The sequence below is a fragment of the Vigna angularis genome, chromosome 7 (assembly GCF_016808095.1).
Source record: "Vigna angularis cultivar LongXiaoDou No.4 chromosome 7, ASM1680809v1, whole genome shotgun sequence".
Taxonomy (NCBI): domain Eukaryota; kingdom Viridiplantae; phylum Streptophyta; class Magnoliopsida; order Fabales; family Fabaceae; genus Vigna; species Vigna angularis.
In genome coordinates this window covers 10941045-11011099 of record NC_068976.1, presented here as the reverse complement: position 1 = coordinate 11011099, position 70055 = coordinate 10941045, and the positions used below count along the sequence as shown (strand labels likewise).

Sequence of the window (70055 nt, the reverse complement as noted above, 5' to 3'; positions counted from 1 at the left end):
ATTCTAGATTGCCCAATAACGTGCAGAAACTCTTAAATATTTATTCGATTCTCAGTATATTTATATTAATATTTATGAAAAACCATATCAATATTAATCATTCTTGTATTCTTAACGGTGTGTTCACTTAAAGGTTAAACACTGTTTATAAAGGAAAGAAAATGATGATTTGCAAGGTAATGATTGTTCATTTGTGCTTATTTGCGAGCAAAGAAATGCGGTAATTTGTAAGATGAGACTCTTTTTTCCATCTCGCTAGCACGAGAAGATTTGTGTTGATTTCCTTACAAATACATATGTGCTCTCGTGTATTTGTTAACTACCACGAAGGAAGAAGCGTGTATACATTGTGCATTCACGAGTAAAGAAGAAGAAGCTTGATGTTGAGGACAGATTGATGGATGAAGATGAAGATTGTTGAAGAAGAGTTTGTTCAGGGCCGTGTATTCGATTCCACAAATGTGGTAACCAGTTCCAGTGGTGAGAAGAAAATGAACATGTAGTTGTATTCGGTTCCATCTCGCCTATCCGGTTCCACTCCTGGAAGAAATTGCACAGAAGGCGTATTCGGTTCCACACGTTCTTGTATTCGGTTCCAGTGAATACTTGAGCATGTTCTAAGCGTGTATTTGGTTCCTAGGTGCAGTATTCGGTTCCCATAACTGCATTCTTCCTCCCTCGCGTTGATTCCTTTTCAAAACCGTGTAAACGTTTGGTTGATGCTTTCGTGCATGGCTGATGCGTGTTGCAAGTTGTTGGCGTCGTTGTAGAAGATCATTTTAGCATTAATCAACATCACATTTCAAATATTGTAAACTAGGAATCAATCACTATTTTCCCAATTTAATTACAAGAAAACCTTCCCAAATGAATCACTGGAAGAAATTGCCACATAAGGAGACTCCACATCCTTCTTCAACCTCTTGCTCCCAAAACCACACTTTCTCCTCTTCTGCCCCAAATCCATCTCATTCACTTCACTTTCCTCATTAGTAGCAACTTCTTTCTCCAGCATGTCACAACGCTCGCTGCCTCTCTTCATTAAAATCGTTCGACAACGATCGCCGTGCCGGAGGAAGCCTTGCACGGGAGGTCGGCCTCAAAGGCAAGGCCGGTGGCACATCCTTCTTCTTCTCCTCCTCGTCCCTCCGCCGAAGTGAATCCAACATCTCCTCCAACGAGCTTCTCGCCAACGAACATGGCGAAGCTGACAACACCATAGTTTCCTCCACCTCACCAACGAAAATCACTGAAATTTATCAACTTTGAACCCAAATTTGGAACCCGACAGAAATTTCAACACCCTCACTTCGACTTTCGCCACTACATTACCGAAAGCCACAAAATTGAAGACAGACTTTTGAGATTCAAATCCCTGTTGGTTGGTGCAACAAGAGTTTCTAGGGAATGAAAATTTCCAATTGCATATTGTAGAAGGACTAGGAGGTGAGTTGCTATGTGTAGCTCTTCCCTCGTCAACACATGGACCTGGTTTTTTATTATGTTGACAGCAAATTATTATTACATTGTTGTTACTGTAAATAGAATATTAATATTATTACATTATTAGTATTTTAATTATTATAAGAATTAAAATATGATGTAAAAAATACAACGTCAACAAAGTAGAATTAAAATTTAACTTTAATATGCTGTCTTATAAAAATAATTATTTTAATTTTTTTTACAATTCCTCTCGTGATTAAAAATAATTATTTTAATTTATTAAATTACAACTTTTTTACATTTTAAAAATTATTTTTAATAATTATTTTTAATTTTTTACTCTTTATAAACATTTTTGCAATTAAATATAACATTAATAATTATCATTTTATATTACTTTAATAATTAGGGACATTTTGATAATCTTTAATTTCTACTAATTAAATAAATTTTTAAAATTTGTCACATTAATCAAATCTTACACTAATTCTTACCAACTTTACTTCCAAATTCACTTTCAATTACCTCCAAATTCACTCAAATAAAAAATAAAAAATTTATCCTCAAATCCATTCAATCACTCCCCTCCAAATCATCTCCTCCAAACACCCTCAAGGAAACAAAACCTAAAAGTTGTTATATACTATGAATTATATTTTTGTGGAGCGTAAAAAAGTTTCGGTCCAAAGAATTAAAAGTTGTATTGGTATATCTGTCACACCGAAATTGAAGTACCAGTACATCATAAATATTGATATTTGAATGATAATTCATCATAGCAATATCAGCCCGAAAAGCATAATATTTACAAAATAATCATGTAACTTTAGTTTCAACATCTTATGCTATAAAAAAAAAAAACTCCAAAATGCTACTTAAAATCTAATACTATGTAAATATATAGTTGATGTACTGAACTTGAATAAGATGGTTCATACAAAATTATCAAAGTAAACCCTAGTATAACTATATACATTCATCCAAAATATAACAAGAAAATCAAGTTTCACTAATACAAAAACAGCGTACAACGTCGAATATTTTTAGTCTTTCACGTCGAATTTGAGAACAACGTCATATTGAGAGACGTTAAATTGACGTCGAATTTAAAACATTCGACGTTAATTTAACGTCGAATTTTGTCAATATACAACGTTAATTTAACGTTGAATTTTGTCAATATACGACCTTAATCAATTTTTTTTTATTTTTTTTTAATTAATTATAATCCTTTTTTACAACTCTACGAGACCTGAAAAGCATAACTATGAATGGTAATATATAATCAACAACAAATAACAATAACAAACAAAAAACAAGTTCAATCAAACAACAAACAAATTCAAAAAATAAGTTCTTCAAAATAAAAATGAAAACGAAAATTAAACTTCAAAAGGTGGGTTCATCGGAATAAAGTGTTGTCACCAGTGAAAGAGAAAGCAGAATGCGCCTATGAAGTACAAGAACACGAAAATAATGGGTGAAAACAAAATGAAAATCATACCTAAAGTAGTTTATTAAGATTACGTGTAATGGTCGTCAAACTTCGTTCGAGAAAAGTTTGAGTAGAGAACTATTTTTGCACTAGTGTTCAAAACTATATTTATTTTTTTACAAGCTTAACTCGAGGAACTACATTAATAAATATGATCATATATTAATATAATCATAGTAGGGTTCCATAAATCACACGTAAATTTATACTATTAGAAGGTGGGTCCGATAATGGCCCGATAGCGGGTGGAATAGAAGAATAGAATGCCCACATAGAACTCGCTAGGATAGGCTCTAACCATGGCTTTGATACCATATTAGAAGGTGGGTTTTAATCCTAACTCAACTCCACAAAACCGGCTTGTAAGGTGAGATTTGCACCTCACTTATATATTATAAATTGGTCTTATCTCTAGTCGATGTGGAACTTCCAACATATACCATAAATAGATATTTGTTTGCTCCTTCTAGAATACCTGTATTAAGCATAATCTAACAAAAATTAACATCTTATACCTAAAACAAGTATAGTATTTGATGCATTAGTTATGTTACTTCTACTTTCATTCAAGCAAGGTATAAAAGAGACAAACAAGACACGCTGCCTTGCTCAAGATATTGTAGTGTTTCTTAAGTGAAGTATCGTATTTCTTGAATATGATGGTATTAACTTGTATATTAACAACATTTTCCTTTAAACAAATTTAAAGAGAAAATAAAATAAAATTAAAAATCTTGATAAAGATTTAATTATTTATATGAATCAAAAATTAAATTGATTCAATTTAATTTCACTTTACTATAGGATAAAAATCATATTTATCAACACAATAGTGTCATAATTATCTTTAAAACTTAGAGAAAGGGAATGGAAAGAAAATAAAGTTTAGAGAAATATTTTTTTAATAAAATAAAAAATATATAATTTATTTATAAATTTTTTATTTTCTACTACTAGTGATCGTTCTTGTGTGTATGCATTTTTAAATATTTTATGTAATTTTTCTGACTCGGTTAATTTATTCATAAACGGTAATGTGAGGTGCTAAAAATGTTTAAAAATAATGAATAATTAATAAAAAAATATATAAATTTTTAGAGTTATAAAATTATGAACACATAAAATAGAAAATGTAAGTTAAAAGATTTAAATTAATAAAAGTAACTAAAAGATGAAAAAATGTGTGTTAAGAAAGTATTATCAAATCAAATATAAATTAATTTTAGTAAAAAATAATCTTAATTTGAAATTACAACAAAGCGTAGAGTATTATCAAATAAAATTAAAATAATTTTTAATAAAAAGTTTAATTCAAATTCGAAAGTATAACAAACTCCAAAATATTACCAAATAAATAACTAACTTTTAGTAAAAAAATTAATCTACATTTAAAAAAATAAAAATCAGTTCAATAATTTGATAAAAAAAAGAGAATAAAATTGAAAGGTGACAGTTTTGTAGAATTGTTCTTAACAAATAAATTAAAAATTATATTATTAAAGATAAAATAGAAAAAGGTACAAATATACGTCAAAGTGGTGTATCCTCTTTATATATAAATATAAACTAGTGAAAACACATTTGTTAAGTGCGCATGTATATCCATTTTTTTCTTGTGATAATAAAAAGAATAAAATTATTATTATTACTATTATTATAATTATAAAATTAAATGTAAATAGTTTTATAATTTTTATTTACTTTGTAGGTAACTTTTTATTTTAAAAAAATTGTAAGTTAAAAAGCCAGTGAATGGAAAAACGGTTAAATTTAAAAGAAACAATCACTTTAATTATTTTAATATAAAAAAATATATATATCTAAAAAATTATTTAAAGGATAAAATTGAAAAACAATTGTGAGAAAAAAAAATCTTTTTACATATAAGTATAGAAATATTTAAAATTTATCTTTATTAAAATATTTATAATTATATTGACAGAATTTCATAAAAAGAAAAATTATGAGTAAACATATGTGAGATACATTCAACAATTTAAACTTATAATTATATATCTTTCCCGTCATTAGGTCATATAACAAATTATGTATAAGATAAAATTAGACACAAAAAATGTATCCTATTATGAAAATCGTTTCCCACCTATAATATTTTTCCATAAAAAAATGGCTAATATACAAACCCAATTAAAATAATGGAATATTTTAGGGATTGAATTGAATTGTGATGAACATGAGTGAATGTAGGTTGTTGAGGATGAAGAAAGAATTTGTCAACATATTAATTGTGTATGTTTTGGATTGTTCTTTACCATAAAAACAAAAACAAAAACAAAAAATAGAAGCCACCCGTTGAAAATTTAAAGTCCACTTTTTCGTCTCTTCCAACAATAAATTGAAAAGCACCACAAGCTCCATCCATGGACACCTGTGTTCTTGTGCCTTTGCAAATAAAGTAATAAAATAGTCTAAGGATGATGAATCACCTCTTGCTTAAAAAAAAGTTCAAGTATCAAATCTTGTTCACAAGATTAAGAAAAAAGTAATCACACTTTTTTTTTTCTATATTTTGTTTAGTCAAATTGCAATTTTGATCAATTTATGATTCTTAACTTGTTTTTTTTTTTTATATTTTTTATGCTATTTTAGTTCCTAGATTTATAAAATTTGTAATTTGAGTCCAACCCTTAATTTATATATTTTAATATGTTGTTGTGTTTTAGTCTAATTAAATTGTAAATTTAGCATATCTATTTAAGATATAATTTTAAATACTTTATAATTAATTAAAATGTAATGTGTATAGTCCAAATACTCCAACAATTTATGAAGAACTCAAACTTTTGGTTGATTATATGTCTCAAATCATCGAATCTATCGTAAGGTATTACTTAATTATCTTGTTTAATTAAAATTATATCAGCATGGTAATCATTAAAAAAAGTCCGGATTATTTATTAATTTTTTATATTTCTTTTTTCTGAACCTTTAAATGATATGGATATTTTAAAAAAATTCATATATTTAAAAATTAAAATCAATATCATTGATATATTTTTTATAAAAACAATATTAAAAAATTAACAAAGAATTGAAATTCTCACTAACACACACTAGTGCAGAAAAGACTTATAATGTCACATATTATACGTCCGACCCACACATATCCAAGGTAAAAAATGACCCGTGACACTTCTGTAAATAAGTTAATGTTGTAGACGTCCGACTAAGGTGGTCTTCGACGTCTATATTGACGAAAACGTCAACTCCTCCCAGTCTGACGCCAAAATGTGGTAGAAAATAATTTTTTACAGCTCTCACTAGTACAAAAACAGCGTACAACGTCGAATATTTTTGGCTTTTCACGTCGAATTCGAGAACGACGTTATGTTGGGAGACGTTAAATTGACGTCGAATTTAAAAAATTCGATGTTAATTTAACGTCGAATTTTGTCAATATACAACGTTAATCAAATTTTTTTTGTTTTTTTTAATTAATTATAATCCTTTTTTACAACTATACGAAACCTGAAAAACAGAACTATGAATGGTAATATAGAATCAACAACAAATAACAAACAACAAACAAGTTCAATCAAATAACAAACAAGTTCAATCAAACAACAACAACAAACAAGTTCAACCAAACAACAACAACAACAGCAAACAAGTTCAACAAAAAAACAACAAACAAGTTCAACAAAAAAACAACAAACAAGTTCAACAAATAAGTTCTTCAAAATGAAAACGAAAACTAACCTTCAAAAGGTGGGTTCATCGGAATAAAGTGTTGCCACTAGTGTGAGAGAAAGCAGAATACGCCTATGAAGGACAAGAACACGAAAATAATAAGTGAAAACAAAGCGAAAATCATACCTAAAGTAGTTAATTAACATGCATTTGTATCAAATGAAAAAAAGATTACATGTGATGGTCGTCAAACTTCGTTCGAGAAAAGTTTAGGTAGAAAAGAGGGTCTCGCGCGCTAAGATGAAGTGAATGAATTTTCAATCTCCCGCTCAAATTTTAATTGAATTCACTAACCTTTTGACGTCTAACACTAAGACATTCGACGTTTTATATCCTTTTACATCGAATTATAATTCTAAATGACGTTTAATAATTGCATTAACTTTCAAAATTATCACCGATCATTTTTAACGTTGGCTATTGAGTGGTTAGACGTTGAACGCGTGACGTTATATGTTGTTTTTTAACTAGTGTCTTAGATGTCCGACTGGACAGACCCCGACATCTCATGGTGGCAAAGAATACCAAAAGTCATTTTATTTCGCAGTGTAGACATTTGGGCCCCTATGTTGGACGTCTGATATCTCTATAAACGTTCAGGCCCCTATGTCGAACGTCTAATGACCTGACAGGTAGGTGAAAAAGTGCCATGTTCCATTGCTTTAAACGCTTGGCCCCCTATGTCGGACGTATGATGTCTCTATAGACGTCTAGGCCCCTATGTCGGACGCTTAATGACCTAACAAGTAGGTGAAAAGGTATCTTATTCCATTGCTTTAGACGTTCGGGCCCCTATGTCAGACGTCTGATGTCTTTATAGACGTCCGGGCCCCATATATCGGACGTGGATAGCCTTCGCCAAAATTAATTTTTTAAATACACATAGACGTTCGGGCCCCATGTTGAACAGAGGACCAATAGAAGTGTACTGGGATAATAGAGTATTTGGCATCCCCCCATGTCCCAATATATATCACATTCAATGATGCACTGAAGATCATTGGGGAGATAGGATGTTGAATATTTTCATCCTTCAACTATGGTGCATGTAAGATAGTTGATTTTGTCTTCCATATTAAACTTATTTACTTTCTTAGTTTCTAACAACTTAACTTTGTTGTTTTAGGTACATGGACACAGTCATTGTAGACCAAGGTCAATCTTCCATGTACGGATTTGTTGAACCTCAGACCATTCAACCTTCTTGTAACACAATTGAGAGCAAACAAAAGTATTTGGAAACATGGATGGCTGAGTCAAATAGAGACATATACTTTGTGCCATACATTGATGGGTATGAGTTGCTTTATGTAAAATTTTATTAAAGTTTTCTTAATTAGTTTACTAACTATTTATGAATCATGATAGGTCTCACTGACAACTGATGCTCATCATTCCCAAACAATGTAAAATTGTATGGTTTTGTTCGCTACACAGAAAGATGAAAAATGACTTGAGAAACATGCTTCAAGGGTAAGTGTTTCTCTTTTTATGTTTCAAATTCATTTTGACCTTCAATTTTTATGATAAATATAGTTATATAAATATTACCTTGTGTTTTCAATGTAAATAGAGTAATAGGTAAAAACTGAGGTCAACTAGTATCCGTCCTGTATCCAAAGGTTATAAGTCATTTATAGTTCTAATTTATTTTACTATTTATTGAATGATCTAAATGCTTGACAATTTAGTTTGTCATTTTAGTGTAACAAGCACTTAGATTCATGGGAATGTGGCTACTATGTCATGTCTTGGATTAAGACCATCATTCGAGCTGTCATTACAGATAACTGGAATGAGATAATGATGCTTAACTTATTTAGATTCTTAGTTTCTAACAACTTAACTTTGTTGTTTTAGGTACATAATGCATCTTTCTTCATTTTGCAGCGCTTCAAGAGTACATCTGCTATACTAGTGGACACAATTAAGAAGATAAGACAAGAGTTGACAACTTATCTTCTGTAAATATGGACTTAGATAGGAAGATTTATTATTGTTGTTCAACTTATTTACATTTAGTTTAACTTTAACTTTTGATAGTTTAGGTTTTAGATTGTTGTTTAGTACTTTGTTAACTTCAAATGAGTTTATATATTATATTATAATGTTTTGGGACAATTTTCTGCTTTTCAGGTGTGATTTTATTGCAAAAATAAATCAATTTTTTTTAAGAAATACCCACTCTGTTAATGCCACATCAGACGTCTATAGATGTATGTCAGTGTATACAGAGACGTCTAATGAATTACAGAGACGTCCAATGAATTACAGAGGCCAAACTTGTTCCAGGGTCTTAGACGTCCGACTTGTACATTTAGACGTCAGATCGGTACCAGGTCGGACGTCTACATAGACGTTTGACTATATGGGTCAAACGTCCTATCAACATCACCCATATAAACGTCGAGTATAGGTTGAACGTAAAAAGCCCGAAATAATGAATGTTTAAAGTGATTTCTACACTAGGGAAGTTTAACCCTAGTAAAATATGTATTGAAATGTTAGATTATATAAACACATTATTCACGTATGATTTATTATTCTCATCTCAATAAATTTACTATAAAAATTTAAAATCTTATGTAAAATTTTAAATTTATTGTCCATAAAAAAATATAACGAGAAGAAGAAAAGAGAGACCTAACTAAAGTGTATCGTTATATCCACAAAAATAAAGTTAAAATGGGAAAATTTTAAATAGAAATAATAATAATTTAATAAATAAAGAATAATATTAAATCATGTAATGAATTTGTTACAGGGTCAGAGTTGAAGTTGAACACATAAAGTCAACGTACTTGCCAACATCATTAAATCTACCCACAAAATAAGCGTTGCATGCGGAACTTAAATTGAAAATATATTTCAATCATTTAATTTAACTATTTTAAAGATTTAATATATTGAGGTTTATTTTATAATTAATATGGTATACATAATATAACTATTTTTTTAATAATAAATGTTTTTTAATGTATCAAAATATTTTGGTTTACGATAAGTTGTTAATATAGTTAATATATATATATATATATATATATATATATATATATATATATATATGTGTGTGTCCAAATTTATATTTTTTTTTAAATTAATAATAAAATATATCCAACTTTTTGTGATTTTTGTCAACATTTTTGAAAGAAAAGCAATTATATATATATATATATATATATATATATATATATATATATATATATATATATATATATATATATATATATATATATAATATGGACATGCACTAAATACTCTTACTGTCTTAAAAAAAAACATTCCATTATGATTATGTTATATTTTTTTTATTGGTAGATTGAAAGTGAAGATAAAAAATTTACTATTATTTTCTTTTTTTCTTTGGAGCACAGCTAGAGCTGTTAGAAAAGAAACCCTACCAGTGTTGCTCATTTATTTTAAGTTGTTAAGAAGTCAGGGACTTATCCTAACGTAGCAGGTGAAACCTTTAATGCATAACTGTAAAGCTCCAAAAAGAAATTCTAAGGAAGATAAAAAAAAAATTAACTTCATGCAATTAAATGCTTTAAAAATAAAAAGGATTAAATCAAATAATATGTAAATCTCTCTTAATAAATTATATTAAGTTCTACCACCACATTAACACTTTTTTAATTATTTAAAATACACTATAGCAACATTCCTTACAAATTACTCTAATCCCGTTAATTACTTGAAAAATAGTTCATTTTCCACCTATTCAATATTACTTTAAATATTAAAAAGAACTCGAAATGTTTTTTTATCAGTTATTAGTGTAATTTGTCCTAAATTTCTGAAAATATACTAAATTTTACCTTTCATTAAAAATTCTATATATATATATATATATATATATATATATATATATATATATATATATATATATATATATATATATATATATATATCCTTTAATGCGGGTAACCTAAATATATTTCGAAATATTATTTATTGGTGTTTACGGATATTTAATAATAAATATTAATCCTTTATTTCCTTGGTAGACAAGGGTGCATGCTCTTCATAAAGGTTAAAGGGATGGATCTCGTTAGATCATAATCACAAAGTGAAAAAAAAAAAACTATGATCAATTAGAAAATATTCATGATCAAATATGTTGAGCATGAAAAATAGGAAATCCAATAACTTGTTTAAAAATAATTTTAACTTTATTTCAACTTTAAAAATAGTTTACTTAAAATAAAATTTAGTCATATTTAAATAATCTAAACTAAATATGGCTTTAGTATCTTTAAAAAATACATTTAGAAAACATATATAATTAAACATATCAAAGGTAAAAACGGAAAAAGTTTAAAAACATTAAGTTGAACCTAATTTCAAAAGGTTAATTTAAAAAATAAAATTTATATTATATTATAACGTGCTGCATCTCTTTGGTAATATTGTGTGACTAATTATTAGCCAGACTTTCTCACCAAATCAACCGACAATCTATATAAGTCTGACATTATCAGAAACTGAGTCTTCAACGTTTGTCATTGTTGTATCTCCACCCTTATATTAATTTCATGCAGCATCTTAATTACCTCGTACTTAGGTTCTCTTCATTCTAAAGTACCCTTATTTCCCACCACACAGAGCCATGGTCCAAGCAAAGAAGAAGTTCAGAGGAGTGAGGCAACGCCAATGGGGCTCATGGGTCTCAGAAATTCGTCACCCTTTGCTGTAATCACCCATACTTCCTACTTTCAATTTTAACCTCTTGCAATATTATGTACTAAACCTTCTAAAAGTATACATTTAATATGAAACATTAAATTATTGGAAAGATGTTATAGTTGTAGCATGAATTCAGTTTCAGGCTGATGAAAGTTTATACATGCATTAACAGAGATGGTTTTGGATGAACAGGAAGAGAAGGGTGTGGCTAGGGACATTTGAGACAGCAGAGGCTGCAGCAAGGGCATATGACCAAGCAGCCATTTTGATGAATGGTCGAAATGCCAAGACCAATTTCCCCACACGAGCATTGAATGAGGCTGAAGGTTGCACCAATTCCACCGTCTGTGAGGACCCTTTTTCGTCTCCGAATGTTCTTTCTGAGGATCTGAGTAGAAAACTGAAGAGGTGTTGCAGAGACCCTTCTCCATCCCTCACATGTCTGAGACTGGATGCTGACAATTCCCACATTGGAGTGTGGCAAAAGGGTGCAGGAGCACACTCAGACTCCAATTGGATTGTGAGGGTGGAGCTTGGGAAGAAACGTGCAGAGACTGAGTCAGGTGTGTCAGAAGGATCTACACAAAATGATGGTGAAGAAGACGAAGAAGATAGAATTGTGATGCAGATGATTGATGAGCTGCTTAATTGGAACTATCCATGTGCTGGTTCAAGTATAATTAATTCACCTTAGGGTTTGAAAAAATGAAAATATAAATATACATAGCAGCATGTCCATTTTCTTCTATCTTTATCATATGCTTTTTCTTTGGATTGTGTAAGATGGTTATTGACAATCTCATCATAGTGCTAATATGATGTTAATGTATTGGGATACAATACAATATACATGTGGATAAATCATTCAGAGAATTTAATCGATCTCTGTCTATTTGATGGATACCTTTTAATATGTAAACAATTTGAAAAAAGAGGGTTAGTGAAATTTAATTTGAGAGGTATTACTAAATTTGGACGAGTTCAGATAATTAATATTACAAGAAAATGTTAAATTATTAATAGAATTTTATCCATTAAAAAAACTTATTTGCACATCAGAATTTATTTATTGATTTTAGTGACAAATTTTAAAATTTTAATTACTGATAAATATTTTTTATTGATAAATTATAATTTTTATAAAAATATTTATCGTTAATGAATTTGTCATTATAATTTATTAATATTTTATAATGTTTATTATTGATTAATAGATATTTTTATTGATAACTTTATTCCTTAATAAAATGGATGGTTATGTTATTGTTTTGGACTTTAATCATAAAATTTGTTATTAATTAATTTTTTATTGGTAATTTACTTTTTTAAAAAGTTGTTGGTAATTGTATTTTTTTAAAATTTATCGATAAGTTGTTAAATATGAGTGATATAAAAAAAAAGTCGAAGGCAATTAATGCGACACCAATGAGTGACAAAAGAGATGATAAGAAGAAAAAAAATAACAATAAAAAAAGTGAAAAAAAAATTAAATCACAATACTTATTAATATTTTAGTTATTAATAAAATTTATTAATAAATATTTTATTGATTAATATTTATTAATAAATTTTATTCACTAATTAAATTTATTGACAAATATTTTTTCAATAAATGTTTGGATGTCAATTGATTTTCTTTGTTTGTAAATTTATTTTTCTTGTACTACAATGTTTTCAAAAATTGAGTTGGTGTATCTGATAAAGAAGTGTCAAAGTTGTGAGAAACACCATGGTGATATCCACCTATTTAAAGTTTTCCAACACTTAAACCTGTAAAAGTTTAGAAAGTGATGGATATGATAATATATTGAATAATGAAAAAAAAAATCAATGAGTACTCCTTATGGTAAATATCTATATTTCCATAATTATGTAAAACACATTCCGTTACTTTAAATTTTTGGTAGATAATCACTTATCATATTATATCGAAATTGTTTGGTAAGATGAATATCTAAGAATATGATTATTTACGAATATTTTGGAGATCCACTCCATGGATATCGGACTCCGACTATCTCGTATAGTATCGGGTAATATTGTTGATAAAAAAGTAAAGAAATGCTGAATGAACAAAAATAAAAATATTGTGTTAATAGCATCATTACTTAAATATAAGACTAATAAATATTATGATGATAAATGGAAAATAAAAAATTATATGGAGATGGCATAGCAGGTTGTATTTAATAAGAGCAATAATGGAAGTTATAGAAGCATAGTGTGAAGGTGGAGATTTGTTTGTAGGAAAGTCATGTGGTGTATATTATTTAGCAAATGCAACAAGTCTTCAAAATCATAAATAAGAAAATGACATGAAAGGGAGTTAAGATTGAAGTAGTTGCGAATCAATAAATGTCTCCTAGAGAACAGGGCAAATATTACACTCTTTCTGCCTTATCTTTGTCCTATCATGTCACCTCCAACACCTTACATTAGTGTCTCTCACTTCTATGCAAGTCAACTCTTACACTTTCCAAAGGATTGAGGAAGGATAAACTTTTGGTTTAATTCATTCGGAGTTATTCGGTCAATTAAGTTTTCGTTTATTTATGTAAAATTAAATCAATAAAATATTTATCGTTAAATTTAGATGATGTTAAATGTTTTAAATTTAGTGTGGAGCTTCTGGAGGTGGCTTCGCTGCTCTGCCAAACCGATGACATTTTCCGAACCACCGGTGAAGTTCGCACCATCAACACTAGCCGAAACGATGAGATCTAGGACTCTAATTGACTCTGATTTGGAATCACCCCATGGAAGCACTGTCGACGGCGAACCTTGGAATGGTTTCGTGACGGTGGTTGAATCACACAAAAACTTCCCCATTGTGATAGATGAATGTGTGTGGATACATATTTCGTCTCTTTCACTTCACCTCTCATTCCTTTTCTTCTCCCATATTGTTGTAAAATCCAAATTATGACACAAGAGAAAACTTTAAAATTGTAGATGTGGTTGAATAAAAGCAAAGAGAAAGGAAAGATATTTATTTATTTGAAATGTAACAGGATTTGGAAGAACGTAAATGCTACGCAGATCTGAGGTCAAAGATAGCATATTTCGGTCCTTCAAAATTCAAATGCCCCATTGGGTATCTCTAATTTTTTGAGTTTTTTAGATTCTTAGCGAAAGAGCATGTCTGGGACACGCCAAGCCATGAGACCATAGACGATGACTGGGTTAAAGGGGAAGGGGTTGCTAGCTTATTTTATTTTAAACTTAAAATCAAATAAATCCATGTCATTACATGTTATTGTGTCACGTGTTTATGAAATGTCACTTCACCATGTCACCGGGCAACACATTTAACGTCGTTCACATGATTTAACGACAAAGATTTTATTGATTCAATTTTACATAAATAGAGATCCAATTGAACTATTTCAAAATACGAAAACCTAATTGACACAAATTTACATAAATAAAAACATTCGAATCAATTAAACCTAAACTTTTTAATTAGAGAAGTTCTCTCTCCACCTCTAATTTTTTAAATAATGTTAAATTTGTTCTCTTGAGAAGGAATTTTTACCTACTTTAATTGTATCATATTCTTTATTAAAAAAACTCTAGCATCACTTTCCACCTCTACCTCTCATTATTTCTCGTTGCGAGTTTTTTATCTTTTTTTTATTTTTTCACTCTCAGCTGTTGTTGGTGTGGCTTAGATCGTTGATACAGTAGTTTGTTGGTAGTTATTATTGTTTTTGACATTATGTTGTTTATACAATATTTTGTCTAACCTTTCTTTTAACAGTTTCCTTTCTGAATGGAATGAGTTGATTGAAACACATAATGAATTAATGGTATTGAGTGATGTTCACAGAGATCGAGAGGAGGGATGATGAACTGTATCAAATTTCAGATGGAAAATGTTAATTGACATAAGCCAATAAAATCTTAATTGGATACACATTTTTTTGTTTCGGATACATATTAGAGTTGAACATCATGTTTATACTTTTTATACTTTTTACTTCTTTCACAACTTAACAAAACGTGGCCTTTCTTTCAGCTTCATCAATTACAGTTTCATCATGTTTATCCATCTTATAATATTAATAACAACACAAATTTAAAATTAAATAATAAATAAAAAACCAACACACATATTAAAAATTAAATAATAAATAAAAAACAACAAATATTAAAAATTAAATAATAAATAAAAACAACAACACATATTAAAAATTAAATAATACATAAAAAACAACATCACATATTAAAAATTAAAAATTAAAAATTAAATAAAAAATAAAAAACAACAACACATATTAAAAAATTAAAATTTAAAATTAAAAACATAAAGACATATTAAAAATTAACAAAAAAATAAAAAACAATAAAACACATTAAAATTATATAATAAATAAAAGACATAAACATATTAAAAATTAAATAATAATTAAAAACAAAAAGACATTAAAAATGAACTAATAAATAAAAAATAATAAAACATATTAAACATTATATAATAAATAATAATAATTATTACATAAATTTAATTTAAAAAAATTAAAATTACAAGGAGAAACTAATTTCAAAATACGTTTCCTCCTTAACCGGTTTGCGAAAGTTGGTAAAAAGAAATGAACCAATGAGCATAGAGTGAAGTGAAACGACAGAAGTGTAGAGTAATATACACGTTCATTTAATATAGGTAGGTTTGTAAATATTAATGATTACCATATTTATTACTCACTGTATAAATTGTTTTATTTACTTTTAAATGAAAAGGCACATTTGTCATTTGAGAGGTGCATGAAGAACTTCGAGAGGTGTAGGAAGAAGCATTAAGTTTGTGTTTACATGAGCACAAATTATTATTTACTCAGTTTTGAAGGTGATGAATTGATATGAATATCGTGTTTATATGAGGAGAAATACGTAGACGAATTTGAAGGTAAAAGTGAGATGACTCTACTGTTCACTCACCCGCGAATATGGTGAGATTTGGAGGAATCGTTTTGAAAAAGTCACAAGTGTCCCTGTATGTGAAACTAATTCCTGCGCTTCTGAAGTTGCTTCACACAGTCAATGCACATAAAAGATTCATTCCTTGACGAGTGAGGAATATTTGTTGTTTTTTCGTTGTAGGTTGGTGGTAGGTGAAGAAGGTAATGTTGATGGAAGATGAAGAAGAAAGTGGTTGATGAAGAGAATGAGTGTTTGAAGTTGGAGAAGATGAAGATGAGCAAAGCGTATTTGGTTCTAAGGGGAATTTATTCGGTTCCAGCCCCATGAATAACAGCAAAGGCAAGTTGTATTCGGTTCTAAGGGGGATTTATTCGGTTCGAGCCCATGAAGAACAACAAAGCCAAGGTGTATTCGGTTCCTGTGCCTAGTATTCGATTCTACTTGTATGAAGAAGGAGAACTAAAGTTGTCCTTGATGATGGAGGATGTAGCGTCTTTGATGATGAAGACGAAGTTGTTCGTGATGAAGACGAAATCGGATCTAATGCATTCCAGTGATTGTACTGCATGCACGGGAGGAAGCCATGCAGTGCCAAAACATCGTGGTGCCCGTGCATGAAGTGGTGATTGAGGTCTTGGGAAGGGGAGAAGGATTCCAACGAATTGTTGGGTGTGAGAGGGCGACATGTGAGGGTTGAAGGAGTCATTGTTGTTGGCGCCGACAACCACGACGGGGTTGAGAAACACGAGATTTCCCATAGCGTGTGAGGGCGGGGGCTGTGACCGTGCATCGGAGTAATGGATGTAACCTAGTTCATGAGGACAAGAGTTTGGAGTTCGTCGGCGGCACCTAATTGGATTTTGGACTTACCATGATGAAAGTATTTTTGGTATAACAGGTTGTTACTTCACTGAAAAAAGAGCACTACTACCACATTAGTTACTCTATGCTTTCAAAGCTCACATCTAATCCCACACATAGTCTAAACATGCACCTCACTTACACATACTCAACTTCATCAAAATTAATACTACATTTAAAAATAATTCATTTTCCTGATTCTATAATTTTTTTACATTTTAAAAATTGACTTAAATAGTTATTTTTAATTTTCTACTCTTTATAAACATTTTTACAATTAAATATACTATTAACAATTACCGTTTTACATTACTTTAATAACTAGGATATTTTGGTAATCTTTAATTTCTACTAATTAAACAAATTTTTTTATTTTGTCACATCAATCAAATCTTAAATTAATTCTCACAAACTTTACTTTCAAATTCACTCTCAATTACCTTCAAATCTACTCAAACAAACAACAAAAATTTATCCTCAAATTTATTGAATCACTTTTTCCAATTAATCTTCTCTAAATACTCTAAGTGAACAAACCCTAAAAAAAGAGTAGGGATTACGGATGGAAATATTTGCACTAACATCTTTAATGTATATTAAATGATATTTTTAATGAGTATCTTTGTAATGCATAATTTTTTAATTATTTATTCATTGATGGTGAAGAAAAAAAAAGCAATGAAAATGATAAATAAATTCGTTTTTATTAATATTATTTGAATTATTTTTTTAAGGATAAATTTCTGCACTGATTAGTAGGAATAACATTTAATTTTTTTAATTGAGTATGGAAATAAGAATAATTATGTACATATTTATCCTTTTCTCGTTTTCATATTCGTCTTATGACACGGATTAAAATGTTAAAATACTTATATATATATATATATATATATATATATATATATATATATATATATATATATATATATATATATATATATCGAGTGTGAGACTAAATATTAATGAGTGATTAGACAGAGATCATATAACTGATGATAAGATATGCCTTACAAAAATAACAAATATCACTAAGGTATATTCTAACTCATGATTATCATACTATGTTAAAAAGTAAATTTTAAATCTAACTCAACCTTATAAAAACGGCTTATAAAACAAGACTTTCCAACAACAATTAAAAATAACATTAATAAAGAGTGTTATCCAATCAAGTATATGAGGTCATCAACATTAGTCCATGTGTTTTTGGTCTAGTTATCTTCGACCATGCTAGATGTTTTAGTTAATCTTACCATGTTCCTTAAATATTATGTATTTGTTTTATATTTATATTGTAATTGTCCATGAATGTATATCAATAAAATTAATTTTGATTATTTTTCGTGTACTTTACAATTTTATTTATTTCTTATTGTAAAAAAATCCATTAAATTAAAAAATTATGAATGTAGATAAATAATTATAAATAAAGGAAGTTTCAATCCTTCACAGAATAAGTTACTAATAGAAAATGTTAAAACCCTCCAGAAAAAATCTCCAAAATATAAATTTAATACCAGAGAAAACTTCCACAAATCAATTGCGGTGACTTTAAGTGTGTAAGTTTGAAAAATTTCCACAAATTGATTTGCATAGAGTAAAAATCTTCTCAATATTAAAAAAAAAAAAGAGCCACTAAATAACAATTTTTTTTAGTGTTAGGCCCACAAAGTACAAAAACCTATACAAGTACTATTCGTGAAGTATAACATCTTATTCAATTATTATAACATTTATTATGTGTGGCCTATTGTTGTCAAGGTAGTTTTGCATATTCTCTTATCAAAGACTAGGGAGATCAAGCTCTCGTGTATTGAGAACACGTGTATTTCAAATAATTTATTTTTTAAACTAACCTAATAAAAAAATAAGAGAAGTTAGCAAACTTACTCTTTTTTTAAACAAAGTCACAAAGCTGTAAAATAAGTTTTAGGTATATTTCCTCAGAAAAAAAAATGTGTTACTAAACATTTAACAGTTTGTATGGAGATACTTTTAACTTGTCATATTTAAAGTAATCCATCTAATTTGAAAAATTAATACACGATACAATTTCCATAAAACATGATACGTTGGTCAACATAGTAAAAGTCAATTTTCTTTTCATTGGAATCAACAAAGAATGCATGAGTAACATCTGTAACATAAAGAAAATACAACCATGTGATGTAAATGACCAAACAAACAAAATATACCATGCATTGGCTACCTACAATGCAAGCACAAAAAATGCATGCAATAAGGAGCAAATATACATACACTATTTGAATTCTCATGGCTTTGTATAAAATCTCCCACTTCAGAGACAGAAGTTTCATCTCAGATAAAATGTCTATAATAGCAGAAGCACCTAAATTTCTTCAAGTTTACTCAAATGGTTCTGTGAAACGCTTCGACCCTGAAACTGCCTTAGCCTCCTTAGAATCAACCAATGGGTACAAATCAAAGGATGTGATCATAGACTCATCAAAAGGTATCACAGGAAGAATCTTCCTTCCAAGCTTTCCAACTTCCTCAAAGAAGCTTCCTCTCTTGGTTTATTTCCATGGTGGTGGCTTCTGCATTGGATCCACCACATGGCTTGGCTACCACACTTTTCTTGGTGACTTCTGTGTCACATCTCAGTCCATTATCCTTTCTGTTGACTATCGTTTGGCTCCAGAACACCGTCTCCCTATTGCCTATGAAGATTGCTACGCCTCACTTCAATGGCTGAGTGAACAAGTTGGTTCTGAATCTTTGCTTCAACAAGCTGACACAACTAGGGCTTTTCTCTCAGGAGATAGTGCAGGAGGTAACATTGCACATCATGTTGCAGTGAAGGCAATTCAAACCCCTGCATGCCCTTTGAGAATCACTGGGTTGATGCCAATACATCCCTATTTTGGAAGTGAGAAAAGGACCGTGAAAGAGATGGTTGATGAAAGCAAAGAGGATGTAACCATGAATGATATGTTTTGGAGGCTGAGTATACCAGAAGGCTCAAACCGTGACTACTATGGTTGTAACTTTGAAAAACATGACCTAGGTAACACTGTTTGGCTTAAATTTCCACCAACTGAGGTTTATGTTGCTGGTGAAGATTTTCTGAATGAAAGAGGAGTGATGTATGTGGAGTTTCTGAAGAACAAAGGAGTGAAAAAAGTGACACTTGTGGAGGCAAAGGAAGAGTCTCATGTATTTCATGTATATCATCCTCAATCTTCCGCAGCTCGTTTACTGCAAACTCAAATGACTAGATTCATAGAAAAATATTAGCTTGAACTCCGAGTCTTACATAAAGATGTTTTTTTAATGTCAATAATAAATTCATCAAAGAATAAAATATATTTTGTCATTAATTGTTTTGTTTGTAGTTTTATAACTGTTGAATTTTTCACCCATGTAATCTTGGTATATGTATAAATTATATAATTTTTTTTTTTTGCATTCATGCTGGTTCTGTATGTAGGTTAATAGTTAACCCAACTCATTTATTATGATAATATAAATGATTTGATAATATTGTTTGTAACTTGTTTATGTATTTGTTCTTGTACTGATAAATAATAGGTTAACATTTTTTTTTCTTCATTTGTTTCAGTCAATGAACATTAGAAAGTTTTTCCTTGACTTCTCCCAATAAAAGACAACTTAAAGTCTCAAACCAAAGATTAGTTTTTCTTCATGAATAATCAATTTATAAAATTACGTTCTTAACAAAATGACTACATAGGGTTACTATAGAAAACAAAATTATAAATTTTGAAACGTAAAGAAGGAAAATGAAAATTCATAAACTTATAAATATCTTAATAAAAAATATATAATTGTAAGATATGTTGAACATTTTGAGTTCATAATTTAGAAAAAAAAAGTGATTTAATTAATGTATGAAATTTTTTATTAGTTACACTTTTTTATGAACGAATATAAAAACTCTTGAACAAACAACAACATGAAAAGGTTGCAAATGGATAAAGAAGTTTTGATGAAAGGTTCAAGTAGAAGTAAGTCTTAAAGATGTTCAATAAGCTTGAAGACATGTATTTGTGCAAAAATTGTTATAATAGAATAGGAAGATGTGTTACGACAAAATAGAATCTTAGATAACTTGAAGAATCAAGTTGAAGGCATATGCAGACAATACCAAAATTACCTTGGAGAAGTAAGTTTTTCAAGTAAAATTTACTCAACAATCAATTGTACAATTGATTGTGTGAGGGCCTGGAAAACTATAAGGTTATTGGGTCCTAGTTAGAGGTAGTCAGACCCAGACTAAGGGAAACTTACCTTAGCCAGGGTCATTCCCCAAAAGCCAGAGTAATCAACTTCTGCTTTCCCTTTCTCTCTTTAAAACCTTTGCCCTAAACTCTTCTCTCCTCTCTAAATTTCCAGCTCTTTGAACTGTTCAATCTTGGGTTGGAAGGTGCTCAGACGTTCACCACGCCAAAGGCTTCCTTTTGAATTGATCGTATTTTCGTTCGGATCGGGCACCGTTTAAGTTCTTCCTGTGAAGGCACGGTTAGGGCACTCCAGTAGGCTATACTGCTCAACTTCAAGGTAAGGGGAGCTAGTTATTTTGTTTGAAATTAATTTATGAGATATATGCATGTTAAGTCCTGAATTGGTGTGTTGATTTAAACTGTTATGTACTGTTGAGTTATATTTTGTGGTGAGCATGTGATAACTTTTTGGCAAGTATACCAAATCGTTCCAAGTAATATAGAGTAAGTTCAAAGTATCGTTCTCCCAAGGGACTTGTGCAACACATGACAATTCTTCCTTTTATAACTCAATTAGACATCAAAGTGTTTACAAAAAAACACAAGAAACACTTTTTGGTATTTTTATCAAACAGTTGGTGTGCAAGGAATTATATTTAAAAGAAACTTTGTTGGAATTGGGTTTCATGAATCATATGAATATAAAACTCTGTTCAATATTTCATTACTTCATTCAAACATTCACATCAAGGCATACTAGTCCTAATCCCTTAACAACTAGTTCTAAATTAATATATTAAAATGCTAATCCCTTAGTCAATTTAACATACAATGCATTATGGCCGATGTTAAGAATGACCAAGTTATTGAGTCTATCCCTAGATCCCAAATCACTTAGGTGCTCTATCTATGTTCATGTTCAAAATTACTTTTCAGTAATCAGAGACATTCAAATAACATTATATTTCCATACAATTATAGTAAATACAAGAAAGAGCATATGAACGAACAACAATATATTGAACAGGAAAATTACATCAGAGTAAGTTCATTACATCCAATTCCAACGAAAGAAAAACTACTCCTAATCATCTAAACGTACACATTTGAAGCAATCCCTTGCAACAATGGTGTCTTGATGCCTCGAGGTAGTCTCCAGAAGTTCCTGAGATGTTTTCGTTTCTTTCTTTTGTCTGGAACTTCTGTTCGAAGGGAATGTTTCTGTCGCTCTGTCACGTCTTTTAAAGGCACTTAAATTCATTAATTCGCTTAGCGCACATGTACTGGTGCGCTATGCGAATTTTCTTAACTGCTGTATTTTAACTGATGTTATTCGCTCAGCGCACAGGTACTGGTGCGCTATGCGAATTTTCTTTTTCTAGCAGTGCGAATTTTGGCTTTCGCTTTGCGAAAATTGGCTGACAGAGTCTAAATAATATATCATTTCCTGTACAATATTTTACATAACAATCTACTACCTATTACAACTTTTCAACGAGGAACAACATGAAAAATTACAAGATTGAGTTCATTTATAAGTATAAAAACAACTCTTTTTCACACTTATCAGCATGTTGATTTGTATCTACTGGATGTGTGGAAGTTGTGCTAAACATTGTTTGACTTGGATGAGCATTATGTTGGTTGTACTGGGTTTCTGGATTTGAGTAAGAACTCTGGAAAATAATTAAAATGGATGGTGAGTGGATACATGTATTGCTTTAAGTTACTGTGAGGGAAGTGGAGTACTAAAATTGGGTGAATGTGGTCTAGAGTACAATAAGGCAGATGGGACGACTGAGAAAAATAACTTGGGACTTGTTGAGAGCACTGTGTTGGTAGGATAGAAGAATCTTAAAAACCTGAGTTGGCACATTCCTGATCATAGAGCATCCCTGGCCTGGTCCAGTCAGTTGTGACTAGTCATATGTGCTGGCGACGAAGGTGAGACTGATGCGTTCAGACATCTGATTTTTCTTCGGTGACCAATTGGGCAGTTGGGATAGTTTAGCTGAGTCAATATAACTGGTGAGGGGTCAGAGAACTGAGTAAGTCTTGAGATAATGGTTGAGATGAGAATTTGTCCATAAGTTGCAGGGATTGGTGTTTTAAATGGTAAAACTGAATTTAATCACTTTAGATTAGTACTGGGAAGGATTTGGATCATCTAGATAAGAAGAATTACACTTAATAATCGAATTGGAGGTCTTAGAAGTTAACCAAGAGTCCTAGAAATGGTAAGGGTTAGTGTAAGTGAGTGATTATGCAAAATTCACGTACTACAGATTATGCAGTGTCGCTATGCGAGTTGTCTCGCGTAACAAGACCCTGAAAAGGGGTCCTCACTATCTTGAAAATTCGTTGTGCGAGTTGGTGCGCTGTGCGGATTTCCAGAGGGTGATGTTCACTGTTTTTGGACTCGCCATGGCGAATCCTGTCGCTATGCGACTGGTGGTGGTCTAGGATCACTGCCCATTTAATTCGAAGAGCGAGTGGGGTGCATAGCGAGAGGTTTGAAGCCTGATGTATGCTGCGAATTAATTCGCCATGCGAAATATGGTGCACTATGCGAATTTTAGTTGTCCTTTTGTCAAGAAAATTCGCGCAGCGCATCAAGAGGGGTGCACTATGCGAATTTTAGCTGAAAAACACTCACCTCATTAGGAAAATTCGCTCAGCGCACCAAGGGTGGTGCGCTATGCGAATTTTTGCTGTCTAGCCTTGCATCTTGGTGCATTGTGAGACCTGGTTCGGTGAGTTTCATATTTTTCCACATCTGTTTGAGCTGTTTGATGTTGTTTGACTGCCAGGATGTATGTATGTCCATGTATTTGAATTGTGTTGCTTGAAATAATGTGACTGCAAATTGAAATGATGTAATTGAGTATGAAGTAGACATCTCAGTGTGAGATGATTGAAAGTGATGTGTGGGGTGTTATTGTTGTTCTGTATAATTGTATGGAGCTTTGAACTGGTATGTCTATCCCTATACTCAAAGCATTGCTCATGCTCAAATAGAGAAGAACAATGTAAGTGGTGAGAGTAGAGGGAAGTCCTCGTCTATAGTCTTAGAGTTTAGACATAGACAAATTGGGGGATTTACCTTGCTAGTGTTGGGGAGTGCCAGCTGAACTATGCAAGTGCAAAGACGACCAATAGTTCGACAGTTATACAAATCTGGATGAGTCGTGTGGGTGAGTGAGTCGTGGTTTAATGTGTATGCTTTAATTGTTCTTTTATATGTAACTGAGCATGATGACATGAATTGATTGAACAGTATGATTATTGCCTGTTTATCTAGCTCACCCTTGCTTCTGTGATTATGTTGTTTGGGTATGTTTCTTTGGCGATGATCATCCCTTTGAATGGGAGCAGATGTGGTTGAGGAAATACCTCTGGAGCAAGAGTTGGAGGAGAATGATGCTGCTACACGATCTACTTAGGATTTAGATATTTAAACCTTTTGGATATTAAATACTCTAAATTGTCTAAGTTTAAACTCTGTATTATGTTTTAGATGACTGTAATTTCGTATTTGATTGCCAGTCATACTCTAACTGTTCTCTTTATTGGGAATGTTGACTCCTAAATTATATGATGTGGTTGCTATATTTTGGGATGTCACAATTGTCTTATAAGTTCTAGGCAAGTTCCAATCGATTGTAATGAATTTGACAGGTTTGATTTTTTCTACTATTTTCCTCATAACTTTTTAAATAAATGAGGTTATTCTTGTTTGTATTGGATTGTAGACTTAAAGACATTTACTTTGAATACTAAAACATATTTTTGTTGGAGTTATAAGCTATATGCAACTCAATTTAAAAAATAAAAAATGTTTTTCACATAACCCATTGATCCAATCCACTTTATGAAAAACAATCAATTAACCATACTTTATGGGAAACATATAATCAATTGACACCAAGTTCTAATCAATTATTTGTAAAATGGAGGACTCTATGAAATTTGAAGTTGTCTTCCAAAAATCCACCTCACAATTGATTATATGCATAATAATTGATTCCAAATGCTTTATGGACAGCTATAATTGATTGTACAATCAATTATCTTAACTTTGACATTTGCTCAATGGCCATAACATTTTTTATAGAACTCCAAACCAATTCATTATATTTTTCGCTTGAAACTAGACTAAAAAATATTTAATTCGAGTACTATAATATATTTTTAAGAACTATACAAAATAAAATAATTTATTTCAAAAATATAGAAAGCATTACTATTTCCATGTTTTTAAAAAAATAAAACCTATAACCGATTTTCCAATCAATTGGGTAAAGTTATAATTTATTATTTCACCTTTAATATTAACTAGCCATTTTCAAATGTTGTAAGTGGCAAACTTTTTCTATAATAGTTATAACTTGTTATTTTTTATAAAAGGGCTATTAGAGGCTATTGTATAGACAACATAACAATGTAGAAGAGAATATAGAAGATTTGCAAACTCTCTTAAAACATTATAAACACACTTTTGAACACATTATTGAGGTTTGAAATCTATTTTCTAAAAATATGTTTTTGTGAAAACTCTCTAAGTCAGATTTTTGTTATAAGGTGTGTTGTCATTGTGACTCAAAGCTTGCCTTCATTCCTTAAAGGTTAGTTAAAGGAAGTGTCCTTTCATCTCTTGTAAGTTATTCGAAGGAGGTGTGTGTTTTCATTCCTTGTGTGTGTCAAGGGAAGTAGTTGTATTTGTTTGGTTGTTCTGCTTTCATCTTTATGGTATTTGTAGAGAAGTGTTGGTTTATTCCTTGTGGTATTTCAAGGAAGGTGTGTCATCCCTTCTGGTAATTCAAGAGAAGTGTTTTCATCTCTTGTGTATTCAAGAGAGGTGACTTATCCTTCTCTGTGGTATTTCAGAGAAGGTGTGTTTGTTTATCTTAACTTTGACTGTTGGAAGTTCCACATCGACTAAAGATAAGGTCAAATTATAATATATATATATATATATATATATATATATATATATATATATATATATATATATATATATATATATATATATAAATGGGATGCAAACCTCACCTTACAAGCCGATTTTGTGGGGTAGAGTTAGGCTTAAAGTCCACTTTTTAATCCACATCGACTAGAGATAAGGCCAAATTATAATATTTAAGTAGGGCGCAAACCTCACCTTACAAGCCGATTTTGTGGAGTTGAGTTAGACTTAAAGTCCACTTCTTAATATGATATTAGAGCAATGGTTGGAGCCTTTCCTAGCGATATCTATGTGGACATTATGTTCCACCTGTTGTCGGGCCACTATCGGACCACCCATTAATTATACTCTTACGCTCGTGATGTTTATACCTCGGCGTGAAGGGGTGTGTTGAAAGTCTCACATCGACTAGAGATAAGGCCAAATTATAATATATAAGAAGGGTGCAAACCTCTCCTTACAAGCCAATTTTGTGGGGTTGAGTTAGGCTTAAAGTCCACTTCTTAATATGGTATCATAGCCATGATTAGAGCTTATTCTAGCGAGATCTATGTGGGCATTCTTTTTCACCTGTTGTCGGGCCACTAATGGACCACCCATTAATTATACTCTCACGCTCGAGATATCTATACCTCGATGTGAAGGGGGGTGTTGGAAGTCCCACATCGACTAGAGATAAGGCCAAATTATAATATATAAGTGGGGTGCAAACCTCGCCTTACAAGCCAATTTTGTGGGGTTGAGTTAGACTTAAAGTCCACTTCTTAATATGGTATCAAAGTCATGGTTAGAGCCTATCCTAATGAGATCTATGTGGGCATTCTGTTATATCCGTTGTCGGGCCACTATCGGACCACCCATTAATTCTACTTTCACGCTCGAGATGTTTATACCTCGGCGTGAAGAGGGTGTGTTGGAAGTCCCACATCGACTAGAGATAAGGCCAAATTATAATATATAATTATAAGCCGGTTTTGTGGGGTTGAGTTAGACTTAAAGTTCACTTCTTAATAGTGACTTTGCATGTTGCATTTGTGATTAGTGGTTGTAATTTAAAATCCAAGATAATGATAAGTGATCATCTTAGTTGAGGTAATTGCAGTTGGATGTAGAAGTTGTTTTGTTTTGAACTAGTATAAAAATGATTGTGCAAATTTCTCTATCCTTAATCTCCCTTACATTGCAAGTTATAAATTGCATGAATTTTCACCAATAACTATGATATTTGTAATAGATTCTTGATTGATGTTTGTAAATTAGTTTTTAAACTGGTTAAATGTTTTAAAACATTAAGTTTTCAACTACAAACCAATTCATCCTTTATTTTGTCTACTAGGACCTTCAATACTAACAAAAATCATTCATCTTAATATTCATTAAAAGGACAAGCACATTCTGTTAGAATATGAATCAAATCAAGTTAATAACAATGAGTCATAAACCCTTCAATTAATTGAGCAATCCCCAATATTCCATAGAACAAGCGGAAGTGTACCTGGATTGGCCATTAGGAACAACGTAGATCAAATATATTTGATCTTTGAATTATATATCACTTTAAGTTTCCTCTTGATTTTCTTTTTTGATGGGATGAAGAGAAAGAAGCATAAATAATATGTACATGCTCACAGATGGGACCATAACCATTTTATGTAACCTATATTGGTTACTTTTTCTAGAAAATCAATATTCTTAATTTGACCCCTAATCATACTAGAAATGTTGGATATGATATCTACACACTTAATATTTAATGACATATATACTCTTAGCCATATATATAATTAATTAGATCACTTGAGGTTGTGTTCACTTTGGTTGATACATTGTTGGAGACGATGAAATTACGAGAGTTGTGCATGTTCACTTTAGTGGATTTATAAAGAAATAGGATTGAGGGAAGGAAATAATACATTCACATCTAATAATTGTAATAATTACTAATAGTAATAATAATAATAATACTAACCAAATAGAAATAATAATAATGATACTAATAATAATAATAATAATATATTTATTTCAACTATAAGGGTAAAATAGTAATCTTATATGTAAATTATTAAATTATTTATTTTATTCTATCACATGTATAAAATCTTTAACAAACTTTACCTTCAAATCTCTTCACTTTCACCTTCAAATCCTTTTTAAAAAACAACACACACTTTATTCTCAAATCCATTCATTCACTCTATCTCAAATCCATCCACTCACAAGTAAACACAACCTAATACTTTGACTAGTTGATAAGTGATTCTAACCATGTACTTTGATCATGTTTCTGTGGTATGTACATGTAGATTAGAGTTCTCTAAACTGAAGGAGTAGTTTTGGTCTACAACGATTAGAATTTCCAACAAAAGGAAAACTATTTTTTTGTTTATAAAACTTATACGAATTGTAAATCTAAACTGGTGTGCTTTAATTGAGATGATTGTTTGAGTTATGAAAATAACATGTATATAACTTGCTGAATAATTTCATGATAGGATATCATGATTGTTTTAATTGGATGTGAATGCGAGTTATTTGAAATTAGAAAGATTTGGTTGTGAATGATCGTTGAATGCTAAGTATTTTGATCACTTGAGTGGTTATGTTTGAGATAGCAGCTACTATAAATTTTGGTGAAGAAAAGAGGGAGGTGTGCAAGTTGTTTTTTAGTCTAAAGTGGGGTTTAAACAAGTGAAATTCTAGAGGAATGTGTTTCGGGAGTTTGAGTTTTGGTGTTTATTTGGGGTCAATTAGGACTTGTGTATAACCACTTAGTTCATAGAAATATGGTTTGAAATGCAGGAAATATGTTTAGTGGTGATTTGGAGTACTTAGTTGATTGAATGAACTAAATTATTAATAAGTGATCAAGTTGGTATTCCATTTTGAGTTGAAAACCTTTTTTTACAATAAATTATATGCTTAGGATACTATTTTGATCATTTGGGGAGGTATGTAGTTCATTTGGTTTGATTTGTGTAATGTTATAAAATCTTGTATGGTACTCAGAGGTAGTCTAGTGACGCTCAAGCGGCAAAAAACCGCAAGGTTTGGCGCTTAGCTACACATAGGTGGCACTTAGGCGCCAAATTTGCGAGAAGAACGTCATTTAATGACAGGGATGTGTCGCTCAACGCCATGTGCTTTGGCTGATTCTTTCCTTCTGTTTTTTTACATTCCTTTTGCTTTTAGGGTCTTTAAATTCTTTGTTTTGGCATATAGGTTCCATGTAACTATTCTTGGTACACTATTTAAATGATGTTTGTTGAGATGTGATGTGTGGAGGTTTACATTGTTATATTGGCATTGTATTAAAGGTAAAATGGATATTTCATGTATGAATTATTATTTAAGTTGGATATGAAGTTACTTGTGTGTGTGGGATATGTATATGATGTTATAAGAATTTCAAGGAGAAATTCTTAAGATGATTACATGTAAGTGTGTGTATTATGTTAGTAATTAGGGGTTATTCTAAAGCTCTCAATAACTTTCAGTCTCAAGAAGAGAATGATAGTTATGTGGAGAGTAGCAGAAAATCCTTAGTCTTATGGTCAATTCTTTTTCAAATAGATGCTTGAAGGATTAACCTTGGAGTGTGGTAGTTGTTGAGGAAGGTGTTGTTGTTGCACCACCTCCGGAGTAGAGCCCCTATAGTTCGATATCAAAATATGTATGAACATTGTTATTTGTTGATAATTGAATATTAAGTTGATGTTTGTAAATGATTATAGGTTTAATCATTCGCCAGGTCCTTTTTTTTGTTCAAAATCTCAAATAAGGCCCCTACTTACAATTAGAGTCTTGTCGTTAAATTGGAGTAATGCTATTAGACTAACGTATACGTGGCATGCTGATGATAGTGTTTTAAATGACATGGAGTTTTTTATTTATTCTAGGTGATTTTGACATGATGTATTTTTCTTTTTGGATTTTTAATTTAAAGAATTTGACAAAAGTGAATTAAACTGAATAGTTTCTTCGAATTATGGATGAAAAGAAACTTAGAGTTTAGGGTTCATAAAAATGGGTAATCAATTTCAGAAATTGGGAATTCATTTTGGAAAATTAGAGTTCATTCACACTTCAAATTGACAAAATTTAGGGATTTGGCTTCTTTAGCTTGAATCGCTTTTTAGGAATTTAGGGCTCATAAACTTAAAGTTCTTTTTGAAAGTCAAAGTTCTTTCTTTGAATTAGGGTTCATTGAAAAAAAATTGGGAATCAATTAGAGAAACATGTGAAAGCTTTTGTTCAATCACATAATAGAGAAGAAACACTTAAAATCCCTCATTGCGAAATTCAGATTCACAAGCAAAAATCCAATTCGAAAACGAAAATCCCAAATCACAATATCACAAGAAAACCCAAATGCATGAACCCTAACCTAAATTCTGAAACCAAATTTGCACAGAAGAATCAAGAACAGAAGAAACAAAACCCTAAAATTCTCAAAACAAAACCCTAATTTGAAATGTGAAATGAAAATCTCAGTCCATTTCGCTACTGTTAATGTTTGCTTCGAAAGAGGGAGCTTCCGCGATCTCCACCAACATAAAAACGCCAACGAAACGAGCTCCTCGCACCATTGAGACGCCGGAAACGAAACCCTCCCTGCAAGAATAACCATAAATAGAGGAGAGAAATTGAGTCTTCTCTCCTTGCGATGCGAACACGAACTATATTGAAAGAAGGAAGAAGAGAGTGCCTCCCCTTTCTCTCAAAGAAGAACTGAACCAGAGAAGGAAAACATGAAACAGTCATAGTTTTCCCTAATTTGTTTTCTCAATTTCTTAATTTGAAGAAAGGGGTTGTGTTTAATTACAATTTCCCCAATTTCTTTAATTAAAAAAGTATTAGTTTACACGTCATAATCCCTTATTAACTATATTACTTACGCCATGTCATTAAAGAAAACACCATCATCATGCCACACATACGGTAGTCTAACTACGTTACTCAATTTTAATGTCATGACTCTAGTTGTACCAATTTTTCAAAAATTAGGATTCAAGATGAAAAATAAGTAAGGAACTTATTTTTTGAGATTCTCAGTCATAAAAGGATCCGACAAATTATTAAACCATGATTATATGTGTATTATTTGATAACATTAACTTGCCATTTTCTTTGTGTTCGTGTTTATTCCTTTTCTGATTTACAATTATCTCTTTATAACGTGAGCATATGGGAAATTTTTTTTGGATCAACTATTAGGTAGTGGAGAAAGAATATAGGATTAAGATTAAGATTTTTTTTCTTTTTGATGGTTATATATATATATATATATATATATATATATATATATATATATATATATAGTGTAAAAATGATTTTTTTGGGTATTTATTTTTTGGTGTATGTCGTACTATTATAGTTATATTTAGATCACGGTAACAATTTGTGTATGCATTATGCTTAACTGTTCTAATTTTATTAAATATATGATGAATTATAACAGTGTTAACAGTATTGAAAATCTGAGATGTTACATTAATTTTTTATTTTAATAATTGTTATAGTAATATAATTTTTATCTTTTATCTATATCTTAGATTTTCCTTTTTAATCACATTGTTTTTAAAATTTTTCACTTTAATAAATTTTTTTTAAAATTAAAATAATTATTTATATTTATATATAAAGATATTTCTATTTTTAGTGTCTAGTTTTTCAATTTTACCATTTAATAACGTATTTTTTAAATTAAAATAATTATCTAAATATGTATATAAAGGATATATCTTTGATGTCCACAATTGTTTTCCAATATTATCCTTTAATAAAGTTATTTTAAAATTAAAATTATTATTTTATTAATTTTATCTTTTAAGTAACTGTTCTTATTAATTTAGCAGTTTTTCTTTTCTTTTCGGTTTGGTCGTTGTTTAAAATTTAACCATTTTTAATTATAAAATTATTTATAAGGTAAATAAAATCTATTTATAACTTGTGAAAACTATTTGGTTGTTTACTTTTTCTTTATGATAATAAAAATAATAAAGTTATTATTATTAGTATGAAATTAAATATGAATAAGTTTTACAATTTTATTGTAAGAATTTTTTATTTATTTTGTACTTAATTTTTATTTAAAAAATAGTTAATTTTAAAAAATGTTAAATAAAAAAATGATTAAATTTAAACAGTTACTTAAAAAAAATAATAGTGATAAAAGAATCTTTTTTAATTTAAAAAAGTAAGAATAAAATTAGAAAAAAAATTAGACTCCAAAATATATTTCCTTTAAGCATACATATAAATAAAATTATAAAAATTATTTATATTTAATTTTATAAGTCTACTAATAACAATAAGAATAATTTTTATTATTGTTTATTATCATAAAAAAAAGTAAACATATGTTTTCAATTTTTATCATAAAAAAAAGTAACACCTTTCCACTAGTTTTAATATAATAAAAATATGGATTTCTCTAGTAAAAAGAAAGCAATAGTTGCTTAACATCCTTATTTTAGTGGTAATATTAATAATTTGGTACACTAAGAAAACAAATAAAAATATTAATTATAAAATAGTAAAGAAAAAAAGTAACTAATAAGAAGTAATTACACAAATTAATCTCTTTACTAATAATTATAGAAAATTATTTATTCCTATTATATTGGATTTAGTTTATTTCTTCAGCCTAGTTATCAAAATCTGTTTTTTTGGTACTTGGAAAATAGTTATCAAAATATAATTTTGCTTTTATTTTTTCGTTTCACACTTGGCAGCGTTATTTATACAGTTATTATCCTAAGATGTTTAAGTTTTCATCACTCTCACTCCCTTTTTTACCCCCAAAAAATTTGATTTTCTGCTAAGAAAATTCCCTTTTCAGAAACCCTTCCTCTTCTTCTACTGCCTCCTCCGACTACGAACACAGGTACACTCTCCAAAACCCTAACACTTTCTCTATCTAACTCTGTTTACGCGCCCAAACCCTAGCTTTAATATTTTGTTCGTTCTTTCCTCGGTTTCTTTTTGAAGTACTTGTTTGTTTGTAACAGTGATTGCAATTGAATTACTAATGTTGTTGTAAATTGCAGTAATGGGGGATACGAAGAACGAGGCGTACGAGGAGGACCTTCTTGACTATGAAGACGAAGAAGAGAAGGAGCCTGAAGGTGCTAATAAAGTCAACGGTGAAGCTGTCAAGAAGTGAGTTAGTTATGCGGTTTTTTCCTGAAAGTGTTCTCATGTCAAATTTTGATGTGTTTGTTATATACATATGGTATAAGATGTATTGTTAACATTGCATTTTTTGAGGTTTAAAATTGCTTTGCTCTTTAAGGGGTTAAACTGTGCGAGAGTAATTCCAAATGAAGTTTGTGTTTTTTGTTTTTACTTGAAATGGGTTGATGATCTGGCCCAGGGGAACGTTGGTTAGAGTGAAAGTGGACTGTGTTGCTTTTTTATGATCTTCTGATGTTGAATGCTCTTTTTCTGTTTTTGGTTTCTGGCAGGGGTTATGTTGGAATTCACAGTTCAGGATTCAGAGATTTTTTACTGAAGCCAGAACTTCTTCGGGCTATAGTGGACTCTGGATTTGAGCACCCTTCTGAAGGTAAATTACCTGCATAATTATTTATAATAACTACTATCGGAGTTATTCTGATGATTTAGGAATACAGAATAGTTATGGGTTTCAGTATTGGTTTTAAAAGCTTTAAATTTTTGTGTGGGGTGACCATGGGTTGGGTTGATCCCAACTAATTGGATCGGATATCAGTTTTGAAACATTATGACTGGACTCTATCATAAAAGCTTTATATTTAATTACGTTAATATTTGATTGATTTATTTCTTTTAAATCTAAGTTTTGGGACTAAATGTATATTTTCATTAAATTTTTAGTTTTTTTCCCATTTATTTTTTCCCCAATTTTCCCCCATTACAAATTTGTTAGTTTACAAGTAGTTAATAAAACTTGATCACATGTCATGTGATGATTCTGGATCAATTAATGATTTATTTTGAAGCACAAGTGCTCCTAAAGTTAATATGAAAATGTACTAGGTATGTACGTGTTCAATACTTGCGGGTGTACTCCACTAAAAGTTCTAGAAAAAGTACTCTATATTGGTACATGTGGGTTTTAAGGGACAAAAATTTGGAGAGTTCATGATTCACACTTTCAGTACAACTATCAGACCTAATTCTTTTCATTTTCTTTTTTTCTTTCAAATGGATTTTTGGCAAGACAATGAATTAACGATGATTTGAAATACCTCATACATTCTTGAAAAAGTACTCTATTTCAGTACATGTGGGTATTAAGGGACACAAATTTGGAGAGTTCATGATTCGCATATTTAGTACAATTATCAGACCTAATTTTTTTGATTTTTTTTTTTCAAATTGACTTTGGGCAAAACATTGAATTAACAAAGATTTGAAATACCTAAGACTTGCTTTTCATAGCATATGTCCATGTGACAGGTAATAAGAGTGACAAACCATTTTACTCCAGATAGATTCTAAAGTAGGCCCAAAAAATCAAAGTGAGTTAATTCAAAAGGGGAAATTACTGTTTTTTTTTTCTACTTGGATAAGATGCAAAGTCGTGTTTTGACAATTGACAAATGTCACAATTGAAAGATTCACTAAACTCTTTGATAAACAAACAAGGGAACAATGATTTAGTAAGGCTAAATGAGCAATGTCAAGTCATATATATGGTGAAGACCATGTAAGAATTCAAAGATTTTTTCTCTTTCAACGAATTTGGCATGTATGAAAACATATGTTTTGCACATCTCAAAATGTTGGTACTAATCTAGTTTGATTCACAACCTATTCAAAATTCTATGATATATATGTGTGTGTGTGTGTGTGTTGGTACTAATCTAGTTTGATTCACAACCTATTCAAAATTCTATGATATATGTGTGTGTGTGTGTGTGTGTGTGTTGGTACTAATCTAGTTTGATTCACAACCTATTCAAAATTCTATGATGTGTGTGTGTGTGTGTGTGTGTGTTGGTACTAATCTAGTTTGATTCACAACCTATTCAAAATTCTATGATGTGTGTGTGTGTGTGTGTGTGTGTGTGTGTTGGTACTAATCTAGTTTGATTCACAACCTATTCAAAATTCTAGTGTGTGTGTGTGTGTGTGATTAGGAATGAAACGTATATTTTTGACTTATCTTCAGAACCATAATGTGACATTTGGTTTATGATTAGGAAATCTTCATCATCCCAAATCTCAAAACTAGGGTTATTTGACCTCGGTCCTCCACCATTGACATCTTGATATCCCTTTTAGAATTCTTTGAATGTACTGGCTCTATTGCAAATAATCTTGGCCATCAAATCAGCAGGGACCTTCCCAATTTGGAAGTTCATTAGTGTTGAAAGTCCCACATTAATTAAAGATAAGGCCAATTTAGAGTATATATGTGGGTGTAGACCTCACCATACAATTTAGGCTTAAAGTTCACTTCTTAGCATGATATTAGAGTCATTAATTAAGGCCTATCCTAACGAAATTTTTGTTTGTTGGGCATATTGTTCCACTCACTATCAAGTCGTTATCAGATCACCCACTATGTACGTCGCCTAGAGTTAAGGCCAATTTACAATATATATGTGGTGGGTACAGATGGCATCTTACAAGTTGGTTTTTTGGGGTTGAGTTAGACTTAAAATCTACTCTTAACCATTAGGAACTGTAGGAATAAATTTCACCTCAGCCATTGCACTAAAAACATAAACTTTCTTGACAAATATCTTGGACATTTGAGGTATTTCCTTGGTATAAAAGTCATACAATCCAATGAGGGTTTGGTCATATATAAGAGAAAATATGCTCTTGAAATTATAGAAGAAACAAGGATAAGTTAATTTTTAAACTCTTTATCAAGACCTCAATTATAAAGATAAGGAAAATATTCAAATTGTTGGATATTTTGATACTGACTTGGCAAAGTCACCAAGTGATAGACACTCTACTTCAGGGTATTATGTTTTCATTGGAGATAGTTTAATATTGTGGATAAATAAGAAAAAAATGTCGTAGCTGTCAGAGCGGTTGCAGCGGAATGATTAGTGTGGAATAACAAAACCAAGAGGGGGGTGAATTGGTTTTTAATAACAATGTGTGCCTTTTAAAATTTCTACTCAATTTAACTTATCAAGCAAATATTAACGATAAATAAAAGAGTAAGGTTGAGAGAAATTTGCACAGATAATTTTATTCTGGTTTAGATCTTACCAATCCTACATCCAATCGCTTATCTCAAATCAAGATAAACAGTTCACTACTCACAAAACAATTACAAATTACAATCACAAAGAAACAATTTGTAAAAGTTTATAAACTACCTCTCTTGATACCACAAGAGATGAACTTGCACCTCCTTTGAGTCTTCACAAAGGATGAAACACCTCCTTCGAATATTTCACGAAGGATGACTTTCTCTTCCAAGCACTTCCTTAGATGCACCAAGGATGAACCAGGTATTCCTCTGTCACCACAATAGCACTTCAACACCTCCACAGACAAGAGTTTCTTTAGCTGAGCACGATCACACAATTCTCAATGATTTCTCAGTACTAGAGAACAAGGGAAGAGTTGTTGTTGAAGGAAAATGAGAGCCTATTTATAGACTCAAGCAAATACTCTTCCGTTTTTCGTTTCCAACCATTTTAATGCTTCTAATCGATTAATATTCTTGTTAATCAATTAAAATAAGTACAACGGCTAGTTTTAACAGCGAGAAAACTCCAACGGTCACCTTTAATCGATTAATCCACATTTTAATTCGATTAGTTAATCGATTAAAGCAAGTTTTAATTGATTATTGCAGAGGCAGTTAGAGTTTTTCATCTCCTATATGGATTAATCAATTATCACTAGGTTTAATCGATTAATACGGTATGTTTTTTACTCTAAACAACAAATTTGAAATGTGAAAGTACATGGAATCAAAAACTACTAAGAACGTAAGTCCTAAACACTTAATTACAATTATTACAAAAGCTTTCCATAACAATCTAAGTCTTCAAAGGATCTTCTTGAAACTTGATATCTCTGGACTTGATTTGGTCATCATCAAAACTTTATCTTCATCATTTTGCTAACCGTGGCAAGGTCAAGTGCAAAAATAAAATATAGAAAAACAACGTTAGTCATTTGTGAGCTCATATGATTAAAACAACTCTTCAAAAGGCTTAAATTTGAAGAAATTTCCCAGATTCACCTTGTATGTAACAACCAGGAAGCAGAACACATTATTTCTAATCTCTTCTTTCGTTATAGGACCAAATATATTAAGATGGATTGTCATTTCATAAGAGAAAAACTGGAGTCTGGAGACATCATTAGATTTGTTAACTCTATTGAGCAATTGACTCGAATATTCACTAAGTCTCTAAGAGGACATATAATTGATTATAGAAACAAGGATTTGATCCTATATAATAAAAAATATCTAGATTATATATGTATTATTGTTTATGCTCTTATTTATTCTTGTATCATATCTTTGTTATTAGAGGATATCAAATTTCATCTATTTATTGTAATGATTATTTTTTTCTTAATATAAATAAAGCACCTGTGATGTCTGATAAACACGATTCTGTTCAATGTTTCTCTCAGAAAAACGCATGCTTAACTTCTGCAGTTATCGTTTTTACATAAAGATCTTATATTTTATGGTGATTCTATTTATAAAATCACAATTATAATAAACTTATTTATTTTTTCATTTTCTTATTTATTTTACAGGTAATATTTTTATCGTAATCTTCTTTTGGAGAACTATTATACGTTGGTAAATCTCTCAAAGGTTTGTTTTACTTACCGTTGGACCTCTATTTTCTTTGGTTCGCCACCAGTGCAACATGAGTGTATACCTCAAGCTATACTTGGAATGGATGTGATTTGTCAAGCTAAATCTGGAATGGGAAAAACTGCTGTATTTGTTCTATCTACCCTGCAGCAGATTGACCCTGTTGCCGGGCAAGTTTCTGCACTTGTCTTATGTCATACAAGGGAATTAGCATACCAGGTATATATTTTGAACTTAGCACTTGCAATATTATGGAAATTGCTATTTGATTAACTTCTGATATATGTGTAATATCTCTTGTGTAGATATGCAACGAATTTGAAAGGTTTAGCACCTACCTACCCGATCTAAAGGTTGCTGTCTTTTATGGTGGCGTCAACATAAAAGTTCACAAGGATCTATTGAAGAACGAATGCCCTAGTATTGTTGTTGGTACACCTGGAAGAATACTTGGATTGGCTAGGGATAAGGACCTTTCTTTGAAGAATGTTAGACATTTCATTTTAGATGAATGTGATAAGATGCTAGAATCTCTGGGTATGTTGATTTTCCAAACAACCATTCTTATAACTTGCATCATACTTTTGGACGTCCTTTGATTTTAATTGGTTTTCTTTGTTTCCATCATGAATTCTACAGACATGAGAAAAGATGTGCAAGCTATTTTCAAGATGACACCCCATGATAAGCAAGTTATGATGTTTTCTGCAACGCTCAGCAAGGAAATACGTCCTGTCTGCAAAAAATTTATGCAAGATGTAATGCCCCATAGTCAATACTACTCATTACTAGTCTCTTTTCTTAAGTCCTAAATTCCCTGAAAGCATTTTAGATATTTAGATTGCTGTGGTATCATAAAAAATTACTTGTGATGGTATGACTTCAATCTGGACAGTGCTTTTGTTTTAGCCAGTTTTTATGGAAACAACTTCTGGGTATGGTGTGTGGTTGGGTAGCTATAGCTGGGGATGGTAGATATGGTTGGGAATGTTTTGGGTAAGTTCCTGATTAAGTTTGTATGTTATCTCATTCTCTAAGCCCCATCAGCTGTCTCACATTGGAAGTTGGTTTTGCTCCAAAAGTCTGTCTGTCTGATGCGGTTTTTTACAACATAGGATATTCTCTATTTGTCATGGCTAATGGTGGGAGGGGGGTTGTTAGTGTATTCTGGGAACGTTCCTGCTAGAGTTCTCAAGAGTGTCAGTGTTGCATGGTGTGACTTAAGGTATCTGCAAGGACATAAAATAAATGGAGCAGAACTGTGATTCAAGGATCAACATACATCATTGATGTCGTTTTGGATTCCATTAGCTTTAGGAAGACTCCTAATATGATTTACTGTATCGTTGTTCCTTTCAGCCAATGGAAATTTATGTTGATGACGAAGCAAAGTTGACCCTTCATGGACTTGTGCAGGTGGGCCTTTTACCAAACTATATTATTTACTGGTTTATGTTTTGCTAAATATTGGCAATTTTTATGGTATGTGGCTTATGCGGATTATTGAAATGGCAGCACTACATCAAATTGAAAGAGGAGGAGAAGAACAGGAAGTTGAACGACCTTCTTGATGCATTGGACTTCAATCAAATTGTTATCTTTGTGAAAAGTGTTAGTAGAGCAGCGGAGCTGGACAAACTGCTTAGAGAATGCAATTTCCCATCTATTTGCATTCATTCTGGAATGTCTCAAGAAGAAAGGTATGTATTTTGTGATATGAAAGGATGCCGACAAATCAGTCTTCATTGGTTTATAATTGATGATTTGGATAGGTAGTCCATAATTTTTGGGTTCCTACAACTATGTTTCTGTTGGTATTGTTCACTGATCGTAGCTATCAGTCTTCTGTTTTCTGTTGTCTTATTAATGCTGGTTTGTCTCAAAAGATCAATTTTGTGCATTGGTAAATTGTGCCTGATCTGAATTTCTTGCTTTTGTACAGGTTAAAACGATATAAGGGTTTTAAGGAGGGTCATACAAGAATTCTAGTTGCAACAGATTTGGTTGGTAGGGGTATCGATATCGAACGTGTGAATATAGTTATAAACTATGACATGCCGGATTCTGCTGATACGTACTTGCACAGGGTCTGCTTAGATAATCTCTTCACTTTTCAAATTTTTCCCACAAAATTTGTTTTATGCCCCATTATTCTTCTCTAGTGCCATCTAATTGTCATTTCTTTTGGGTACATTCACGGAACAGGTTGGCCGCGCCGGACGATTTGGAACCAAGGGCCTTGCAATTACATTTGTTTCATGTTCCACTGATGTTGATGTTCTCAACAATGTAAGAAACTTAGTTTATATTTTCCTTTTCTGTCACCTCTTCAATTCTGGTCACTGTTATGAAAAAATGCGGCCACCTAAGAAATTTAGTAGCATTCTAACATAACGGTCATGTTTCCACCATTTACCGGAACATCTTCCATCCTAATTCCTTGCTCAATATTTGGCTTCAATTTAGATTCTCTGCTGCGTTGTTATATGCTATTCCTTTACTGTGTATTTAAAATACACTGATAAGCACCAACTAAAATATATTAACAATATTTTTAAAGCACCAACATCAGTGTATTTTTAATACTCAGCAGAGGACAACACCAAAAAATCTAGCTGAGAATCTGGACTCGTTTGGCTTCATATAATTGTCTATTCAAAATGCTAAGTCAATTGGCAATATTCATTTTGTTAATTGTCGAATTTCAGGTTCAATCCAGGTTTGAAGTTGATATAAAGCAGCTTCCTGAGCAGATTGATACAGCTAGCTACAGTAGGATTTCATGTTCTCTTTGATATTGTATTTTGATGCCTAGTTTCTTCTGTACAAGATATATTTACCCTTGTGTCATTTTTGCTTCACATTTTGTTTGGTTCTTGTGTTTTGATTCTATTCTTACACCGTTATTTTGAAGTTTGACATGGTTTCCTCGAATTGTGTTTTTGCAGTGCCATCCTAGGAAGAGGCTGAAAGGGATAATGCATGAACAGCTTGGGTGGTAGCTTTTGTAGATTAATCACATTTCTCAGTTTGTCGACAATTTAATTGACTATTCCATTGTGGAGTCCGTAGTTTTATAGATTTTTGAGGGAATTTTATGGTTGTTAGAGTGGTATATCGGTGTTATGGTTTTGCCGTTGACGGCTTATGGATTTATCGATATTTATTTATTGTATTATGGTTATACAATATTGTTGCTGTTTAATTGATTGGAAATTTAATATTATTGTTGGGTGAAATTGGTTCATTCATAGAAACCCTTTCAATACTCGGGCTCTAGTATTTGTGTCCCTTTGGCGTTTTCAATGCATAAGAGAGTAAAATAAAAGAAAATGTTTAGAGGAACTATTTTATATGGTGGATTTTTAGATGAAAAGGAATGAAATTTTCTTTGTATGTATAAGAAATTAATTTATGTACTATTAAAAGTAAAACTTAAGAAACTATATATTATTTTTATAAATTAATTTTAATTTACAGAGAATTAGTTTCATATTTATATTTGTTTTCAAAAAAATCTTTGTAAGTAATTTTGTTAAAACATAATTTCGTGGGCTAAAATTAATTGAAGTTCATCCTTGAGAAGTATTCACAACAGTGGCTAATGAATTCATATTAGTTTCACTCATACTTGAGTAAAAGGATAGCAAGGAAAGGGATGCTACATCCAGCACCCCATGTTTTCTCCTAGCTCCTCCCTCATCCTGCATAGCCTGCACTCCCATCGTATCCAACACTTTATATTTTCTGATTGATTATTTAAAAAATTATTTTTTGAATTCAAAAATATTTTTCTTAACTAATCCGAAAGAATTTAAAAAGAGAAGAGGTGCAGGATTTTAATTATGTTTTTAACGAGGAATAGTTTGGAAATTGCAAATTGTACGGGGTGTGGGAAAAAAATTAGGTTAAGGAAGAAGCAAAGATACCCAATTCTTGCGTGGAAACTTTAAGAACCTAGAAAATAGAGTATTAGAGTAGATAGGTGTATTAAAATAATGAGATCAAATATTTTATTATAAAATAATCTTATAATATAAATAGAAGTTACTAAAACTCGTCTCATTATCTAAAATATCATCTATTTCTCTATATTCTCTTCTCTTTGTTTTCTCTGACTTCTCTCTAACCTTTCTCACTCTTGAATCATCTGTTCGACGATCAGGAGATGTCTAGATGATCTTGGCGTCAAGGGCTACCTTTCTAACTGATCAATTTCTTGATTAAAGTTAGTAAATTTCTTTCCTCTTTTCTTAGTGATTTCTATATTCTTAATCATGCCAGGAATTTCTGTTTGCATGTGTCAAGTAGTTGCTTCCTTCAATTCTTGACTCCATTTAGGCTCTAAGTTTTGTTTTCAATTATCAATTGTTGATTTGTAGGTGTTTCTAGAGTTTTCTTGCGATGTAAGCCACGATCGGGGTTTATAGAGCTGTGTTGATTTCATTGAGGTAAGGGAAGTTAGAAAATTCTTTAATTTTTGTAATGGTTGTTGATGGACATGATTCTTGAACTGTCTGAAGTGATGTTTTAGAGTAGATGGATGTGGTGTAATGTGATTGTTTTGAATGAAAATTGATGAACTGTTATTATGAAATGTATAGAATGATGTTTGAACTGTATTTGAATGTATAAAATGTCAGAAATCCGTGTGAGCATGGGTTGGTTACGAGTAGTTGGGATAGGTTAGGTAAGTCATTCAGGACTTGTTAGAGTTCCTAAGTTACTTGAAACTGTGCCAAAAGTAGTAAAATTCATTTTGGGTCTATAAGTTGAGATTGAGAAGCTTTTGGAGTGTAATGTTATTAGTAAATACTTTAAATTGATGTTAGGATGGTTTAGACACACTTAGTTTAGTATAATTAAGTATATAACGTGATCTAGGAGAGTTAGAAGTTGGGAAAAGTATGTCCAATTGGTCATTTTGGGTGCATGTTCATGATTCTGCAGTTTGGTGCTGCAAAATTATACAGACTCGCTGAGCGAGAGAAGTTGCTCAGGGAGTGGCTGAGAAGTTGGGCATATTGTATGGGGTATTCGCTTAGCGAGTTGTGTCGCTAAGGGAGAGGTTGGAGTCTGGGATCACTGGGAGTTTTATTCGCATAGCGAACCTTATCGTTGAGTGAGTGCTTGGAGGGTCTAGACCACTGTTTGGGGAACTCGCACAGCGAGTAGGGTCGTTAAGCAAAAGGTTAGGGTCTGGGAGTACTGTGAGTTTTATTCGCTCAACGACCTGGGTCGCAGAGCGAGTGGTTTGGAGTCTGGAGGTACTATCTGTGGGATTCACACAACGATCTGGGTCGCTGTGCGAGCAAACTCTGTGGTCGCTCAGTGAGTGTATGAGCTAAGCGACTGATCCAGGTTGTTTTGATTGGTTTGATATATGTATTTATTTCATCATGAATGATGTATGATTGTATATGAATTTATATGAGTCTCAAAGTAAAAGTATGTGGTTTCATTCATGGTTTTAAATGGTGTGGAAGAGAAATTCCAAGGAGGAATTTCTCAGTAAGTGGTTTCAAAGGTTGTAAGTGTGAATTTGTAGAGTTCATCCTGACATTCTAATGGTCACCTATTCTCACCTAGGGGCTTTACCTTGACCTAAGGTGGGTGATAACGGACTAACCTTGTATGATAGCTTGGGATGGGTCAGCTGTTTCACCATAACAAGTGCACGAACTGCCATAGCTACATATTTATTCAAATTCGGATGGTCAAGTCAATGAGTAGTCATAAATAAAGTTTATTTTGATGTTATATGCTATGTGTGGATTTTTATAGGAATGTTTAATATGTATTCGTATATCATTAATTGTTTTGTTCTAGCTTACCCTTTTATTTGTGTTTGTGTTGTATGTTTATTTTGTTTTCTCTCTTCACTATGATCATTCTGTGGGTGTGAACAGAGGGAGATGAGGTGTCTCTAGAGTAGGCTCTAGAAGAAGGTGATGTTGTCGTGTAATTCTTGCATAGTAGGATTTGTAAATAGTTTTGGTTAGGATGTTTGTATATAAAGTTTAAAGTTTATAATTATTTTGGATGACTGTAATTCAATACTATATATGTTAGTTAATAATTGTTCTATCATATCATACATGTGATGACTCTTTTATATAGTATCATACTATATTTTTGGAATGTTAAAAAAAACGTTGTTAAATAAATTATATTGATTTTTTTGTAGATAGAACAAAAATCCAAATGAATTTTCACAATGTCTCTTATAATTATCACTCAATTATATTTAGCATAATTTCGCAATGCAACTCAACTTCAATCTTTATAGACGACACAATCATGAAAACATCTCTTCATAAATATAAAAAACAATTTGTTACTGTTTCATTCATCTAGTCCCTTGCATCTCAATCACACTAAATAACCTAGCGAGTCCAATGATACGACCCTATATTTTCATCTTAACTTTAATTAACACAATTTCTATTTTTTTTAAAAGGGTTTAGCACAATCAGAAACATGCTGATGCCCCTTTCAATCATGATTTAGCCATGATGAGACTTCAACAATACAATAGAAGATCTACGATGCCTCTTACCAATTTGTTACCAGAAGTCTCCACAGGAACACAAACCATTCTTGAAATGGTGGAAGCGATTGCGGTCCCTCACCACAATCTCTCGGCTGTAAACCTTAGAAATGAACTTAGTAGCAGAATGGCAATCTTCACAAACACGCAAGTTCTTCACAATTCTAATTGGTGTTCCAGGGGGTGTAGTCAGAAGAGCGAAAGCAATGGCAAGCTTTTCACTGTGTCTATACAAAGCATCTTCCTTATCTTCTTCATCAATGTCAAGCAACACCTGGGATGTTGTAGGCACATACCCTGCTCTCTTAATCTCCTTTCCCATCTCATCCACCATTTCATATATCTCTCTGTATTGATCATGTGACTTATCCCCAGCAACGAACTCATATATTTCATTATTCATCTCAATCATGGTGCTCCCTGGAATCTTCCTCATCCCCTTCACACCCATCATCTCCCTAACCTTCTTCTTCTTCTCCCAGTGCATCAATTTTGCGTAAATGTTCGAAAGCAGTACATAGTTAGACTCGTGCATTGGCTCGCTCCTGATTAGCTCCTTAGCCACGCTCTCACCGAGCCTCAGCTCACCACGAGCATTACAAGCAGTGACTATGCTTCTCCATATGACCTGGTTTGGCTCAACTGGCATGGCTCCAACAAACTCCACAGCCTCCTTCACAAGCCCTGCTCTACTCAACATATCAACCATGCAGCCATAATGCTCAATCTTTGGCACAATGTTGAACCTGTTCTCCATGGTTTTGAAATAGTAATGCCCCTTATCAACCAGTCCTGAGTGACTACAAGCATAAAGCACCCCAACAAAAGCAACATCATCAGGCTCCACCCCTTGTTCCACCATCTCATCAAAAAGAGAAACACCCTCCAATCCGCGACCGTGCATTGCCAAACCAACAATCACTGAAGTCCATGAAACTATGGTCCTCGTTTCCATTTCCCGGAAAATTTTCACAGCTCTGTCAACATCACCACACTTCGCAAACATGTCTATCATTGCATTGCATAACTTCTCTGACTTCGTTATGCTCTTCCTCTCAACATAAGACTCCATCCACTTCCCCAGCTCAAGCGCTCCCAAATCAGCACACGCAGACAAAACCACAACCATGGTGATCTCGTCGGGACACATCCCTGTAACCTGCATGGACGTTGTCAAATCAATCTTTAAATTGTGAATCACTAAATTTTTTGAATCACAAATCATCATTTGCATCTAATATTAGGATAAAAGAAATGAAAAATAGCTTCAAATATTCATATAAATTACACATAATGCTCAAAGTAATAAATTCAAACAAGAAATAAACAGCTGCTAAGCCATATATCCCATAAAACCAGGAGAGGAAGATAGTCCAAGAATATTTTTTTCAAACCTGAAAGTCACCTAGGCTTGTCACCTCTGTAGAGAGATTAACAAGACCAAAATTAAAATGAAACACGCAGATTGGTTGAATATGTGCCTAATATGAAGTAAAGTAACAAGGTTAAAAACTAACATTTTCAAATATTCCTGAGGAGATGCAGTACAGCCGTGACACGGCATTGAGTCCATGGTCTGATCAAAGATGTAGAGTCAAAATGACAAAAATGTGGGTAATTTAACAAAAATGTAGAGTCAGAATGACAAAAATGTGGATAATTTGAATATTAATAACAAACTCCTAAGTTATGTACATATTTTAAATTCTTGTAAGATATTTTTATGATATGATCCATAAAATATAATATTTTAATAAATTAACTTCATTATATGTAAGATCAAATTCAAGGACAGCTACATGTCTCTTCCATGTCATTTTTATTACATGCATCATTTCCATATATCATTTTTGTTACATGCACTCAATATAATGTGGATTTAACTATCGGTGCATCTGTCCAATAAGGCTAGCCCCACTTTTTTAGTGAAAAAAATTTGAAATTGGATGTCATTAAAGTTTATGGCAACAAGATGAATATTATCTCACGATGAAGGCAACCAATACCTGAGGACCATCTTCAGGACATCAGACGAACACCTCCAATGCATGATGCTCAGATACTTTCACAAATTTAGGGTAATATTCAAAAGTTGGAGCGTAGATTAAAGGGTTTGGAAATCAACGGTAAATAAAGATTTCGAGAGGGTAGATAAAAAATTGACAATCAAATATTTGATGATTTTCATTTCATGACTCCCTACAGTAAAGAAAGCCATGTTATTTTTTCTTTGGTTAATTTTTTTGAATTTAAATACGTTTTTTTATCTTAATTTGGTGTATCATTGTATGTTTGATATTAATTAGGTTTACAAATTTACAATAATTGCGGTATATTATTTGAACTTTTGTGTAGTTTAAAATTTTGTTTAAATCATTTACAAATTTTTTATTCAAATTTTATGAAAATAATGTTTTTACAATTACATGTGTAAGCGATGTCAACGATTCTTTTTCAGCCAAATCCTAGAATAAAAAAAATGTTTATTAATCTCAATAAATAAATGTAGAAGACCTTTTTAAAATTATTTCATCTTTTCTCTATCATTATTATTAGTCTGTGAAGGCGTGAAGGCGCTGATTTATAAAATGAGTTTTAATTTACTCTTCAATTTTTATAAGTAGAAAACAAGTGAGAGTGATTTGTGTCGTAAGGTGGATTTAACCGTTACCTGCATCTCTCTAAACAACGAAATTGCACGAGTGGAATTCCCGGCACGTGCGTAGCCTCCAATCATGGTGCTCCACGTCACCAAATCGCGGTCAGGACTTTCATCGAATACCTTCTGAGCAGAGTTCGGTTTAGACCCTTCCTCACAGCAGCAATACATGTGGATCATGGCGTTCCGCATGTGGATATCCTCTTCGAAGCCAAACTTCACCACCGCGGAGTGCACTGCCATCCCCAGGGCCAAGCTCTCGATGCCAGCGCAGGCCTTGAGGACGAACGGGAAGGTGAACTTGTTCGGCGAAACGGCGTGCCGGAGCATGGAGCGGTAGAAACGCACAGCGCAGGGCTTGGCGTGCGTTGTTTGGGCAAAGGCTCTGATAAACGTGTTGAAAAGAAAAGCGTCGTGGAAGGCGCGAGGGCGAGGGGCAGCTTCGTCATTCTGGTCGTCGGGGAATGTGACGGAGGCAGCGTAGTGAATGGCGTCGATGTTGGAGGCGGTGGAAGCGAACTTGGTGAGGACGAGGGGGTTGTGGTGGAGGCCTAGCTTGAGGATGAGGGCGTGGATTCGCGTGAGGGTGGCGAGTGTGTTGCACGTGCGGATGAGCACCAAGCAGGTTTGTTCGGCGGCGCGTCGTTTCGTGGTGTCCGGAGGGAGTGGAACTTGGAGTTGGAGGCGTGAGAGGGTGGTAGTGAGCGCGGTTAATTGCATTGCTTCATTTTTATTTTCTTGTTGGAGAGTTCTTATAAACGGGATTACCTACATTTAAAGCAAGGCAAGGAGGGTATAAAACTCTATGCTATAATATATCTATTTTGGTCCGATTGGTCCGATTTTGGTTCAGAAGATTCCAAACTCAATTTTTTTTTATTCAATGTTATCTTATGTTCTTTTTTATAGATGACGCTTAAATTGTTAATGACTAACACTAGTGCAGAATTGACCTTTAACGTCACTCCATAGACGTCCGTCCACGAAAACTCCAACGTAAATAATTGACCGGTGGCATAAATGTAAATAATTGAGTGTGTAGACGTCCGTCCTAGAGGGAGCCGGACGTCTATTATATATGGACGTCCGTCCCTCTCCAGGACGGACGTTCAAGAGGCTGACAGGGTAGTACAACCCCTCAGTCTCTTGAACGTCCGTCCTGGAGGGGGACGAACGTCTATTTTACATGGACGTCCGTCCCCCTCCAGGACGGACGTCTATAATGTTATAGACGTCCGCGCCCCCCAGGACGGACGTTCAGAGGACTGACATGTAGTTGAATCGTTTTAGGGTTTCATCAGAATTTTAGACGTCCGTCTTGGGACGGACGTTGATAAAATTATAGACGTCCGAGCCCCGGGAACGGACGTTTAAAGCCCCGCGAAATTCAAATTTTAAATTCGTTACACGTCATATTAGTGGCGGGCCGGACGTCTATAATATTATAGACGTCCGGCCCATGTGGCTCGGACGTCTAGGTTTATTAAAATCGAAACCGCGAACCAGTCACTCGTCTTCTTCCCCGCGAACGCCGTGTCTGCTGCTGCGCCGTTCAGTTTCCAGGTTGGTTTTCTCACTTTTGGACCGTTTAAAATTACATTTAATCCGATTACATTGTTCTGTGATGAAATGTCTTTGATTTGAACCGATTAAAAATTGTTTTCGGTCCGTTTTTTTGCAGACTCTTGCGTGTTCTTGGACGGCTTCCTTGACTCTTTTTGGACTGCGTGTTAGGCCGTTTGCTCCTCCACTTCCCTCCTTCGGATTTGGAATCTACTTTTCAGGTTAGCTTGTTGGTTGAAAATTTTGTGTATGCATGTATGTGGATTTTGTGTATGGACGTTTTTGACTGTAAAATGTGTATTAGTTATGTTATTGTGTTAAACGATTAATGCGAAATGTGTATTAATGTATGGACGTTTTTGACTGTTAAATTTTGTGTATGCATGTATGTGTTATTGTGTAAAATGTGTATTAGTTATTGCCATACATTGAGTGACACTTAGTTCCCGTTTGAAATTTAAGACAAACGATTAATCTTTTAATCGTTTGTGTTAAATTTTGAATTGTCCGATTGGACAGTTTGAGAAAATTAATTTTCATAATTTAAAACACTTGAACTGATGATTTTACGAACATAGTATGGATCGAAGATGGATGAACGAACGTCGCATGAGTGAAGAATATGACAAGGGTGTTTCACAGTTCTTGCAATACGTTGAACAAAATGCTAAGTCTGTCAACGGGACATATTTTTGTCCTTGTGTGCGTTGTCTTAATCAAATACGCCAAGACTTAGGCAATGTGCGTGACCATCTATTCATGTATGGCATAATGAGGACTTATACAGTTTGGACTTGGCATGGAGAAGTACTTGAGCAGCCTACCACGTCACGAGGAACAAATTATGTGGAAGAATGGATGAGTGACCATTTAGAGGACATGATACGTGATGTCGGTGAAGATAATTTTGGAAGGGCTAATTTGTATGATACTCTTATTAATGATTCAGAGCAACCGTTGTTCCCAGGATGCTCAAACTTTACACGCTTGTCTTCAACTTTAAAGTTGTTTAGTTTAAAAGCAAGGAATGGATGGACCGATAAAAGTTTCACCGAGTTGTTGGAGTTGTTGAAGGAGATGCTTCCAGAAAATAATACTCTACCTATTCGTAATTACGAGGCCAAAAAAATTTTATGTCCAATGGGTCTTGAATATCAAAAGATACATGCTTGTCCTAATGATTGTGTTTTGTACACAAAGGAGTTTGCTTCGTTAAACTATTGTCCAACATGTGGTTTATCCCGTTTTAAAAAGAAATCTGACAGAGTCACTGGTAATGAAGGTAATGATGGTGCACCTGCTAAGGTGATGTGGTATTTGCCTATAATACCTAGGTTCAAACGTATGTTCTCTGTTAAAGAAGATGCAAAGAACCTTAAATGGCACTCTGACGAAAGAAAGTGCGATAATCTTCTTCGACACCCTGCTGATTCTCCACAGTGGAAAAAGATTGATGACAAATTCCCTGAATTTGGTGCAGATCCAAGAAACTTAAGGCTTGCACTTGCAACTGATGGTATGAATCCTTATGGAAACTTAAGTAGCAAACACAGTTCGTGGCCAGTTATGTTGATGATTTACAATCTTTCTCCTTCGTTGTGCATGAAGAGAAAATATGTGATGTTGACCATGATGATATCGGGTCCTAGACAACCTGGAAATGACATTGATGTTTACTTAGCACCTTTAATTGATGATTTGAAATTGTTGTGGGAAGAAGGCATCGACGTGTTTGATTCACATGTTCAGGAACAGTTCCGTTTGCGTGCAATGTTGTTTTGCACTATAAATGATTTCCCAGCATATGGAAACTTGAGCGGTTATAGTGTTAAAGGTCATTTTGCATGTCCCATATGTGAAGAAAACACTAGTTACCTTCAGTTGAAGCATGGTCAGAAGACAGTATATACAAGACATCGAAAATTTCTTCCTCGTAATCATCCTTATCGTAGATTGAAAAAAGCATTTAATGGAAGTGCTGAGGATGAGGTTGTGTGCAGACCCCGGAATGGTCAAGAGGTGTACAACGAAGTCAAAAACATTGACATTGTGTTTGGAAAACATCATAAAAGTACCTCTGCAAAGAACATTTGGAAGAAACGATCGATATTTTTTAAGCTTCCATATTGGTGTGAACTTGATGTTAGACATTGTATTGATGTGATGCACGTTGAAAAAAATGTTTGTGACAGTGTCATCGGAACTTTATTAAACGTCAAAGGGAAGAGCAAAGACGGAATAAAGGCAAGACAAGATTTGGCTGACATGGGAATCCGATCTGAGTTACATCCACAGATAATAGGAAGACGCACCTATCTGCCCCCAGCCTGTCACACACTTTCCAAAAAAGAAAAACAAAGTTTTTGTAACTGTTTAAGAAGTGTGAAGGTTCCACAAGGTTATTCTTCAAATATTAGTAACCTTGTGTCTATGCAAGACTTAAAGCTAGTTGGTTTAAAGTCTCACGATTGTCATGTATTGATGCAACAATTGTTACCGGTTCTTATTCGAGGCATATTACCTCCTTCTGTTAGGGGTATTCTGACACGTCTGAGTTTTTTCTTTAATGCCATTTGCAAGAAAGTTGTTGACCCTCGAGGTTTAGATGAATTGGAAAATGAGGGAATAAGACTACTATGTCAATTGGAGATGTATTTTCCACCTTCCTTTTTTGACATCATGGTACATTTGATTGTTCATCTAGTCAGAGAAATTCGAATATGTGGGCCGGTCTTCTTAAGGTGGATGTACCCAGTTGAAAGATACATGAAGATCTTAAAGGGATATGTCAAGAATCAGTATAGACCAGAAGCTTCAATCATAGAGCGATACGTTGCAGAAGAAGCCATTGAATTTTGTTCAAGTTATATGCCATCTTGTGAACCCGTCGGTCTTCCCAAGAGCAAAAACGAAGGAAAATGTGAAGGTAAGGGTGTTCGAGGTGTGACAATTCAAAGTGTTACCAGAAAAGAAATTGACCAAGCTCATTTGTACGTCTTAAACAACACTGTTGATGTGATTCCTTACATTTCTGACCACGTTAATGAAATAAAGGCAGCAAACCCAAAAATGAGTGAAAAATGGCATCTTAATGAACATGTGAAAACCTTCTTGGGATGGTTTAAGAAAAAGGTGTATGCGACTCCACATGTTTCTGAAACTTTATTGAGGTTATCTCGTGGACCGAACACAGAGGTCATTACATATGGTGGGTACTATATAAACAATATTTCTTTTCAGACAAAGGTAGAAGATGAAAAAAGCAGAGTTCAAAATAGTGGCGTCACACTACAAGCTGAGTCTGTGTACTTTGCTAGTGCTAAAGACAAAAATCCAATCACAGCATCCATCAGTTATTTTGGAATAATACAAGAAATATGGGAAGTTGATTACGTTACTTTTAGAGTACCAGTTTTCAAGTGTAAATGGGTTGATATAAATTCTGGTGTCATGATGGATGACCTTGGTTTCACATTGGTAGACTTGAACAAGATGAATTACACTGATGAACCATTTATCATGGCTAGTCAAGCAAGACAAATATTCTACGTAAGTGATCCATCGAATAACAAATGGTCAGTGGTTTTAGAAGGTAGAAACATGCATGGACATGATGATGACGATTCTCTTGATATACTTGAGACAACATCTGTTGCATGTAGACCCACTGAAGACCCAGTTGATGACGTTGCCGATGTAATGCAAGCAATTCGTAGTGATCACAACGAAGGCATTTGGGAAAAAACAATTAATTAATAGGTTAATATTTTCACTTTTATTGACTTTATATGTTTGTCCATCATAATTGAATTATTACTAACGTTGTCTAATTTTTCAGGTATGTCGGCCTCAGACTCAGGATCGGGAAAGAGCAGACGTGGACGAGGCGTCACCCGAGTGGCAGATGTGACATCCGGACGCGTGGATGGTCAGAGGAGGCATGTTGACATTGACCCCAGATCAGGTCATCCATCAGGGCCAAATGCTGATAGGTTTAGGAGTTATCTGGGCAAGTTAGCAAAAAGTCATGTCTCTATCCTTCATGCATGTTGGGATGACGTCCCAGAGGTCGACAAGAACCTCTTATGGCAAGATGTTCAGGTATGTTTAGACTTCATGCAATTTGTGATATACTTATCTGTTAACTTTTCTCTTGGTAACAAGTTTTTTGTTTTAAACAGCAACATTTTGATATTCCAAACACATTGCAAATCAGAAAGAAAGTGTTATCGCATATAGCGATAAGATTTAGGGATTTCAAGACAAGGCTGACACGACTATATGTCTTTGGAGATAGACAACATGAAAATCCATCTCAGCATTATACCTTCACAGAGGAGGATTGGATGCAGTTTCGTGCATCTAGAGAGTCTGAAGAATGGAAGGTATGTTTCTTAAGATCATCTTTCATTGAGTTTTAATGATTTTAGACTTACTTATATACATGCTTTCACAGGATAAAAGGTTAGCCGCCCAAGAAAGACAAAGGCTAAACGACACACCCCACTTGTTATCACGAGGTGGATATGCAAAACTGGAGAAGAAACTGAGAAAGTCTAGAGCCGATGCCTTGGGACTTGAGTCGCCTGACCTAGCACCTGCACCTGCTAGGTACGAGCTGTGGAAGGCTGCTCGGACTAAATCTGATGGGAACATGACATCTTCCTCAGCTGCCTTGATCTCACAGAGAATTGTAAGTTCAAATTATAAGCAGTTATTTGATTGTGTATCTATCACAGCATGTCTTCTAAGTAACTTGGTTTTTTATGTGCAGGATGAGTTGGTTGAGCAGCAGACTCAGGGCACATTTGCTGGCCAAGGTAGGGACGACATTCTGACAACGGCCATTGGAAGGCCCGAGCACCCAGGACGTGTACGTGGAGTTCCAGGGGCGATTGGTCTTCGTGACTATTTTGGCCCTACACAGAAAACCCCCCAATCAATGAGTCAGGAGACACTGAGGCAGATGGATCTTCAGTGGGAGGAAAGACTCAACCAAAGCATGAGATCAATGGAGCAACGATTCATGGAGCAGCTACAAGAACAAAAACAAATACAAAGAGCGCTTGAAGAAAAGCTGCATTCCATGACGCAAGGCCACATGGGGGCCGATGAAACTCCCACAGCACCTCGTGTCAGCACTAGAGGATCATGCTCTGCTGTAGAACCCAATGAGTATAGCGGTCAATATGAGCTGTTGGTTGATGGGGATCCCCCACGCATTGTGGCTGTCGGACGAGTGCTTGAGGGAGGGGAGACCATTCATGGTGTTCCCATATTACCCCAGCACGTGCGTGTGACCATTGACGAGGTTCGGGATCCCTAGGCTCAGGTGCCTGTACCCACTCCAGAAATTAACTTTGTGGGGGAGGCCATAGGAACATTTATTGCCTGGCCTAGAGCATTGATCATGTCCCACATCGCGACTCCACAGGTATAATGTCTTTTTCCTTAGTATTTCTATGTTAATTGTCTTCATATAATTGTTTATAAAGCTTTCACGTAAATTCTTATCTTCAGTTCACACGTCCTCAGAAGCAGCCAATTCATGATACAGTCATACATGAAGATGATGACATGGCTGAAGCAGAGGATGATCCTATATCAAAGTTAGTGACAAAATTACCCAGATTGAAGAAAGCATCATTACAACTATACTGGGATTTGAGGGTATTTGGTCTTCCCCCACATGTGCCAGTTTATATCACATTTTCTGATGCATTGGAGGTGATTGAGGGAGACAGGATGTTGAATATTTCCATCATTCAGCTGTGGTGCATGTAAGTTAGTCAATTTGGTCTTTGATATTACTTTTATTTACATTCTTATATAGTTTCTAACGACTTAACTTTGTTGTTTTAGGTACATGGACACAATCGTTGTAGACCAAGGTCGGTCTTCCATGTACGGATTTGTTGAACCTCAGACCATTCAACCGTCTGGTAACACACTTCAAAACAGACAACATTATTTGCAAACATGGATGGATGAGTCCAAAAGAGACATATACCTTGTGCCATACATTGACGGGTACGTGTTTTTATATGTGGTCAGTTTATTATTATAGTTTCCTTAATTAGTTGAATAACTATTTGTCCTTCGTGATAGGTCTCACTGGCAGCTGATGGTTATCATTCCCAAACAATGTAAAATTATATGGTTTTGTTCGTTGCACAGGAAGATGAAAAATGACTTGAGAACCATGCTTCAAGGGTAAGTGTTTCTCCAAAAAATGACTTCAATTTGATGTTAACCTTCAACTTTTATGATAAAATAGTCATATTAATTATACTTTGTGTTTTCAATCTGTACAGAGTTATTGGTAAATCTCGTGGTCAATTGGTTCAAATTTTGTATCCAAAGGTTGTAAGTCATTTATAGTTTCTAATTCATTTATGTTATTGAATGATCTAAATTTTTAACTATTTAGTTTGTTATTTTAGTGTAACCAGCAGGTAGATTCATGGGAATGTGGCTTCTATGTGATGTGTTGGATTAAGACCATCATTCGAGCTGTCATTACAGATGACTGGAATGAGGTAATGATGTATACCTTCAATACATTACAAATCAAAATCATCTTCAACTATATATGAAACAATAATGAATCTTTCTTGAATTTTGCAGCGCTTCAAGACTACATCGCCTATTACAGAGGACACAATTAACCAGATAAGGCAGGAGTGGACCGCTTATCTTCTACAAAGATGGAGTTAGGAATAGTTATATTTCTTCTTGATTGAACATTGTTTGGTTTTAGTTTTATTTTTATGTTAATAGTTTGGTAGTGGATTGAACATTAAGTAGAATTTTGTTTATATAAAACGCATATTTATGTTATTGGAGAATTGTTCTGGGACATTTTTCTGTTTTTCAGGTGTGGTTCTATTGAAAAAACAAACAAATTTTTAAAAAAAAAACGCCCACTAGACGTCCGTTAGTGTACAGTCGGACGTCTATAGACGTCCGTCTGTGCACATACGGACGTCCCACCCCAGCCCTACACCAAAAGAACTCAGCAAGGTAGACGTCCGTCCTCAGACAGCAGCGGACGTTTATAATAAACGTCCGTGCTCAGGCCACGGACGTTTATATAAACGTCCGTCCTGAGGCAGCGGACGTTTATAATAAACGTCCGTCCTCAGGCAACGGACGTTTATATAAACGTCCGTCCTGATGCAGCGGACGTTTATAATAAACGTCCGTCCTCAGGCAGAGCGGACGTTCATATAGACGTCCGTCCTGAGGCAGCGGGCGTTCATATAGACGTCCGTCTTCCCAGGACGGACGTGTGAGGGACGTCTACCGCATAGACGTCCGGCGCACGCCGGACGTCAAAAGGCCAAAATGTCGGACGTGAAAGACCGTTTCTGCACTAGTGTAAGTCTAGATGTTTAATAAATGATACATTACTCGGCACGTCATCATCATCAAGCCCTGATTTCTCTTACATAGAAACCTTAGCCACTACCTAACCCTAACCGTCGCCGCCACGGTCACGGCTAATCACCATCTTCGCACCTCCATCATCTTCTCCACCACCTAAGCCCTAATTGTTGAAAATGTACTTTTGATTAGGGTCTTAATGCGCCATATCACCATCTTCGCGCATCATCTTCCTTGCCACCACCGCTGCGCAACAAAGCCCATTTCAGGTCATCGTTGCTATAACAATTGTCCCACTCAACACGAGAACCTACAACCACCACATCTCCATCTGCGACGCAATCACGAGTTTTCCTCCTCTAGCACCAACCTAAATCACGAGTTTCGTACAACATTCATAGCCAACAGCGGAATCTCCATGGCCGCCACTACTACTACCACTCTTCCTTCTTTAACGCGTCGCTGCGGCACACACCTCCATCATCCTCGCCAACCCCAAACCTCCAAACCACAAGAACTAGAAATCAGTCGTGGCACACACCTCCATCACCTCCACCGTTCGGTAGCCTCACCCCTTCAGTCGTTCGATTCCTTTCTTCTTCTCTTTCACTGCTCAGCCTCTTCCTGCCTTCCAACACACAACGCCACAAAGGACTCCACATAAAGCCACTACATGACATTTCACTGTGTAATTGCACATCTGGACATTTGGCCGTTAACGATTTAAACGACGTTTGCAAAAACGATCAAATTGAACACAAATTACATTCTTTAGGACTACATTAAACAACAAATAAAATTAAGACCATTTCAAACATTCCTAACCAAAATTGAGACCAAACTCTAAAATTAAAAGAATATAAAATTATAAAATAATATGTAATAACAATTAATAAAAACTGGTGTAAACACAATTATTTAAATTTAAAAAATAATAAGTAAAAAGTATAAACTAAGACAAGGTATTAAGGTCATAACTAATTAAAAAAAAATTGTTACTTCATGATGTAGTCCATAGGTTGAGTTTTGGGCTGGTTTAGGATTTATTTTAGGTTTTGATAGGTGAAAATCTAATTGGGACGAAGTTTAATGTTTGTGGTCTGTTTTTAGGTCATTTGTGACTTGTTTAGTGAGTTAGATCACTAAAATATGGTTTGTAACTTGTAAAATTTGAGTTGTGAACTTTTGAGTTATTGGTTTGATCTGATTGATCTCATTCTTGACCAAATAAGCAAATTGGTACTTAATTTTAGTTATAAACATATTTTTGAATCAATTCTAACGTCATGGATACCAATTTAGTCATTTGGATAGGTCTAGGGTGCAACCAAATCAGAAAATCAAGTTGTTTTCATCCAGTATAGCGTTGAACGGTCATGTGTGGCATTGAGCATTGTCAAACTCGAGAGCTCTTTGATTTTTGGGCATTGAGTGGTGGAATTGGACACTAAGCGCCACTTTTACACTGTAGGTCTAGACCTCTTTTTCTTTTAATTCGCTGGGTGCCCTATTTCTGGCCTTTTATGCTATTTTCCTTGACTTTTAATTTATTGTTTGGTTTTAAGCTAGTTATTTTGATGTTATGTACAATTTGTGATATATTATGAATGCTCTGTGAACAATAATGATGGATGTGTATTCAGTTTAAATATGTTGTAAAAGGAATTTCCTAGGGAATAAAATCCTAGTATTGGGCTTTAGTGTAATGTATTGTTATAAGGGCTCCAAAATGAGAGATGATCCTGACATTCCAATAGCCATCCAATCTCAAGTTGAGAGGGGTGGTTATGTCATGAGGAGTAACAAGAGATCCTTAACCTAGAGTCAATTTGACCATAGGTGTTTGATGGATTAACCTTGTGTAATAGTTTAGGTGGTTAGTTGTTCCACCACGCATGTGCAAGTCTTCCAAGAGTTCGACATCAATACATGTATCTGAATGGTAAAGTCTAGAGTCTATATATATTTTTATATATTTTTTTTTGGATGATGAGAGTGCTAACCCCTAGATAGATAGAGTAGCTTGGTTTAATTTCGTTGTTTTGAAGAATCTTTAGTTCTTTTTTAGATATTCTTAGTGTATGATATCTTGCAATCATATTTTATATGTTTTCTTTAGTTAATTATTATTATTTATTAAAGATGTGATGATTCTCTAATAGTGTTAAAACTATAATTTTTTGAATCTTACATTAATTATTTAAATTTATAAAATAATAATTAATAGGGTAAAATTGAAAAAACAAAAGAGATACTAAAAAATTATATCTTTTTAATATATAGTTATGGATGATAACAATCACCACTCAGATTTTCTAGTGGATTCTTTTTTATATCGTGGATAATTCAAATTTCGATTTGGCTACTTATTCTATTAAAAAAACCAATCAAACAAATAAATTATAAAATTTTTATAATTAAATATGCTTTTAGTTTATAAACTTAAAATAAAATTGAATTTTTTTTATTTTAAACTTTGAATCTTTTTGATGTATTTTAATTTTTAAATCTTTCAAAATGAATTAATATAATTTTTTTAATTTAGTAACATTAATTTTTTTCTTGAGCTTATTAAATGTCGTTGGGACATTAAAATATCACGTTGAAAAACTATTTAATAAGTCTGCAAAAATTAGTTTTATTAAATTTTTAAGAAAAAATCGTTTAAAGAAACAAGACAGTTTCGTAATTCTTCTTTTGAAGTTTAACAAACAAATACTTAACGAAATAACGTTCAAAGGATATGCTTTCTAAGAACAATATAAGCAAATAATCTATAATAAGATTGTATAAGATGATATATAACTTACAAATAGTGTTTGATAAAAATGCATTTAACATTATAAACCGACTAAAACAAAGTTTTATTTAATATTGTACCTTTTTATTGTAAACAATGTATTACTAAAAAAGAACGAATCAATGTGTTAAATGCTTAGTACACAAAACATGCCTAAATGATCTATATCATTTAAAACATTAAATGCATTGTACTTATTTCTATAGTGCTTTGTTTCTTTATTTAAAAGTCCTACACCAGGAAGAAAGATGTTAAGAGATAAAAAAACATTCTTAGAATGTTTCTTTAATATTTTATGCTCTAAACAAACAAGTCGTACACACCATCTCTCCTAAGTTACTCTTCCAAAATGCAACCTAACACTTGACTTCGTATCTAAAGACTACTTACTCTCACCGAAATCAACTCTTTGAATAATGAATCTTTTTCGAAGATGACTTTGTATTGAAATCATGCATTCTTTGAGAGCTTTTAATGTGTACTTGTTTTTCAAAAACACTTTTGTTGTATTAGTATATTAAGAAGTGAATTAAAACACTTTGTTGTTTAATTATGTGGAGTAGTATACTTAAGTATACTAGTGTTGAACCATAAGTGATTAAACTTGTCTATCTAAGTTAAATAGTTTGTAAACTAATAACGATAAAGCTCATTATAATCTTTTAAATATCAGTGAAAACTCTTAAGTGTTTAAGAAATAACATATCCTAACTATTAGAGTTTAAGAAATAAAATATCCTAACTTTATTAGAGTGGTTAGAGTGAATCACTGTAAAAATAAGTTTATAAGTTTGTATAGTTTGTTATCTTTCTTCATCAGACCTAAAACATACCTAATTCAAAATTTTATAAAAACTGAAATATAATATCTAAATTTATAATAAAATCACATAAAAAAATAGCCTAAACTTTAAAGTAGGTATCTTTCCTTCTCGTCGTCGGAGAAAAAAAAAAGCCTAAGCAAGTCCGGAATAATATTAATGTTGCACTTTCCAATTTAGTTTCTTCTGGTGGTGAGGGAAGCAGCCACGTCACTCACATACACGTTCTGTCTTCCTTCTAAACTCCTCAACTCGCGTCTGTCATTACAACTACTTTCTGATGAAATGCAAGTACAGAAGTTCATTCACTTTTGAAAACAAAATTTCTCAAAAAATAAAAAAATAAAAAAAAATGAGAAGAATATGGAATCTTCTCTCCAAATCCAAACAACTCACGGCGTTTTCAAGCCCAGCCTCCAAGTTCCGCGTCACTGTGTTTCGCTCTTTTTGCGATCAATCGTATCGGCAGAACCGTCCAGGTTAATATTCATTCACATTTTCAATTCGATTTCAATTTCATTATCATAATCATCCCCGCTCTGTTGTAATTTGATTTTAGGAATTAACCGTGTTTGTTTTTCAACTTTTGAATGGAATTCGTGATTCGTTAATTTCTGTGCGGAATTGTTGCTTTCCAGGACCGCTTGTTCAGTACAAAAGTCTAGTTGATCAAGGGAAGTTGCAGTATGATCCTTACCAAGAGAGTGTTGCTTCAGAGCTTGAGAGTTTGCTTGCCAGGTTGGAGCAGTATGAGAAAGATATGGAGGAGTATCATGTATAATTGGAATTGGATGTTCAGTTACTAATTTATTTGTTCCACTAACCAGCATGTTTTTCTTTTCTTTTGCCGATAGAAAAAAAGAAGTTTTTTTTTTTTTCTTTAAACTTATTTGCAGGCTTGGTTTTTGTTTTTGTTTGTGTATGTGGTTTTTGAATCTGTCCTCACTGTGTGTAGGTGAATCTAGCTAATTGGAAGAAGCAGCGGGAGAATGAGCGGCGGAGACTTCTTATGGAGGAAGTTGAGCTGCACCAGAAGGATGAGGACTGGTGGAAGCGGTTGAACAATAAGCTTACTGAAAGATGGACATCCCGGTGAGTTCTGGGTTAATTTAACATGGTTTTGATTAAACTGGACGCTTAAGACGATGCAATTTCAATGTTTCTATGGATTTTCAATGATGTCTGTAATTTCAAATTCAGCTTCTGTCTGTTCACCGCTGATTTGATTTCATTTTTCTGTCTTGGTTAGAATGTGTTCTTTGATTGAAGCTACTTGTATTGTGACATGTATTGAAGCTACATGTCCTTTTCCATGATTCAGGAAAAGACCTGCGAATATGGAGCCAGGGGTGGGAAAATGGGTATCGTATCTTAAACGTGAGAAGAAGTTGGATTCACTTGTTGGTCGTCGTCCAACTGCTCCCCCAGCTCCTAAAGGACTTTACATATATGGCAATGTTGGCAGCGGTATTTACCTTCTTGTACTTTTCTTCTTTTGGATTGTTATACTTACCTATGATGTAAACTTATATCAGGCTGATTTGATTTCTAAATATGAATTATGGACTTTGAGACACACATTACACAAGGGTATTACACTAGGGTACAACTGATGTCTAAAATATAAGACATCCGGACACTACACACACACACATATTAAATGTGACCAACATTACAAAAGTCTAATTGAGAATTAAGATTCATATATTATCCTCAAAACAAGTTATTAAAATAGATTTACAATTTCTAATATGATGACTCCCCAGAAAATACTAAGAGGCATCATCATTGAACAAAAATATCCAAGAGAACACCTTGCCAATCTACGCAAGGCCTAAATGTAGTCTCTAGTTGCAACTCATCAAGGCATAATTTAGCAACTTCTACAATTTCGTACTTATCAAAATGGAATTGTTGAATAGAAAAATGGGCACTTTCTACAACAAAGTAGAACACTCCTTTTTCAAAATTATGTCCAAAATTTTTTTGGGGGAAAGCCGGACTTATTGCCACTTATTTAATTAATAGATTACCTTTTCCTGTTTTGTCATTAAAAAGTTCAATGGAAGTTCTCCACTCATACTATCCACACATAACTCATACAATTAACCTTCCACCTAGATTTCCTATCTATCATAAATAAAAACACACATAATATCCAACTCTTCTCTAACTATATTGGTTCAATTCTAATGTTGAAAGGAAAGACAATGTTGATGGACATGTTCTATAGTTCTACTAAAGGAATTGTAAAACATCGAAGAAGGTATCACTTTCATGAGGTGAGTCTAATATGTTGCTTTCTAGAATGTATGCACCATCTTACTTTTGTCAGAGCATTGGTAATTATTATGAACATGGTGTTGAAAACAATTCCTTCACTAATATGCAGGCCATGCTCAGAATTAATGAACATATGCACAAGATATGGAAGAGCCAAATTGAAGAGAAGCCTTTGCAATCGGCTGTTGCTGGTTGGATTATGAGTCTTCCATTTGACATTAAAGCTAAGGAGTGGTTGGCTGCTGAGGAAAGATACAAGCAAGAGATGCAAATAAAGAACATTCTTCCAGCTGTAGCAGATAAGTTTTTCCTGGATGGAGAAGAAAATGAGAAAGGAGCTAGCATTTTGTGCTTTGATGAGATACAGGTAAAGGAAAATACATACATTTTGTTATAATGAATTGTGAATTCCTCATATTTGTATCCTAAATTATTGTTACCTTGCCACTATCCATCAAACCTTGATTTGATCACTTGGCGGTAATAGATTTTATACACTACTTTCTTTTATTTAATAATTAGTGTGAGAATGTAATTAGCCATTAGCTGTTAAAATTTTTTTAGTCATTAGTTAACAAAAATTTAAGGAAATTAGGGTCATTGATTCCTAATTATTAGACAGTAATTTACTGTATTTGATTCTACAAATTGGTATAAATACATACTGTATGGTCTGCATTAGACACATAACATTCAGATAACATTTTCTTATATGCCATCATCAGTTCAGGTTTACTTTCGATCCCTGTTTTTAAATCCTGGCTAAATAGTACCCATGGCCATGGCATGCTCTTTTCCTTCATCACTAAGTGTTTTTCCTCTAATGACTGCTGCAACCAGAACCACCCTCTTTTGGTGACCACCAAGCTTTGTTCGCAGCTCTCCGTGTATTTCACATACCCATAACAGATTTCCTAAGATGACCTATGTTGAATATAGTGAAAAACTATATTTGGATTAATCTCCCTCTGTGTTAAATACACACATAGGGTTCTCTATTTATAATAGAAGAAATATGGGCTAAGCCCAAAATACAAATGAGAAATAATAACAAACTAACTAAAAGATAAAAGATATAATATATCTAACACTCCCCCTCAAGCTGGAGCATACAAATTGTATGAACTAAGCTTGGAATAGATGAACTCAGTGTTGAACTAGATGATTTGTCTTCAAGAGTGTGAGGCAAACATTAACAGCAGCGTGTGAAACTCCAATTTCAAAAGTGGATGAAGGAAAACAGTGGTAGACAATGACAAACTGCAAGGACGGATTCCCAATCAATGATGGATGAGTGACGGGATCAACAGTGGTAGCTGAAAGCTAAGAGCTACAAAACTGCAGGGACTACACCAAATCCTCATCAATGATGGCTAGGTGACGGGATCAACAGTAGTAGCTGAAATCTACAAAACTGCAGGGACTACACCCATATTTATGTGACTTGCAGTGTCTTTGAAACGTACTCCCCTTAGTGTGAACTCCCCCTTAGTGTGAAGGGCGGAAATGTGGAATATCACAGTTGCTGGACCACTAAAACAAAACAAAATATTAAGCTACAATGCTGAAACAAAGGCATCAAAGATCCAAAGACATGTTGGAGGTCCAAAATTCTTTGTTGGACAACTCCCAAGTGGTGATACTTAGAAGTGTATCACAAGAAGATCGGGCTAAATTCTAGCCCAAGAAGAACTGACGTAGTTGCGTCTGTCTGATGCGGTAGCGACTGCAGCGGTGATTGACTGCAATAAAACTGTAGGGACTAAATCGCCATCACTGACTGATGGGCCTGTAGTGGCTGGAAGCGACAAAACTACAGGGACTGCCATCATTAACTAACGAGGTGATGGGGCCTACAGTGGTTGGAAGCATACAGCGGCAAACGGCCCGGACAGCGGCAAACGGCCCGGACAGCGGCAAACGGCGCGGAGAGCGGCGATGGTCGGCGACTGGCTGCACTGAGAAGAAGAGAAAATGGACTGTCGACTGAAATTTTAGGGGCTGCCGGCGGCCATGGCGGTCGGCCGCCGACAGACAGCAGAGACTCGGAAGAAGATCAGAGAACCTACTCTGATACCATGTTGAATATAGGGAAAAACTATATTTAGATTAATCTCCCTTTGTGTTAAATACACACATAGGGTTCTCTATTTATAATAGAAGAAATATGGGCTAAGCCCAAAATACAAATGAGAAATAATAACAAACTAACTAAAAGATAAAAGATATAATATATCTAACAACCTACTTGATGACACACCCTTTGCCTCCTTACTCACACTCAAGTGTCCCTCTTTTAGGTTCATTTCCCTGGCTTTTCACAAGTACCACTCAAATACCGCTATTGCAAAGACTTACACTACTGTTTCGTTGATTCCATGTGGACCGGGACAAGCAACTACAGCCCTTGGGTTGCTGTTGTTCAGTTGTGGTTCTAGGGTTAAGGTCATGATGACCACTTGACCAAGCAAGCCAAAGATATTCCTAGCATTGATCAAGCCCAATGGAAGTAAATTGATGCCTCTTCATAGAGTTCTTTGGTTTCCAAAGCGAAGAGCATTTAGTCCAATGATGTTCATCAACTTTTCAATGCTATCTCCAACCTTGTTTTTCTAAAGCTTGAAGACCTATCTCAATAAGCTCGATTGCTTAATTAAAGATTTTGATGCACTCATGCATTTCACTAATGGTGCAAAAAAACATGCTGAACAACATGGAATGTTTGCACTTGTTGGACTTTCTCTTGAGCTTGATTTTGTCCATAATCAGATATTATTGAACACTATTATTCCATCTTCTGACATTGTTAGTGGACACTTCATCTCTCAATTCCTCTCATGTTTTGGCAATCTTCTGAACTTACAACAAAATTCCTCTATCTTTTACTCCCATTCTATCAACTAGGGTGGGGACAAAGTGAAAATCATGGTGGCTATTGTGGTCAACGCCCTCGTTGTAACGTTTTTCAATGAGATGACCATATTGAGGTAGAATGTAGTACAAAGACACAAAAACAACCAAAGACAGTTAATATTGCTTAAGTTGTTTCTCTAGGAGCAACTAGTGAGGTTTCAATTTCTATTGATGCCTACAAGACAACTGGGCATCATACACAACCTATAGCTGCCATTGCTCAATTTGGTATCTTTTGTTTCTCAGTCTTTCTCCTTGGGACCTTGGATTCTTGACTTTGGCACCTCTAATTATATGATTGGTAACAACTCCTTTTTCTCTCAACTGTCTTATTTTAATTCTTTACCTTCTATTTTCATGGTAGATCGTTCTCAAATAAAATTTCATGGCATTGATCAAACATAACCCTCTCCTAATCTTACCCTAGATTTTGTGTTTTATATCCTGGGTGTCCTTTTAATTTAATCTTCCCTAGCAAGCTAACTCAACCAGAATTACCTTATTGTTTTTGATAATTATTTTGTTCTTATTTAGGATCAGTGTACCGGACAAACAATTAGAGCAGGACATTAGTCGCAAGGATAATACTATTTGTTACAATTGGTTGCTCGTATCTCCACAACTCCTCAAGCACTTGGACATCAACACTAGGTCATCCTAGTATTACCCAAATGTGTCTTAGTGTTCCAAGTTTTTCTCACAATTCGTCTTTTCAATGTGAGTCTAGTCAGTTAGGAAAACACACTCATCATACCTATGGTCCTCAAGTTAATAAAAGTGTTTTGTCCTCTTTTGACTTGGTTCATTCATATAGTTGAGGTCCTAGTTGCATCCGTTTTACTTTGGGTTTCAATTTATTTTTTATTTTCATTGACGATTTTTCTCTATGTACTTGGTTATTCTTAATGAATAATTGTTCTTAATAAAAAATCATTATTGTCTTTTTTCTACATTCCAAAGTTTCTTAATTGAAGTTTAATATCAATTTGACACATCTTTTAAAATTTTACACATTGACAATGCTCATGAGTATATGCCTTCCTAGTTTCAACCCTTTTCTAGTTCACATGGTATTCTTTATCAAACATCTTGCTCTCACACACTACAAAAAAATGATGTCGCTGAAAAAAAGAATTGACAATTGGTTGAAACTGCCCCATATCCTTCTTCACAACATTGTTCCTTTTCACTTCGGGGGAGATTTGATTCTCACATCATGTTATATGATCAACAACATTCCTTCCTCTGTCCTTAATAATTAGGTCCCTCACTCTCTCTTGTATCCAACATAAGATCCTTACTCCATTCCTCTTTGTGTGTTTGTGTTGTAATTTGAGATAATATCTTTAGAATATTCTTAATTAGAGGAAATAGATATATAATCTTTTATTTTATTTTACTTTCCTAGTTTTCCTATTTTCCTTTTTAGGAGAATTAGATTATTACAAATAGAGAGTATCATAATGTATTTTTTATCATTGAGAATAATAAATCACTCTTATTTTCAACTTGGTATCAGAGCTTGTCTAATCTGCTACCGCTGTCTTTGCTGTCCGCCAGCGGCCCCTAAAAGTCTCTTCTTTAACATGTGTTCTTAATGGGTTCCAATTGCCCTAGTCAAGTTCTGCCTTAGAATTCTAGCCTTTTTTCCAGTATTACCAAATACAAAGTTTATTTGAGTATGATTAGAATGGGATTCGAACCCATTCCCTTTCGAACCAGTAGCTGAAACTGATGCTTTAGATCTGTTGATGCCCAATCAATTTTGGCTCTTTTTGGCATTCTTATTGACTGTCAGTTGAATCAAAGAGACCGAAAGTCTCTTCTTCAAAGAACCCATGAAAGGCCACTACCTTCACTGTTTATTCCGTTGTGCATCGTGCTCTTCACCATCGACCACCATCGTCCTCCGTACGCCGCCGACCACCGTCGCACTTTCATTCGATGACCAGCGGATCTGACCGCCTCCTTGAGCGATGGTCAACCCCGCCGGAGTCAGGACCAAACTCCACTCAATGCGCCTCCACGCGCCGCCTTTCTACATATGATCTCTGGTGCGTGTTTGTCAAGCGCCGCCTTCTCGGTGTCGGAATCGCAACGCGCCGCTACCGGTCGTGTCATCGGACCTCCATCTCTCTGACCCTCCATAGCAGCCATGGCTGCCATCTTCGTTGTCTTCACAACATCTTCGTCTTCTCAAAGCACACTTCCGCATCGCTGGACCTCCTCTCGTTTCTGCATTCTGGTTTGGTCTTTCATCCTAACCTTTGCTGTCTTCTCCGCTACTTTGATGCTGCTGATGCCACAGTCGGCGCCGGCGCAGTCAACCGCCGCTGAAGTCAGTCGCTGCCACCACGGACAAGAGTCTCGCCGCTTTGCCCACCTAGAAATATTTCCCCTACCTGTATGTATACTTCAACTTTGTTTCATAGTATCTAGTGAAAACTCTGATGGCATTGAGGCACCACTGTTTTTTGACGGAGTTGAACCAATTTTTCTGCTTCTTTTTGACTCATTCGTAGCATGATTGTTGAGCTAGCTCTGTACTGCAATGATTTATTTCTTCATTCTATATCTTTTAGTGTAGAATATGACTAAGTTTTGGTACTCTATATTTCAGACTGTTGATGTATTTGCTATTGTGGCTTTATCTGGAATTCTAAGCAGATTGCTGAGCAGTGGAACTATAATTGTGGCTACCAGTAATCGAGCACCAAGCGACTTAAATGAGGTGTTTTCTTTAGCAGTCAATCTTTCACAGTACCTGCTATCATTTTAACCAGTTTTTAATTGTGTTAGAGTCAATAACTACACCAATGACATGGCCTATAATTTTCTGTTTCAGAAGAATTAGATCCCCTTTCATCATAGAAAAAATTGAAACAAGTTCTCACTCTTGATTTTGTGCAGGCTGGTATGCAAAAAGAAATATTTCAGAAACTTGTCTCCAAATTGGAAGACCATTGTGAGAAGGTATTGATAGGGAGCGAAATTGACTACCGTCGTTTTTTAGCACAAAAATCAGAAAACCAGGTGAGAATTGAAGTTTTTTTTTTTCTGAACCTGTCTCAATTACGAAAAAATAACTGCAAATGTGTTAGGTTTCTGGGTATGAAACCTAACTGTCTCACAGCACACACTCACACAATAGCATCCAAATGGTAAGAAAAGAATGAAAATATGTATTCACATCAACCAATGTCATGTACAACCAGAAAATGGGAGCATAATCCCCTCCACAGGATCAAGGTTTCTGTCTATACAATTGATATAAAAAACTGTCCCCTCTACCAGACCCCTCTTGCCTTCTTATGAAGGCAACCCACTTCTAACTACCCATTATAACCTCTCATATTATATCCTATCAAAATGTGCTGCAATTTCTTTCATAGTAGAGGAAGGGTAATCTAGCAACAACAACAACCAAGTCTTTTCCTAATTATTTAGGAATATGATTAGCACAAACGCAGTCAGTGTTTTAGGTTTTAGAACAAATACATCTATACATGACGTAGTATTACATCTCAAATACATTTTCTTTTATCTCTCTTTTTCCCTCTATACATAAATTATTACAATTTTTAAAAAAGTCACATGTAAGTCTTTTTAACTGATCATATATGGGTCAATCCAATGTTATAGAAATTTATGGTCAACCTGCCCAGCATAAAACCAGACTGTTATTTAGTTGTGTGGATCTCTTAGATTTTGTTTAGTTACCCTTTACAGTAACTTTATGGTATGGATCATGAGCTTTATCAGCCTATAATTTCCTTAATTGTGTATCTTCATCATTAGAAATTATGTACAAGAACAACATCAAAGTCTTGTTCGGTCAGCTTTGGATCATAATGTAATCATCTCACAACGCCATTTGGCACAGTTAAAAGCCATAATAATTAGGATTGGTGGATATGTACCATTATGTAATCACAGTAGTTGGGTAATCTTATTATGCATTTTGAAATTGGAACATATTGGAATTTTAATGGCTATTTATACGTAGGTGCACTTTTTCTGGCCTATTGGAAAGGAAGCAACCAATGAATTTGAGAAAAAGTGGCATGATGTAACAAGCAGATATGGAGGAAGAATAGTTTCCAACACCACCATCTCAGTGATGTTTGGAAGGTACCCTTTGGAAATTTAATTCTGTTAAATGAGATGAATAATAAACATTGACAGTATAATTTCGTTCAATCCCAGGACACTTGAGGTTCCCAAAAGCTTTGATGGAGTTGCGCGCTTTACATTTGAATATCTTTGTGGTCGTCCGGTACATTATTTCTTAGTTTGGCTGTTTTCTAAAGTACTTTTCCAACTAATGCAAACAGGCTTAATTGCCTTTTTGGTCTTGTTATTTATTATATTCAATTTTGTCTCACTATTAATAGATGGTTTAATATGTTTCTTTGACTTCAAGTGGACATAATTTGGTCCTTGGTTTTCTTAAAATTGAACCAACTTTGTACCTTTGTCTAAATTGACTTACCACTATTAATCTCGGTTCATGACAGTGTCGCTAAAAAGAACCATTGGCACTAATTAGTGACAACCTTTTAGTGATAGTTTAAAACGGTTGCTGTTAATTAACATCAAAATTTTAAGTCAATTTGGATAGAAGAGAACAAACTGTATTTGATTTAAAAAATAAGGGACCAGTTTGATCATTTATTATAGTGGGATGAGATTGAACAAAATAAATAAATAGTAGGACCAAAAAAGTCATTAAGCCTTTGAATATTATTGTGAGGTTTACTTTTATTTATTTTTCTTAAATGGCAAGTTGATATTATGTGTTTCATTAAACTGTTCAGGGCCCAAATGGGTAAGAACAACTTACAAGAGTTAGTTCATACTTCACACGTATAGGGGAACATTTGAATTAATTCTTTGCCTTCTGATGTTTATTATTCTTATGGTGACCTTTGTAACTACTATTGCCTCAAGGATAGTGAGGTATTAGAGTATTAGAGTACAAATTTGG

At 33.4% G+C, this 70055-nt stretch overlaps 6 protein-coding genes across 8 annotated transcripts in view; 5 read left to right on the top strand and 1 right to left on the bottom strand.

Moving 5' to 3' along the window:
• Window positions 1–11161: 11161 nt before the first annotated feature.
• Window positions 11162–12268, top strand: LOC108320982 (ethylene-responsive transcription factor SHINE 2). Of its 2 annotated transcripts, none has more exons than XM_017552589.2 (2): window positions 11162–11344; window positions 11531–12267. In XM_017552589.2, the coding sequence occupies exons 1-2, from the start codon at window positions 11262–11264 to the stop codon at window positions 12030–12032; spliced, it is 585 nt and encodes a 194-aa protein (XP_017408078.1). In that variant the 5' UTR covers window positions 11162–11261; the 3' UTR covers window positions 12033–12267. The 2 variants fall into 2 exon arrangements, with proteins under 2 accessions (XP_017408078.1, XP_052736531.1); XM_052880571.1 differs by having other exon boundaries at window positions 11166–11344; window positions 11511–12268.
• A 7182-nt stretch (window positions 12269–19450) lies between these two features.
• Window positions 19451–20387, top strand: LOC108320983 (probable carboxylesterase 1). Its single transcript, XM_017552590.2, has one exon. It carries the CDS (start codon window positions 19451–19453, stop codon window positions 20378–20380), a length of 930 nt encoding a protein of 309 aa, XP_017408079.1. The 3' UTR covers window positions 20381–20387.
• Window positions 20388–33040: 12653 nt separating this feature from the next.
• On the top strand, window positions 33041–41319 carry LOC108321005 (DEAD-box ATP-dependent RNA helicase 15). Its single transcript, XM_017552627.2, has 12 exons — window positions 33041–33179; window positions 33343–33454; window positions 33760–33860; window positions 38140–38312; window positions 38399–38630; window positions 38733–38851; window positions 39453–39509; window positions 39609–39793; window positions 40036–40180; window positions 40299–40382; window positions 40802–40865; window positions 41042–41319. The coding sequence occupies exons 2-12, from the start codon at window positions 33345–33347 to the stop codon at window positions 41050–41052; spliced, it is 1281 nt and encodes a 426-aa protein (XP_017408116.1). The 5' UTR covers window positions 33041–33179; window positions 33343–33344; the 3' UTR covers window positions 41053–41319.
• A 3188-nt stretch (window positions 41320–44507) lies between these two features.
• Window positions 44508–48103, bottom strand: LOC108320989 (pentatricopeptide repeat-containing protein At4g21065). Its single transcript, XM_017552596.2, has 2 exons — window positions 47315–48103; window positions 44508–45802 (listed from the first exon to the last, which is right to left on the bottom strand). Exons 1-2 carry the CDS (start codon window positions 48020–48022, stop codon window positions 44660–44662), a joined length of 1851 nt encoding a protein of 616 aa, XP_017408085.1. The 5' UTR covers window positions 48023–48103; the 3' UTR covers window positions 44508–44659.
• Window positions 48104–54196: 6093 nt separating this feature from the next.
• On the top strand, window positions 54197–55703 carry LOC128197684 (uncharacterized). The gene is made up of 6 exons (XM_052879924.1): window positions 54197–54299; window positions 54386–54895; window positions 54974–55078; window positions 55180–55228; window positions 55309–55404; window positions 55493–55703. Exons 2-6 carry the CDS (start codon window positions 54732–54734, stop codon window positions 55580–55582), a joined length of 504 nt encoding a protein of 167 aa, XP_052735884.1. The 5' UTR covers window positions 54197–54299; window positions 54386–54731; the 3' UTR covers window positions 55583–55703.
• A 4333-nt stretch (window positions 55704–60036) lies between these two features.
• The window catches only part of LOC108321000 (uncharacterized), a 16127-nt gene continuing 6108 nt past the window's right edge, over window positions 60037–70055 (top strand). The window contains exons 1-10 of one of the 2 annotated variants that reach the window (XM_017552619.2): window positions 60037–60351; window positions 60511–60647; window positions 60828–60964; window positions 61194–61339; window positions 62075–62154; window positions 62265–62522; window positions 67689–67799; window positions 67979–68101; window positions 69075–69199; window positions 69275–69344. In XM_017552619.2, coding sequence (XP_017408108.1) covers window positions 60225–60351; window positions 60511–60647; window positions 60828–60964; window positions 61194–61339; window positions 62075–62154; window positions 62265–62522; window positions 67689–67799; window positions 67979–68101; window positions 69075–69199; window positions 69275–69344 — 1314 coding nt within the window. In that variant the 5' untranslated portion in view covers window positions 60037–60224. The remainder of the gene's footprint in view (window positions 60352–60510; window positions 60648–60827; window positions 60965–61193; window positions 61340–62074; window positions 62155–62264; window positions 62523–67688; window positions 67800–67978; window positions 68102–69074; window positions 69200–69274; window positions 69345–70055) is intronic. The other variant, XM_052880320.1, reaches the window with a different exon arrangement.

Excerpts from the sequence above, each read along its gene's own strand:
- LOC108321005 (XM_017552627.2), top strand. The coding sequence starts at position 33,345 with ATGGGGGATACGAAGAACGAGGCGTACGAGGAGGACCTTCTTGACTAT. Across the intron at positions 33,861-38,139 it reads ATTTGAGCACCCTTCTGAAG|TGCAACATGAGTGTATACCT; the intron begins GTAAATTACCTG and ends GTTCGCCACCAG. Across the intron at positions 38,631-38,732 it reads TAAGATGCTAGAATCTCTGG|ACATGAGAAAAGATGTGCAA; the intron begins GTATGTTGATTT and ends TGAATTCTACAG.
- LOC108320983 (XM_017552590.2), top strand. The coding sequence starts at position 19,451 with ATGTCTATAATAGCAGAAGCACCTAAATTTCTTCAAGTTTACTCAAAT.
- LOC108320982 (XM_017552589.2), top strand. The coding sequence starts at position 11,262 with ATGGTCCAAGCAAAGAAGAAGTTCAGAGGAGTGAGGCAACGCCAATGG. Across the intron at positions 11,345-11,530 it reads GAAATTCGTCACCCTTTGCT|GAAGAGAAGGGTGTGGCTAG; the intron begins GTAATCACCCAT and ends TTGGATGAACAG.
- LOC128197684 (XM_052879924.1), top strand. The coding sequence starts at position 54,732 with ATGGACACAATCGTTGTAGACCAAGGTCGGTCTTCCATGTACGGATTT. Across the intron at positions 54,896-54,973 it reads CTTGTGCCATACATTGACGG|GTCTCACTGGCAGCTGATGG; the intron begins GTACGTGTTTTT and ends CCTTCGTGATAG. Across the intron at positions 55,079-55,179 it reads TTGAGAACCATGCTTCAAGG|AGTTATTGGTAAATCTCGTG; the intron begins GTAAGTGTTTCT and ends CAATCTGTACAG.
- LOC108320989 (XM_017552596.2), bottom strand. The coding sequence starts at position 48,022 with ATGCAATTAACCGCGCTCACTACCACCCTCTCACGCCTCCAACTCCAA. Across the intron at positions 45,803-47,314 it reads CGTTGTTTAGAGAGATGCAG|GTTACAGGGATGTGTCCCGA; the intron begins GTAACGGTTAAA and ends ACGTCCATGCAG.